This window comes from Pseudophryne corroboree, chromosome 10 (genome assembly GCF_028390025.1).
Source record: "Pseudophryne corroboree isolate aPseCor3 chromosome 10, aPseCor3.hap2, whole genome shotgun sequence".
Classification (NCBI taxonomy): Eukaryota; Metazoa; Chordata; class Amphibia; order Anura; family Myobatrachidae; genus Pseudophryne; species Pseudophryne corroboree.
Genome location: NC_086453.1, coordinates 279386737 through 279458825, shown reverse-complemented (window position 1 = coordinate 279458825; position 72089 = coordinate 279386737). Strand labels below are relative to the sequence as shown.

At 45.9% G+C, this 72089-nt stretch overlaps 1 pseudogene; it reads left to right on the top strand.

Moving 5' to 3' along the window:
• Window positions 1–63054: 63054 nt before the first annotated feature.
• On the top strand, window positions 63055–63173 carry LOC134968095 (5S ribosomal RNA; annotated as a pseudogene).
• The last annotated feature ends 8916 nt before the right edge of the window (window positions 63174–72089 follow it).

The window sequence follows — 72089 nt, the reverse complement described above, 5'->3', positions numbered from 1 at the left end:
GCCAAGACTGCTCCTCCGGAAGAATTCCATCTGGGCCGTTTTCTCCACTTCCTGCAAACTGGAGTGAATTTGGGCTTAAAGTTAGCCTCCATTAAGGTTCAGATTTCGGCCCTATCCATTTTCTTTCAAAAGGAATTGGCTTCTCTTCCGGAAGTCCAGACTTTCGTGAAGGGGGTGCTGCATATCCAGCCTCCTTTTGTGCCTCCGGTGGCACCATGGGACCTTAACGTGGTGTTACGGTTTCTTAAGTCTCACTGGTTTGAGCCGCTCCAAACAGTTGAGTTGAAGTATCTCACTTGGAAAGTGGTCATGTTATTGGCCTTGGCTTCGGCGCTGCGAGTGTCGGAGTTGGCGGCTTTGTCTCACAAAAGCCCTTATCTGATTTTCCATGTGGATAGAGCTGAGTTGCGGACTCGTCCTCAATTTTTGCCTAAGGTGGTTTCTTCTTTTCATATTAACCAACCTATTGTGGTGCCTGTGGCTACAAGGGACGTGGAGGATTCAGAGTCCCTGGATGTGGTCAGGGCATTGAAAATTTATGTGGCCAGAACGGCTCGGGTTAGGTAATTGCCGTTACCGAATTCGGTTAAGGCCCATTCCACTAGGAAGGTGGGCTCTTCTTGGGCGGCTGCCCAGGCGTCTCGGCATTACAACTTTGCCGAGCAGCAACTTGGTCTGGTTCAAACACTTTTGCAAAATTCTGCAAGTTTGATACCCTGGCTGATGAGGACCTAATGATTGATCATTCGGTGCTGCAGAGTCATCCGCACTCTCCCACCCATTTGGGAGCTTTGGTATAATCCTTACGGAGTCCCCAGCATCCTCTAGGACGTATGAGAAAATAAGATTTTAAACCTACCGGTAAATCTTTTTCTCGTAGTCCGTAGAGGATGCTGGGCGCCCGTCCCAGTGCGGACAACATCCTGCAAGACTTGTATATAGTTGTTGCTTACATAAGGGTTATATTTTCCAGTTGGATCAGTTTTGGACTGATACTGGTTTTGTTTCATACTGTTGACTGGTTTGTATCTTCGTATACGGTGTGAATGGTGTGGCTGGTATGAATCTTGCCCTGGGATTTACAAAATCCGTTCCTCGTACTGTCCGTCTCCTCTGGGCACAGTTTCTCTAACTGAGGTCTGGAGGAGGGGCATAGAGGGAGGAGCCAGTGCACACCCATACCTAAAATTCTTTTTAGTGCCCATGTCTCCTGTGGAGCCCGTCTATTCCCCATGGTCCTTACGGAGTCCCCAGCATCCTCTACGGACTACGAGAAAAAGATTTACCGGTAGGTTTAAAATCTTATTTCTCTGACGTCCTAGTGGATGCTGGGAACTCCGTAAGGACCATGGGGAATAGCGGCTCCACAGGAGACTGGGCACAAAAGTAAAGCTTTAGGACTACCTGGTGTGCACTGGCTCCTCCCCCTATGACCCTCCTCCAAGCCTCAGTTAGATTTTTGTGCCCGGCCGAGAAGGGTGCATTCTAGGAGGCTCTCCTGAGTTTCTTAGTAAAAGTTTAGTTTTAGGTTTTTTATTTTCAGTGAGACCTGCTGGCAACAGGCTCACTGCATCGAGGGACTAAGGGGAGAAGAAGCGAACCTGCCTGCTTGCAGCCAGCTTGGGCTTCTTGGCTACTGGACACCATTAGCTCCAGAGGGACCGAACACAGGCCCAGCCTCGGAGTCCGGTCCCAGAGCCACGCCGCCGGCCCCCTTACAGAGCCAGAAGCAAGAAGAGGTCCGGAAAATCGGCGGCAGAAGACATCAGTCTTCACCAAGGTAGCGCACAGCACTGCAGCTGTGCGCCATTGCTCCTCAGGCACACTTCACACTCCGGTCACTGAGGGTGCAGGGCGCTGGGGGGCGCCCTGAGCAGCAATAGAAACACCTTGGCTGGCGAAAATACATCACATATAACCCCCAGGGCTATATGGATGTATTTTAACCCCTGCCAGAATACAGAGAAAAGTCTGCCGAGAAGGGGGCGGAGCCTATCTCCTCAGCACACGGGCGCCATTTTCCCTCACAGCTTCGCTGGAAGGACGTCTCCCTGACTCTCCCCTGCAGTCCTGCACTACAGAAAAGGGTAAAACAAGAGAGGGGGGGCACTAATTAGGCGCAGTATAAATAAAACAGCAGCTATAAGGGGAAAAACACTTCTATAAGGTTATCCCTGTATATATATAGCGCTCTGGTGTGTGCTGGCATACTCTCCCTCTGTCTCCCCAAAGGGCTAGTGGGGTCCTGTCCTCTATCAGAGCATTCCCTGTGTGTGTGTGCTGTGTGTCGGTACGATTGTGTCGACATGTACGAGGAGGAAAATGGTGTGGAGGCGGAGCAATTGCCTGTAATGGAGATGTCACCCCCTAGGGAGTCGACACCTGAGTGGCTGAGCTTATGGAAGGAATTACGTGACAGTGTCAGCTCTTTACAAAAGACGGTTGATGACATGAGACAGCCGGCTACTCAGCTCGTGCCTGTCTAGGCGTCTCAAAAGCCATCAGGGGCTCTAAAACGCCCGTTACCTCAGATGGCAGATACAGACGCCGACACGGATACTGACTCCAGTGTCGACGATGAAGAGACGAATGTGACTTCCAGTAGGGCCACACGTTACATGATTGATGCTATGAAAAGTGTTTTACATATTTCTGATAATACAAGTACCACTAAAAAGGGTATTATGTTTGGTGAGAAAAAACTGCATGTAGTTTTTCCTGCATCTGAGGAATTAAATGAAGTGTGTGATGAAGCGTGGGTTTCCCCCGATAAAAAACTGATAATTCCTAAAAGGTTATTAGCATCATACCCCTTCCCGCCAGAGGATAGGGCACGTTGGGAAACACCCCCTAAGGTGGATAAAGCGCTCACACGTTTGTCAAAACAGGTGGCACTACCGTCTCCTGATAGGGCCGCCCTTAAGGAACCTGCTGACAGAAAGCAGGAGAATATCCTAAAATGTATATACACTCACACGGGTGTTATACTGCGACCAGCAATCGCCTCAGCCTGGATGTGCAGTGCTGGGGTGGCTTGGTCGGATTCCCTGACTGACAATATTGATACCCTAGATAGGGACAGTATATTACTGACTATAGAGCATTTGAAAGATGCATTTCTATATATGCGTGATGCACAGAGGGATATTTGCCGACTGGCATCAAGAGTAAGTGCGCTGTCCATTTCTGCCAGAAGAGGGTTATGGACGAGGCAGTGGTCAGGTGATGCTGATTCCAAAAGGCATATGGAAGTATTGCCTTACAAAGGGGAGGCGTTATTTGGGGTAGGTCTATCAGACCTGGTGGCCACGGCAACTGCTGGGAAATCCACATTTTTACCCCAGGTAGCCTCTCAACATAAGAAGACGCCGTATTATCAGGCGCAGTCCTTTCGGCCCCATAAGGGCAAGCGGGCAAAAGGCTCCTCATTTCTGCCCTGTGGCAGAGGGAGAGTAAAAAGGCTGCAGCAAACAGCCAGTTCCCAGGAACAGAAGCCCTCTCCCGTTTTCTGCCAAGTCCTCAGCATGACGCTGGGGCTTTACAAGCGGACTCAGGCACTCCCCTAAAGTCTGCTTTACCGACGTCTCCCTCCGACAGGGAGGCGGTATTGGAAGCCATTCACAAGCTGTATTCCCAGCAGGTGATAATCAAGATACCCCTCCTGCAACAGGGACAGGGGTATTATTCCACGCTGTTTGTGGTACCGAAGCCGGACGGCTCGGTGAGACCTATTTTAAATCTGAAATCCTTGAACACGTACATACACAGGTTCAAATTCAAGATGGAGTCACTCAGAGCGGTGATTGCGAACTTGGAAGAAGGGGATTATATGGTGTCTTTGGACATCAAGGAGGCTTACCTCCATGTCCCAATTTACCCTTCTCACCAAGGATACCTCAGGTTTGTGGTACAGAACTGTCACTATCAGTTTCAGACGCTGCCGTTTGGTTTGTCCACGGCACCCCGGGTCTTTACCAAGGTAATGACCGAAATGATGATACTCCTTCGAAGGAAGGGAGTTTTAGTTATCCCGTACTTGGACGATCTCCTGATAAGGGCAAGATCCAGGGAACAATTGGTAGTCGGGGTAGCACTATCTCAAGTAGTGTTGCGGCAGCACGGTTGGATTCTCAATATTCCAAAATCGCAGCTGATCCCGACGACACGTCTTCTATTCCTAGGGACGATCCTGGACACAGTCCAGAAAAAGGTGTTTCTCCCGGAGGAGAAAGCCAGGGAGTTATCCGAACTAGTCAGAAACCTCCTAAAACCAGGCCAAGTGTCAGTGCATCAATGCACAAGGGTCCTGGGAAAAATGGTGGCTTCCTACGAAGCAATCCCTTTCGGCAGATTCCACGCAAGAACTTTCCAGTGGGACCTGCTGGACAAATGGTCCGGATCGCATCTTCAGATGCATCAGCGGATAACCCTGTCACCAAAGACAAGGGTGTCTCTCCTGTGGTGGTTGCAGAGTGCTCATCTTCTAGAGGGCCGCAGATTCGGCATTCAGGACTGGGTCCTGGTGACCACGAATGCCAGCCTGCGAGGCTGGGGAGCAGTCACACAGGGAAGAAATTTCCAGGGCTTGTGGTCAAGCCTGGAGACATCACTTCACATAAATATCCTGGAGCTGAGGGCCATTTACAATGCCCTAAGCCAAGCAAGACCTCTGCTTCAAGGTCAGCCGGTGCTGATCCAGTCGGACAACATCACGGCAGTCGCCCACGTGAACAGACAGGGCGGCACAAGAAGCAGGAGGGCAATGGCAGAAGCTGCAAGGATTCTTCGCTGGGCGGAAAATCATGTGATAGCACTGTCAGCAGTGTTCATTCCGGGAGTGGACAACTGGGAAGCAGACTTCCTCAGCAGGCACGACCTCTACCCGGGAGAGTGGGGACTTCACCCAGAAGTCTTCCACATGATTGTAAACCGTTGGAAAAAACCAAAGGTGGACATGATGGCGTCCCGCCTCAACAAAAAATTGGACAGGTATTGCGCCAGGTCAAGGGACCCTCAGGCAATAGCTGTGGACGCTCTGGTAACACCATGGGTGTACCAGTCAGTGTATGTGTTTCCCTCCTCTGCCTCTCATACCCAAGGTACTGAGAATTATAAGACGGAGAGGAGTAAGAACTATACTCGTGGCTCCGGATTGGCCAAGAAGGACTTGGTACCCGGAACTTCAAGAGATGCTCACAGAGGACCCGTGGCCTCTACCTCTAAGAAGGGACCTGCTCCAGCAAGGACCCTGTCTGTTCCAAGACTTACCGCGGCTGCGTTTGACGGCATGGCGGTTGAACGCCGGATCCTGAAGGAAAAAGGCATTCCGGAAGAAGTAATTCCTACCCTGATCAAAGCCAGGAAGGATGTGACCGCAAAGCATTATCACCGCATTTGGCGGAAATATGTTGCGTGGTGCGAGGCCAGGAAGGCCCCAACGGAGGAATTTCAACTGGGTCGATTCCTGCATTTCCTGCAAACAGGAGTGTCTATGGGCCTAAAAATTAGGATCCATTAAGGTTCAGATTTCGGCCCTGTCGATTTTCTTCCAGAAAGAACTGGCTTCAGTTCCTGAAGTTCAGACGTTGTCAAGGGGGTGCTGCATATACAGCCTCCTTTTGTGCCTCCAGTGGCACCTTGGGATCTCAATGTAGTTTTGGGGTTCCTAAAATCACTTTGGTTTGAACCGCTTAAATCTGTGGATTTGAAATATCTCACATGGAAAGTGGTCATGCTGTTGGCCCTGGCTTCGGCATTGGCGGCTTTATCTTATAAAAGCCCTTACCTGATTTTTCATACAGACAGGGCAGAATTGAGGACTCGTCCACAATTTCTCCCTAAGGTGGTTTCAGCGTTTCACCTGAACCAGCCTATTGTGGTACCTGCGGCTACTAGGGACTTGGAGAACTCCAAGTTGCTGGACGTTGTCAGGGCCCTGAAAATATATGTTTCCAGGACGGCTGGAGTCAGAAAATCTGACTCCCTGTTTATCCTGTATGCACCCAACAAGCTGGGTGCTCCTGCTTCTAAGCAGACTATTGCTCGTTGGATTTGTAGTACAATTCAGCTTGCACATTCTGTGGCAGGCCTGCCACAGCCAAAATCTGTAAAAGCCCATTCCACAAGGAAGGTGGGCTCATCTTGGGCGGCTGCCGAGGGGTCTCGGCTTTACAACTTTGCCGAGCAGCTACTTGGTCAGGGGCAAACACGTTTGCTAAATTCTACAAATTTGATACCCTGGCTGAGGAGGACCTGGAGTTCTCTCATTCGGTGCTGCAGAGTCATCCGCATTCTCCCGCCCGTTTGGGAGCTTTGGTATAATCCCCATGGTCCTTACGGAGTTCCCAGCATCCACTAGGACGTCAGAGAAAATAAGAATTTACTTACCGATAATTCTATTTCTCGTAGTCCGTAGTGGATGCTGGGCGCCCATCCCAAGTGCGGATTGTCTGCAATACTTGTACATAGTTATTGTTAACTAAATCGGGTTATTGTTGTTGTGAGCCATCTTTCCAGAGGCTCCTCTGTTATCATGCTGTTAACTGGGTTCAGATCACAAGTTGTACGGTGTGATTGGTGTGGCTGGTATGAGTCTTACCCGGGATTCAAAATCCTTCCTTATTGTGTACGCTCGTCCGGGCACAGTATCCTAACTGAGGCTTGGAGGAGGGTCATAGGGGGAGGAGCCAGTGCACACCAGGTAGTCCTAAAGCTTTACTTTTGTGCCCAGTCTCCTGCGGAGCCGCTATTCCCCATGGTCCTTACGGAGTTCCCAGCATCCACTACGGACTACGAGAAATAGAATTATCGGTAAGTAAATTCTTATTTTTTATAACTATAACTTGAATATATTTCAATAAAAAGCTACTGTAAAATAACCTTGTGTCAGATATATGGAGCTAAGTACGCCTAGTTTTTGTAGATACTGTAAACAGAAACTGTGCACTATAATTACCTTAATCCCTTTTCTTTCACAGCGGCCATAGTCCATCTATATTTTTAGTCTACTATAATGCTGTTGAATCGGATTCCTCCTCCTACACATACGTATGCCACCGTCCATTAGGGAGCTCTGTACTGCAAGCTCAGCAGACATGGGCAACGCTCCGCTTCTATAAGTGTGCACGCACTAGGCAGCCACAGCTGAAATGTTTGTTATCAGAGATTATTGGTCACACTGATAAATATGTCCTTTGTACACACGAATACTACATTTGCAAACCAGAACCCAGTTACAAATAAGCATTTATTATTGAATGCTTCAGTGTCCGAAACTCCTGAAAGTGAAATAAGACGAAGGTGACACACTGAATTAAACATTTCTCTGGCTGGGTCCACAGGTTATCCACATAACATTGGGATATGCCGGAGCGACAACGGAAATGGCACCAAACGGTCACGAGCTTTCTGGCCTCCCAGGATGCATCGGGGCTTCACCATATAATCCCGCCCACTGACTCAGTCAAATCAGTTTTTTGTTTGGTGCGGCAGGAGCCGGACCATGGTCACAGGGCTGCTGTTAATAAAGCAGCCTGAAGCTTTTTTTAGGTTAATTTTATAGTCTTACTATGTTTTTGAGTGACTTTTCTTAACAGCGTCTTAAACGCATATTAGAAAGAGTCGCTCCAACAACTCCCCACCGGGTCGCAACAACGCTTACCTTCGCGGTACAGTGCTGTCTCGACAGGCGTCTGTGTCGGATGTTCTAGCAGGTCCAGCAGACGTAACCAGGCTGTGGCCGGAGCATGGGGGGAAGGTAAGTCTATGGATTTCCTCTTACTAGGGGGGTCCGGACACAGCTACACTGCTTTTGGTGGAGACTACAAACAGTGTGTTGATGCGCTGAACACTCTCTGGTGCGACAGCGATACGCTCTAGGGATCATAGGCACCAGGACTAGGTTGAGGCCGCGACCCTTAAAGTTTAAGTCAACAGGGGGAATCAGACACTCTCCTGGCCGCCCCTCCCCCAAGTTCATGACCAGTTTACGCGTGTCTCCCGTCCATGAACTGAATGACCTCACTTCCGTCTCAAACGCTGCCACGAGGGTACTCGGTCGCAGCTTAGACGTTGCGATTGTGTACACTAGAGTTGCCGGACCGAGTCGCAGGCCTTAGCGTCTGCATACACGTGGCACTTCACTGAGCGTCCGTGTCCGTTAGTGAGCGTCCGTGTCTTGCATCAGTTATCAGAACGGCAGTGTACACCAGTAGCGTCTGAATCCACTCAGCATCTTGCGAGCGTATTTGTTTGGATATGGAAGTGTGGTGAGTCTCCCTGTATCCCGCTCTATGGAGGAAGGGTATACAGTACTAAAAATTCTCTCTACTTGTTAGTATGAATTGTTAATTTTAGTACATATTGCATACGAGACCTGTATATTACTGTTGTTTCTGCATTTTATGTTTGAAAAATACCAGTTAAAAACAGAAGTACAATTTTCCTACTTGTAAGTTGTTATGGGGGTTGTATTCTCATATGACAATGTTTAATGCCTTAACATGTGACTGACTGCTAGTATGTGTGCTGACTTTTTTATGTCGTCAGTCCTGTTCTGACCCTCAATTCAGGTGCACAGTTGTGGTCAGATTGATCTCCCTTCTATATATCCATATATAGGTGATTTTCAGTCACAAATTGTGTAGTCATAAACAGAATATTACCATGTCTGTGAGCGGCAAAAGTGACGAGGAGAATTTATCAGGCACTCCTACATCCCTAACATGTTTATCTGTAAAACAGGGTTAATTGGTATAGGCCAGATGATCACTTATGAGGGGTTGTGTGCAAACTGTTTGGCTTTTCAGCAAAGTGAAAAACAGGATTTGGTTCAACAACCAGCAGAGCCACCATGGAGTATGTTCGCACAGACTTTGTCTTCAATAGCGGACAGGTTAACTCCGGCAGCACCACCCCAGGGGTTAGGTTACACTATTAACCCATACATGCAGCTCCCTTCCTACGGGTTGGTTCCAGTAGTCTCTACAAGTAACCAAGGGACAGGTAAGACTAAGACAGATGCGTCTATGTATTTGCGTGTATATGCGTATTTAAACGAACAAAATCGGTGAAAGCTGAATTTCCAGCGTCAGATGAGTCGACGGAAATGATAGATGAGTCTTGGGCAGCGCCCAGTAAAAAGTATAAGATTCCTAAGAGATGGGATTCTTATTATCCATTTCCTGCTGTGGATTGTTCGAAGAGAGAAGTTCCTCCAAAAGTAGATGCACATGTTCTGCGACTCGTTCATAAATCTGCTTTACCACTGTCAACTACCTCATTGAATGATGTCACAGACAGAAGGGTAGAGAACTTATTGAAAAATATTTTTTCTCTTGTAGGAGCAGTGGTAAGACCTGCTATGGCTTCGGCCTGGGTAGCAAAGGCAATGGGCGAATGGAAAGAGGAACTAGAGCATGACATCCCCTCTCCTTCTAGGGAGCAAGAGGATCGTTTTTGCCATTTAAGACAATCTGCCCAGTATTTAGAAGACGTGTCCACGTGTGCTTTATTCTATGAAACGTTAAAAAATGACTATATATGATTGAAATATGTTATTTAAGCAGTTCCCGCCAATAGGAAAGTGATACAGAGTCAGTGGAATACATAGGAAATTGATACTGAGTCAGCTGAATACTAGAGATTTGAACGGATTAGGGGTATAATTATATCATCTAAAGTATATACTCACAGTCACCAATAACCTTCTAGGAAAATCATAGTACATATACCGATATCAACATATTTTGTGCTGGGATGATGAGATTAGAGATATATATTATCTAGTAAAAAATCAATGCAACCTAATCCGACCCAGTTGAGGATAAATGTAATGGAGGGAAATGTGACACCAAGTGCTATAAATATTCATGAAGCATTGTGTGGATTAAAGTTTTGAGTAACTAATACCGCATTCAGACCGCAAATGCCGGCTCCTACCCGGTAAGACAAACGTGTACTTACCGGGTGGGATCCGGCATTTGCGCTCCGCTGCTGGCTTTCCGACCCGGCAATATGCCGGGTCGGTTGCCATAGCAGCGGAGGGAGCAGCAGGGGCGGAGGTGGAGGCGGCGCCGGGAGATGAGCTCATCTCCTGCGCCGCCTCTCCCTATGCTGTGAATGGGAACCGTGTTGCATCGACACGGCTCCCATTCACACCGCACCTGACCCGGTAATCAACCCGGGTGAAACCCTTCTTTTTTACCGGGTTGAATTACCGGGTCAGGCGACCCGCTAAATCGTCAAAGGACCTTTCACATCGCACACTGACCCGGTTCGACACGGCAATATGCCGTGTCGATACCGGGTTATTTGTGCGATGTGAAAGGGGTATAACTGTGGTCAATGAATACATTTCTATGAGTCAGCCAGGCAGCCTCATGTATCAGTAGGTTATCTAAATAATACAGTGTAACAAATTTCTTGGCAACACTGAGAGGCTGAAAAGCAGCTGAATATCTCACTAGTGGCTGCACTTGCAACAAGTATCTTTATTATAAGATTGTTACAGGTGGATACGTACTTTAAAGTGAGTCAAGTAGCTGGATGTTCCAGTAGCATATAATAATCTATATTTTGCAACAATTATTGAATACCAGACAATGAACCAAGCAGCAGCAGTATACCCTGCTGGCCCTTGACACAGTGTTGAAATGAACTAATCCTGTTTAGGAAACAGCTATGGTATAATTATTTTGAAGTGAATTATTGCCATATTCCCAGATACATCAACACATCCAAGCATATATTTTATAACAAATGTGAACATTGGATGAATTAATGATGGTCTTTTCTAAAGATGGTAAAATTTATGTCATAAATTGATTAAAGATAGTTTCTCTTTCTCCTATTCAACTAGGGTCTATTCAGTGTATATTAAGATATCTATACTGTACACAGATAAAGTTGCACTGTAAAATAATAAGGAATACCCCTTTAACAGGGCAACGAGAAGTTCATAATACATTCAATATAGTAGTGGTTAATGGGATCCGGACTGAAAGTCGACAGTAACTAGGTTGACAATGTCTAGGTCGACCACTATTGGTCGACAGGGTGTCTAGGTCGACAGGGTCTTTAGGTCGACATGTTCTAGGTCGACAGGTCAAAAGGTCGACATGAGTTTTTTTCTTTCTTTTTTTCTTTTTTTTGAACCTTTTCATACTTAACGATCCACGTGGACTACGATTGGAACGGTAATCTGTGCGGAGCGAAGCGAAGGCACCATGCCCGAAGCATGGCGAGCGAAGCGAGGGGACGCGGTGCACTAATTGGGGTTCCCGGTCACTCTACGAAGAAAACGACACCAAAATAACATTAAAAACTCATGTCGACCTTTTGACATGTCGACCTAGAACATGTCGACCTAAAGACCCTGTCGACCTAGTTACTGTCGACCAATAGTGGTCGACCTAGCTACTGTCGACTTTCAATACCACACCCGTGGTTAATAACCACTGACACCGGAATAGACGAATCATACCGTCGGACTAGTTATTCCTGCTTTCTAGTATATTAGAGATTGCTATATCTCTTAAGAAAGCAATATTGCTTATATCAAAATCAAGCTATGCAAGTCCTGACTGTCATCATAATGGAAGAGTGCTATATAAGATAATTGGAATTGCTACATTCCTTTAAGCAACCCATCCCGTTAACATTAGCTTATACGAAATTAGATGAATTAAGCCGTCCTATTAATTGGTTCTGGTATGAATGGTCGACCATGTTATGGTCGACAGTTATTAGGTCGACCACTATTGGTCGACATTGACATGGTCGGCATGGACACATGGTCGACACATGAAAATGGTCGACACATGAAAGATCGACATGAAAAGGTCGACATGAGTTTTTTAACTTTTTTTTGGTGTCGTTTTTTGCGTAAAGTGACTGGGAACCCCAATTAGTGCACCGCGTCCCCTCGCATGGCTCGCTTCGCTCGCCATGCTTCGGGCATGGTGCCTTTGCTCCGCTACCGCTTCGCTCGGCACACTTTACCATTCCAATCGTAGTCCATGTGGATCGTAAAGTATGGAAAAGTTCCCCAAAAGAAAAAAAAGTTAAAAAAAAACTCATATCGACCTTTTCATGTGTCGACCATTTTCAGGTGTCAACCATGTGTCCATGTCGACCAATAGTGGTCGACCTAATGACTGTCGACCATAACATGGTCGACCATGTGAACGGATACCCTATTAATTATTTTCGCTTTCCAGTAGATTTGAGATTGCTATATCTCTAAGGAAAGCAATATTGCTTATACTAAAACCAGACCAAAAAGGTTCTGATCGCTATTACAAAAGGAAAAGTGCTATATAGGACAATCAGAATTGCTCTATCTCTTAAAGCAACCTTACCCGTTAATATTTTATTAGACAAACAGACTCTATGACTGAATTGGAGCATTTCTTCTTCTCTCAGGATAACAATAAGTATAAAATATCCTGAGCTTGGGGATTTATCTCTTCATACTGCTTATACTGAGATTATCCGTCTATGAAATGTCAAAGTCGGAAAAATATCATGCTACACGTTGCCATATATTCACCTCATGCGCTTGCCCGCTGCACGTGCACATTCTCTCCCATGCGTGCGGATACTCGCAGCTGCGTGATGGCGCCTCCTCGGCCATGCGCTCGAGCGCGTGGTATGTGCATTTACGGTAGAGTTTGTGTGCGTCTAGCGGGCGACTCAATCGTTAAATAATAAAACCAAATAGTATGTTTTATAGATAATGTTCCCCTTAATAATGACTGTAAGTTTGTTTAATGTAACTGGTCGCTGGACAGAGGAATTCCTCTTTGTATGGTACGAAGGGTCAGACAGGGTTTGAGCAGTTGTGTTTGGTACCTAACTAAAGAACATTTTATTAGAAACAATCCGGTGCTGGTTAGGTAAAGATTAATCGCTCCTGCGTATAGTTATGTCTATTAGTAGTTTCTGGACATTTACTATATTTGCGGTTCATTATCCATGTGGCGGGAATTCTCAGATTCCCTCCCACCTGAGCAGTTTGATATAGTCACAGCCCACCTGTTCAAACTAACCTATGACCTTTTGTTATGATGCGAGGAGACATTCCTGTGTCCAATGAACAATGAGATTGTAGGTCCCTTTGTAGTATACTGTACGCAGTGTATATAAGGACAGCCAGCCTGGCCAGCTCAGTCTTCTCTCCACAAACGGTTTTCATCTTGACTAACTCGGAGCTGGTACCAGGACTGCGCAGCGATCATTCCCCAGTGTGTGTAAGTTATTCTCTGTGACCATTCTAAATCTCTGACTGTATTTGCCATATTCTCTCTCTCTGTTATTGTATAAGATTGTGACGATATTGTATATTTATGTGTAGTTATTCTGCTTAGATATTGATGTTAGCCTGTAGTGTATGAACTGTTAACTGTTTATTTCTTTTTTACATAGCTAGATATTGTTAGTAAAGGTGTTGGAACCTTAGCAAGGTATTGTGTGTTTATTACATTACTGAGAGTATTCAGAGTGTCTCAATCGCTCAAGAGGCTTTCATACAATAGAGGTTAATTAGCATTGCATTGTGCTCACATTACAAAACCAAGGTTTACAGTACAAACTCAATCTTTCACTGTGTTGCATACAAGGTTTACTGAGTGTCATCCCGTGAGCATCTGTGCCGCTCGTGTTCTCCTCGTGGTCACGAGCGTACGCTACGCTAGTAGCGTAGCATTACGGTAGTCGGCTGCCTATAGCGTGCTCGACACCACGCGTTAAGCTGTGAGCGAGCGTGTCGCATGTGCGTCTCGACCACGGATAAGCGTCTGCTATGCTAAGTGCGTACCCTTACGATAGTCCATACGCCATTTGCGTACGGAGTCTCTTACCCACATATAGTGAATGTTATAAGATAAATAGTTAGCTTTATCAATTGGCGGCTCGTCCGTCCTCCACATATCCGCACCAGCGAACACAGACTTTATCTGTCAGCAAGGGCGGGAAGGCAGTATCCCTTCGTATCGGGATACAGTAGTGCTGGCTAGATAAGCATCTGTTTCGCTATGCTGTAGGAGTGCTGGTGGAATCCGGAACCGGAAGGTAAGAACAGTACGCTATTGTCTTTTAAAACTGTTTATTTCTGTTTTGCGTACACACGCACGCACGCACACACCTGTATTTCTTTTTTTTCATTTGTGTATTTTCACACCTCTCTTCCCTGTTTGCCATTTCACAATTGATAACGTGCTGAGAAAGATTTGCTGCTATTGGTAGTTAAAAGTAAAATTAATACGTTAAGGAGTAATTTGTAAAACACGCGCACGGCTTGCCTAAGATACAAGGAAGTTCTGTGTGGTGCTCGGTAGATGATTACAGTTTAAGATCATCTACAATGATATAAACGTGTTAATTGTATTTCTGTGGATATACCTGGCTTGCGTACATGTGTCTCTAACAAAGGGCGGGACTAGCGTACGCGACGCAAGGGCCGACGCACGGAGCATATATTACGCAACGGAGGGTCTGGGTACGCCCACATAATACAAATAACACGATAGTATTGTTTTAGTTAGGCGATAAGGAGGCAACGCAATAATAGCGCAAATCAATCTCAGTGTCCAAAATTTTAAGCTAATAGATCCTTCTCTAGTTGCAACTCCTCGGGATTAGCCTGCGATACTGAATGAAAGGGATTTCTGCGCAGAAACGAAAGTAAAGAGTATATGAGGTGAAGAGTGTGTGTATATATATATATATAAGTATCTAAAATTTTGGGTTTGAACCACAGGAAATCATCGAGTTCTCGTGAGGTACATACGTGTAAGTGACGGCACGGTGGCTTGGGAGGCATCCCTTGTTAAACATTTAAAATAAGAGCATTAGAGTATAGCAGACCAGGAGGTCTACTGTAGCACAGACCAGGAGGTCCAGACAGACCAGGAGGTCTAGGCACAGCAGACTAAGAAGTCCGCTATAGATAAAGAGTAAAGGAGCACAACACCAGGAAGGGTTGGTGCGGTACCCATATAGGCCATTAAGCTCTGGCTGAAGGAATTCGCAGCCACAATTTTCGATTCCACTGGTCGCTCCGCACATAAGATTAGTTGCTTATGTGCAGAACAATTGTACCGCACGTAATTGTGTGCATTAGTTAGTAACTTGACCCAGTACCATTTGCGTACGCTAGAGGGGTCATAAACGCTATTTGTACATTCTAACGTGATTTGTGTAATTTTTTTTTATTTTAAGGGAGGTTCGCTGGTCACTCGGGAATTCTCTAACAACCAATAGTTACTGGGAAGGGTTAAGTGCTCTTCGGATTACACCCACATGTTCCAGTAAATAGAGGTTCAGGTCGCAGGGGCCCTAGGTTGAGTACGCCAGCGCTAAGGCAGTGTGTGGGCGTATTGGTCGATGTGGGCGAGTGAGTGGAGGTACTCGGTAAACGTCCGCCGCCGGCCTACCCCGGACATCTTGGTTTTTGTAAGGGTTCGCTGAAGACCCTGATTTGAAGATCAGAGGTAGTGAAAGCAACACCTGCAAAGATGGGGGCCAGTTGTTCAGGTAGGGGGCGATCAACCTCGGTTCGGGTTGACTTAGTAAACCGACCAATCGGGTCGGCAAGGTATGTCATGTGTGAGAAATACGGTTCACACACAGAGGTTTTGTGCGATGAATGGGAAAGAATGACTGTGCATGATGGGAAAAAGTTCCCACGGGTAGGCAGTTTTAGTCCCGAGGTGTTACAAAATCTAAGGAGAAGGATATGTCTCATTAAATCTGCAAAGAGACGGATCAAACATTATGATCATTTACAGTTATGGCAACAGGAAGGTGAAATACAAAGAGGATTGGCTCAAGCGGCTGGATCTAACCCTATCAGAAAACTGATAGCCACCGCGCCACCACCACCATACATAACGGGAGAGAAGGTGGTTACAGAGAATGGCACACTGGTGAATGATAAACATGCACTTAGTAACTGTATAAATGTTAAGAATAATGTAACCAAGATTGTTGATGCTAATATTAACCCGTGCAAGCTGTACCCTGTTTTAAACTTTCCCCAGGATTGTGACCAAGAGGATGAGCCAACAACAATATCGGCACTCTCTCTAGCAGCCACCATAGCAGAAACAACAGTGGGCACGTCCCAACCAGTAAGAGCAGTATCAAAGGCCCCTAGTGGAGGGACAGGTGAGGTCGTATCAACTGGTAAGTACGGCACCATACACTATGCTGAAACCATTTCACCACATGTTGTAGAATCTACTCAGAATGATGTTATTGAACTTAATCCCGTTAGGGTAATTGCAGTGCCAAATGGGAAAACTGACACTTCAGGAGTCACTCCTCTCAGACACATCGCAATGCACTGCCCCTTTTCCCCGAATGGAATTAAGATCAATGGTGTCTGAATTCCCTGATCCTAGGAAAGATCTAGTTGCAAGCCAGAAATACATTAGAGAGCTAGGAAATACTGTGGAGCCCAATAACCAAGACTGGCAGATATTGCTGAGGGCATGTTTACCCTCCAATGTCGACTCAGCGAGATTTTTAGCTGACTGTAAATTAGATGAAGAGGTACCCCTTACGGACGTGTACAACCAAGATAATGTAAAGAGAATAAATTTACAGTTAAAAGAGTATTTTCCAGCTGTTGCCAAATGGAACAAAATTTTCTCCATCAAACAAAAAGAGGGAGAAACAGCTGCAGATTATTTTCATCGGGCACTACAGGATATGGCTAAGTATACAGGCATAGAAGACATTAAGACAAATGTGAATCATAGAGAAGTAGCAGTATCTGTGTTAATGGATGGTTTAAAGGAAGTATTGAGGACGAGGGTACAGACCACCCAACCATGTTGGCGAGGTCTGTCGGTGGCTACTTTGAGAGAGGCCGCTATTGATCATGATCGGAATATCACCAGACACAGGGAGTCACAAAGTGATAAGTTAATGGCCGTAAGTATACAGGCCCTGACCACAAGGCCACCTCATTATAAATCTCCGACCCCTGTGGGTAAGTCAAATGTGGTAACTTGTTATTACTGTCATAAAGAGGGACATTTTGCACGAGACTGTAGATCGAAAAATGCACAAAAATCATATCAACCCCCTAGACAACGACATGACACACGAAATTGGGATCAAGGACCGCAGAGACGGAGTTATGAGCCACACGCAGGGGAAACAAAAAGGTATCCCCCAAAAAGACTGGCAAGTCACTGATAGTTCCCATTTACCCCCTTCACAGGTAATAGCTGCCAGCGCAATGCAGGGAGGTCACCACGCACCATAGGGGCGGGGCCACACCTGTAATCTGCAGCCAGTGAAATTAATTGCGAGCCTTGGAAGTGAACCCGAGGTCACAATTGATGTAGCTGGTAAATCTCTAAATTTCCTTGTAGATACGGGGGCGGCCAAGTCAGTGATAAATTCGACCGTGGGCATGAGAACCACTGGTAAAACAATTACAGCCATGGGAGTAACAGGAGTAGTACAGCACTACCTTTTAAGCAAACCTGCAGAGATTACAATAGGGCCTTTGCATACCAAGCATTCTTTTCTGCTGGCTGCATCGGCTCTGACTAATCTCCTAGGGAGAGATTTACTGTGCAAAATGGGATGCGTCATATACTGTACTCCTGAAGGTGTGTTCTTGGACATACCCGAAAACCACGCTCAGGAAGCGCAGGATATGCTAGACTCCCCAACAAGATTAATGTCACACACTGTTTTTGTAAATAGGTGTCCGTCCAAGGTAGAGGAAATGATTTCCCAGATACCGGAATCACTTTGGACCAAGGATGGACAAGACACTGGATTGATGGCAAACGTAGCCCCAGTAGTTGTGCAAGTAAAAGATGGTAGGATAGCTCCAAAAATCCCACAATACCCTCTGAAGCCAGAGGTGGAGTTAGGAGTTTACCCTGTAATAGAGCGCTTGCTACAACAGGGCATTCTGGTAAGAACGTCCAGCACTGCCAATAGTCCCATCTTCCCTGTTAAAAAGAGTGGGGGGAGGGGTTACAGATTAGTGCAGGATCTAAGAGGGATCAACAAAATAGTTGAGTCAATTCCCTGTAGTGCCAAATCCAGCTGTCATCCTTATGTAAATCCCTCCCACTGCCAAATTTTTCACTGTGATTGACCTCTGCTCCGCTTTCTTCTCAGTACCTCTGCACCCTGACAGTCAATACTTATTCGCATTCACATACAGAGGAGTTCAGTACACTTGGACTCGATTACTACAAGGTTTCATAGACAGTCCAAGTATTTTCTCACAGGCCCTGCATGATTGTTTACAGTCTTTCCAACCAGAGAGTGGATCAATATTGATACAGTATGTGGATGATTTACTGCTGTGTTCAGATTCACTGGAAGCGTCCCTGAGAGATACGAAACAACTCCTGTTTCATCTTTCAGACACAGGACACAAGGTTTCCAAGGACAAGTTACAATTATGCCAAACCCGTGTGAAGTATTTGGGACACTGTCTAACACAAGGACTGAGACACCTTACCGCTGATAGAATTCAAGCAATTCGTGACATGACCCTGCCACAAACCCAGCAACAGATTAGAACATTTTTAGGAATGTGTGGGTATTGCCGTAACTGGATCCCAGGTTTTTCCATACTAGCCCTACCTTTGCAGGAGATGGTCTCCTCAAACAAACTGATCGGATTTCACACACAGACGAGTCTGAGATGGCATTTGAGAGACTTAAACAGTGCCTAACGCAGGCACCGGCATTAGGTATGCCTGATTATGGGAAACCCTTTGAGCTGTACGGAACAGAGAGTGCTGGGTGCGCAGCAGGTGTCTTAACCCAGAAGCATGGTGATGCCAGCAGGCCGGTAGCCTACTATAGCGCTCAGCTAGATACGGTAGCGCGATCCCTCCCCACATGCTTGCGAAGCGTTGCAGCAATAGCATTGCTAGTCACAAAGAGCGAAGATGTAGTGCTAGGACACAACCTCACAATTCATACACCACATGCAGTGTCAGCCTTACTGAATTCGGCCCAAACCAGACACGTCTCATCAGCGCGGTTTACAAGATGGGAATTGGCATTGATGGCCCCCGTAAACATCACCATAAGGAGATGCAGCGCATTAAATCCTGCAACGTATCTCCCAGGTGTGCCTGGACAGGCACAAAGGGTGGAGGATGAGAGTGATGGTGAAGAAGGATTTAATACAGGGGATGACACGCATGATTGTATGGAATATTTGACCCACTGGAAGATGTAGATTTTACTTTCTACACTGACGGTAGTTGTCACAGACAGACGGACTCGGGAGACTTGTGTACTGGATACGCAGTCGTAGATGACCAAGGTACCATAGAAGCGGAACCGCTAGGCCCACCACACTCAGCACAAGTTGCTGAACTGGTTGCCCTAACCAGAGCATGTGAATTGGCTAAGGGCAAATCAGCCAATATTTACACAGATTCTAGGTACGCCTTCGGAGTAGTCCATGATTTCGGGGCCCTATGGCGCCTCAGAAATTTCATGACGGCAGCTGGCACACCCGTAGCGCATGCAGCCCACATCAAAAGACTTCTAACAGCGATACAGGAACCCGACAGAGTGGCTGTTATCAAGTGTAAAGCTCACACATACAGCCAAGACCCGGTATCACTTGGTAACAGCCGAGCAGACGAAGCTGCTAAATCAGCAGCTAGTAACCCCATACAAACAGACAGTACACAACTGATGGTATTTAATACTGTAAACACACAGAAATTGTGTGAAATGCAAAATTTGTGTTCCCCACAGGAAAAGGCAGTTTGGAGGTCAAAAGGATATGGCCAGGAGTCCTCAGGACTCTGGACAGACGGACAGGGTAAGCCAGTGGCACCCAGAGCATACCTTCCAAGTCTAGCGGAAGCGGCACATGGGCTGACTCATCTAGGCAAAGAAGGAATGTGTAAGTTGGTAAGAGCTTATTGGTGCGCCCCAGGATTTTCTTCCCATGCGGGTAAAAGAGCGATGACATGTCTCACCTGCTTGAGGAAGAATATCGGAAAGGCAATACCGACAGAGCCATCCCATATCCCTCCGACAGATTGCCCTTTTCAGGTTATACAAATTGATTTCATACAATTGCCACCTTGTAGAAATTTAAAATATGTATTGGTCTGTATTGATGTGTTCTCAAATTGGGTTGAAGCATTTCCCGCGGCCACAAATACCGCTGTATTTACTGCAAAGAAAATTGTGCAGGAATTTGTGTGTAGGTATGGTATCCCTAGAATCATTGAAAGTGATAGGGGTACCCATTTTACAGGTGAAGTCTTTCAAACAATGTGTAAGTTGATGGGAATTAATAGTAAGCTGCACACTCCGTACCACCCCCAGGCGAGTGCGAAGGTGGAAAGAGTAAACAGCACTATTAAAAATAAATTGAGCAAGGTAATGACTGAAACAGGACTGTTATGGCCCGAAGCTTTGCCAATTGTATTATACAGCATCAGAACCACTCCCAGGTCCCCTCTTAATCTGTCTCCTTTTGAAATTCTGTTTGGTCGACAACCCCATGTTATGATTAACCCCCAGGATGATTTGAAGTGAAACAATGAAGTAACCGTAAAGTACTTGGTTAAGATGAGTAAGCAATTGAGGAATCAGAATGATAATCTAAAGTTGGTGATTCCTGATTTGCCAGACAATAATTGTCATGACATTGAACCTGGGGATTATGTAATGATACGGAATTTTCTACGCTCAGGTTGCCTTATTGACAGATGGGAAGGACCATATCAAGTCTTATTGACCAGAACAACAGCATTGAAGGTTGCCGAGAGAGAGACTTGGGTCCATTCGTCTCATTGTAAAAAGGTCACTGACCCAGAGAGGTCCCGTGATAAAGAACAGACGGTAGAGGTTGTATCACTAGAGTGTCTGTTCAGGGAGGATTGAGACGACACCTGAGCGCTGAGAATAATAAGACCGGAAGCTTGTCGAGCCAGATTTCTTTTTCCCATTTGTTATTTTCTCCAGTTCCCACCTCTCTCCTATTTCCTTTTCTCCCTTCTTATTTTTCTCCTTTTACTCCTCTAAGATGAACTTGCCCCAAGAGACTGTGATCCGGATTTTCCTGTTGACCCTGTTGTTGACCAGAGCAGTCTGTTTCGGTGAGAGTACCATGGAGGTCGAGAAAGGATCGGGAATGGGTTCTGATGACCAGGATGCAGGCGTAAATTTCCAAGAGCAACATAATCTCCGAGCAAAGGCGAGTATCAGAAAACGATCTGGTAGCATTGACAATAGAAGGAATTGTGAAGGATTGTTAGCTGAAGAGAACTGCATCTGTAGGCATTGTGACAATATAGTTGAGGATGGGTGCATAAAGAAATGTCAGTCCAGTTTTAATGTTCACATGGACCGGCATCCATTGAGTGACTATCACTCCTTAGTGGGTAAAGTGTTAAATCAGACAGACTGTTGGGTATGCTCTCAAGTACCTCAAGGTCATAGCAAATCAGGACTAGTACCATTCCCTTTAACTGTAGGAGAGGTACTTGAGCTAAGTGGTGGGAGGCCGGTGGACAAGAGGTTTAATATCTCTAGTCCTCCTAGTTTGAAGCTCCACCAATATCATGTTGATAGGTCCTTAGTGTGCTTTAACATTTCCAATCCCCGAAAGCCGGGAAATTGGGAAGTGTCATGGAGTAATCAAACCATGACCTTTTCATACAGACCCGACAGAATGCCCATAGACACAGAACTTATACGCCAGATAGCCGACCATGGAAAATATTTCCGGTATAGGTACACTCTAGGAAGTAGGACCATGCGAGTTGGAGAAGTATCACCAGGATACTGTGCACATATCATACAACCTGATACGTGTACTAAACAGATGGGAGAATTAGGGTTAGGAGATTTCACATGGAAAATTTGTAACATGATAATGTCATACTCCGTCCCATATGTTCTCCCCGATGATGCATATTTCATATGCGGGAGGAAGGCGTATAAGTGGCTTGCCCCAAACTCAGAGGGATTGTGATATATTGGAAAAGTACTGCCTGAAGTAATGACTGTAACCCATAACAAAATGAAAGATATTCACCGCAGTGCCCAAGCTCCTTATACTCACACTCATTACGAGCACGTCGTTAAACGGCACCTGATAGAGAGGACAGAGCATTCAGCCTCTGATCTGATCCATGAATCCACCGGGATTCAATTCCTACTCGCGTTAGATATCACTCGTACCGCCAGAGGAGTGATAAATTATAAATATATATCTGCGCTTGCAAATTTATTAGACAATATCACCGAAATGTATGACGACACCTTCAGGTATACTGGGAAAGAGTTACAAGCCTACAAAACAGAACTGGTTCAGCATAGGAAGATTCTTAATTACCTCACAGCTGTGACAGGCGGATATTGTGTTACCCTAGCAACCCAATATGGAATAAAGTGCTGCACGTACATTACAAACAGCACAGAGGACCCAGCCGAGGTCATAGACCAAAAGATGGATGACATTTTACAATTAAAGTGGGAGTTTCGAAGGAAACACAATCTCACACTCACTGCTGTGGGTAATGAGCTGACCAGTTGGGTGTCATGGTTGAACCCACGAAATTGGTTCTCGGGCTTAGGAGAATGGGCCCAAGGTATTATTATGGATGTAGGGAAATTTCTTTTGTGTATTCTAGGAGTCGTCATATTGGTTGGCCTGATATTTAGATGCGTTCGGGTTTTAGCGAAGCGTAAAAGTAATACCAGGGTGATGAGTCTAAGGAGCGAGGACACTGTACTAACAACAACTAATCTGATTTATGACCAAACGATAGAGACAATGTTGTGATGAAAATGTGATTCCACGGTCCGTTTCTTTCACCCGTTTCTCCTTTGTTTTCCTCCAAGGTACAAAGACATCCGCTTGGAAGAAGAATTTGACAACCTCTTTTATACAGACCATTGATGAACTATGCTACAAGCCCCAATTTCCCTAGTGACTTTAACTTTCACGATAGCCCAATACTTTAGAGACTGTAACTTTATGGACAATGGAACAACTTTTGCTCGTTATTCATAGCAAAAGCACCGAGAGACATCAGACAACATGTACATCAAGACAAGACTTCAGACAAGACCTCAATCATCAAATGCATATTAAACTCACATAGTTTACGACTGCATGTATAATAATTGCTTCTTATCTTCACCTCTACAACCTTCAGGTAATGACACACATAGTCGATAGGGAATATAGATACAGATATCAGCACTCACATATCCCCCCATTCATGTATCATCAACTAAATGTGCTCCCCAATTTGTTGCAACCAAAAGCCGAAAAGAGCTCGGTAAAGTTTGACAGCCCATCCACAGACCCGTAATACGGGATAAAAAGGAATTCAAATGTATACTTTGCAATACCTCTAAGCTTGATTTAAAACACGTACGGCACGATGATACATGACCCCTCAAACATGGATTCATACACACATGCTTCTACTATTTCACTAGGTCATACCTTTTTCCCACCTGCTCCTCTCCTCCCTTTACCCAATCATAAAATGGTATTTACATTATGACATATATTTTTCTTTTTTTGAACTGTTTTAGGAAGTGGCAGTTATTGATGACTGCCAAAGGGTGGACTGTCAAAGTCAGAAAAATATCATGCTACACGTTGCCATATATTCACCTTATGCGCTTGCCCGCTGCACGTGCACATTCTCTCCCGTGCGTGCGGATACTCGCAGCTGCGTGATGGCGCCTCCTCGGCCATGCGCTCGAGCGCGTGGTATGTGCATTTACGGTAGAGTTTGTGTGCGTCTAGCGGGCGACTCAATCGTTAAATAATAAAACCAAATAGTATGTTTTATAGATAATGTTCCCCTTAATAATGACTGTAAGTTTGTTTAATGTAACTGGTCGCTGGACAGAGGAATTCCTCTTTGTATGGTACGAAGGGTCAGACAGGGTTTGAGCAGTTGTGTTTGGTACCTAACTAAAGAACATTTTATTAGAAACAATCCGGTGCTGGTTAGGTAAAGATTAATCGCTCCTGCGTATAGTTATGTCTATTAGTAGTCTCTGGACATTTACTATATTTGCGGTTCATTATCCATGCGGCGGAAATTCTCAGATTCCCTCCCACCTGAGCAGTTTGATATAGTCACAGCCCACCTGTTCAAACTAACCTATGACCTTTTGTTATGATGCGAGGAGACATTCCTGTGTCCAATGAACAATGAGATTGTAGGTCCCTTTTGTAGTTTACTGTACGCAGTGTATATAAGGACAGCCAGCCTGGCCAGCTCAGTCTTCTCTCCACAAACGGTTTTCATCTTGACTAACTCGGAGCTGGTACCAGGACTGCGCAGCGATCATTCCCCAGTGTGTGTAAGTTATTCTCTGTGACCATTCTAAATCTCTGACTGTATTTGCCATATTCTCTCTCTCTGTTATTGTATAAGATTGTGACGATATTGTATATTTATGTGTAGTTATTCTGCTTAGATATTGATGTTAGCCTGTAGTGTATGAACTGTTAACTGTTTATTTCTTTTTTACATAGCTAGATATTGTTAGTAAAGGTGTTGGAACCTTAGCAAGGTATTGTGTGTTTATTACATTGCTGAGAGTATTCAGAGTGTCTCAATCGCTCAAGAGGCTTTCATACAATAGAGGTTAATTAGCATTGCATTGTGCTCACATTACAAAACCAAGGTTTACAGTACAAACTCAATCTTTCACTGTGTTGCATACAAGGTTTACTGAGTGTCATCCCGTGAGCGTCTGCGCCGCTCGTGTTCTCCTTGTGGTCACGAGCGTACGCTACGCTAGTAGCGTAGCATTACGGTAGTCGGCCGCCTATAGCGTGCTCGACACCACGCGTTAAGCTGTGAGCGAGCGTGTCGCATGTGCGTCTCGACCACGGATAAGCGTCTGCTACGCTAAGTGCGTACCCTTACGGTACCCCATACGCCAATTGCGTACTGAGTCTCTTACCCACATATAGTGAATATTATAAGATAAATAGTTAGCTTTATCAGAAAGTATGATTGGGAATATGGCCTTAAGGGGGGATGCAGTCAGTTTACCTCCAATCAAAATCCCGACGTTCAAAATCCCGACATCAATTGACCGATGGTCAAAATCCCTACATGGTCAAAATCCCGACATGGACAAAATACCGACATTTAAAGTACCGACAAGGTCAAAATACAGACATGTAAAATGCTGACAGGTCAAAATACCGACATGAGTTTTTCATGATTTTTTTCATTGAAACTGACTTGTGCATACTTTACCATCCCAGTGGACCTGGAGGGGGAATATAATAGTGTGCCGAGCGCAGCGAGGCACCGTGCCCGAAGCATGGCGAGTGCAGCGATACACTTTATATGGTGTCCATGTTGACTTATGTCGACATACACACAAAACAAAAACAGCATGTCGGTATTTTGACCTGTCGGCATTTTACATGTCGGTATTTTGACCTTGTTGGTATTTTAAATGTCGGTATTTTGTCCATGTGGGGATTTTGACCTTGTCGGGATTTTGACCATCGGTCAATTGGTGTCAGGATTTTGAACGTCGGGATTTTGATTGGAGGTATTTCATACCGATCCCCTTAAGGGACATAGAGATACAATGATCCCTGACAATTTATTATCTTCATAATTGGAGGTTGGTCAATTTTACCATACTCATTCATCCCCACAGTTCTGTTTTTGGGGACGACCTTTTTGAGTATCAATCCCTATCCAGCAAATGGTGTATGAACAACAAGTCTCATCAGTAATACTATATCACAAAATTGTTTAATACTAACAATTTGGATATATACAGGAACAATTTTGTGAAGGTGGAACTGAAAAAGAAAAATAACCACACGTGGACACGCCTTTTAATCTTTCATTCACATTTCTTTATTCTCCTTTATTCACATATATGTTTGTTGTGTGATTTTAAACCTTATGTTTCACTGCGAGTTTGGGATAAACATACAAATGTGCATCTCATTTTAATACATATCTGATAAAGGTTATTTTTTATGATACAACTGACTCTGTCTCAAGTGCGTCAACAGTACAGACTTCTTCCTGTTTTTTCCCCTCCCCAATTCTAGTTCATAATTACTGTAGTTGACTGCACCCCCTCGTATATAGAATATTGTTCGTTATTTAGGAAAAGGGGTCTCCACCAAGTGGGTTTATGGTAACGAAAAACATACACCCACAATATATTAGCATTATATTGAGTGTGCAGATACTATCTCTGTCAGTATTTAGAAGAAGCAGCAATTGATGTAGGCGCTGTTGCTTCTAAAGCTTTAGCCTTGACAGTAGTCGCTCGCAGAGCAGTTTGGCTACGGACCTGGAAGGCGGATGCGGAGTCCAAGAAAGAATTGGAAGCATTGCCTTTCGTGGGCAATATATTATTTGGAAAACCTTTATCGGATATCCTAGAATCAGAGGCTGAATCGAAAAAGGTCAGATTTCCGGCTGCTTATAACCCTCAGTCCAAGGGTTTAAAATTTCGCTCTTTTCGTTGGCAAAGCAAAGCGAAAGCTAAAGAGGAGCCTAAGCAACCCCAGTTTAAATCCAGGGGTAGGAAGCAGTGGGCTAGATAGGAGCCAGCTTCCAAACCTGAACAGAAACCCTCAGCCTGAAGAGACGGGCCTCCGCCTGGAGGATTCCAGGGTTGGGGGCTGACTCCTTCAATTTGCACACATATGGCAACAGTCAACAACAGATGCCTGGGTGCAGAAGGTAGTATCTCAGGGGTATGGGTTCCCATTCAGGAGGCAGCCTCCTCAAAGATTTTTTTGCACCAGCCCGTCTCGTATAGAGTCGAAGGCCAATGCCCTGCAAGAAGCAGTCCAAAAATTACTGCAGTCAGGTGTGATTGTCCCAGTACCTCCATCACAAAAGGGACAGGGGTATTACTCCAATCTATTTCTAATCCAGAAACCAAATGGGTCATATCGACCAATTCTAAATCTGAAAATGTTGAACAGATACATATGGATCCCGAAGTTCCACATGGAGACGTTACGCTCCATAATGTTGGCTATGGAACCGGGAGGTTACATGGTATCTCTGGATGTATGGGATGCTTACCTACATGTGCCTATAGCACTATCACATCAGTGTTACCTCAGGTTTGCTATCCTCAAGGAACACTTCCAGTTCCAAGCTCTGTCCTTCGGGCTAGCTACAGCACCCAGGGTGTTTACCAAGATCATGGTGGTTATGGCAGCTTGTCTGCGCAAACAAGGGATAAGAATATTCCCATACCTAGACGACCTGTTAATCTTAGCACAGTCGCAAGATTTACTGTTGAGCCATCTCCAACAGACGATAGTTTGTTTACAGAGACACGGGTGGCTCATAAATTGGGAAAAGTCGTCCCTGAATCCGTCACAGCGGATTGTTCATTTGGGAGCCATATTGGATTCAGACCTACAGAAAGTTCTCTTACCGGAGAAAAAGATAGTCAAGGTGCAGGTCATGGCTCAGGAAGCGTTGCAAGCCCAGACAATGTCAGTCCATGCAGTAATGCGACTGTTGGGTCTGATGGTATCAACCTTCGACATGGTGGAATATGCGCAATTCCACTCCAGACCGTTGCAGCACCTTATTTTGACCAAATGGAACGGAAATCATCAAACGATAAAGAAGCAGATGATAAAGATTCCACTAAATGTAAAAAGGTCTCTAGCGTGGTGGCTACAGACAGACCATTTAAACAAGGGGAGACCCTTTTGGATAAAAGAGTGGCAAGTCCTGACAACAGATGCCAGCCTGCAATGCTGGGGGGCGGTACTCGGAAGCCTATGGTTCCAGGGAAAATGGACCGCAAGGGAAAGTTGCCTGCCGATAAATCTGTTCGAAATAAGAGCCATTTACTTGGCTCTGGTTCAGGCAAAGGACAATCTACAAGGAAGACCAGTCCAGATCCGCTCAGACAATGCGACGGCAGTAGCATACCTCAATCATCAAGGAGGAACTCACAGCAAGAGTCTGATGGAGGAAGTAACTCCCATTCTAAGATGGGCAGAACTCCATCTCCCGGCATTGTCAGCAGTATTTGTCCCGGGTATACTAAATTGGGAAGCAGATTTTCTCAGTCGGCACACCATTCAGGAAACCGAATGGGCACTACACCCAGAAGTGTTTCAGACACTGGTGAACAGATGGGGTCTACCAGAGATAGACCTTATGGCGTCTCGTCTAAATAACAAAGTTCTGAGGTACGGATCAAGAACAAGGGACCCAGGAGCGGTCCTGATAGACGCACTGTCAGTAGAATGGAGGTTTCAGCTGACATATCTGTTCCCACCAATATCTCTATTACCCAGAGTAGTGAGAAAGATAAAACAGGCAAAAGGAGCAATCATTCTAATAGCTCCAGCTTGGCCAAGAAGGCATTGGTACACCGATTTGTTGAGAATGTCCGTGGAAGCACCGATACTGCTCCCTCAATGTCCAGATCTGTTAATGCAGGGTCCTTGTTGTCACAATCATCTGGACCGCCTATCTTTGACGGCGTGGCTGCTGAAACCTCTCTTAGAGGCTAAAGGATTTTCGAAACAAGTAATCCAAACCATGCTTAGAGCAAGAAAGCCTTCTTCGGCTCGTGTTTATCATCGAATATGGCAAGCCTATATTCACTGGTGTACTGGAAAAAATTACAATCCGAGATCTTTTAAAGTAGCTAGGATTTTGGATTTCCTTCAGGCAGGATTGGATAAAGGGTTGAAAGTTGCTTCCTTGAGGGTGCAAGTCTCAGTGTTGACTGTATGGTTTCAGCAGAAGATTGCTGACCTACAGGATGTACGTACGTTTTTCCAAGGAGTAGTACATATTCAACCTCCATTTGTTCCTCCTGCAGCTCCCTGGGATTTGAATTTTGTTCTTAAATTTCTCCAGGGTCCTCTGTTTGAACCACTTGAGAGAGCAGATCTTAAGTGGTTAACGGTTAAAGTTCTTTTTTTTTACTGGCAATGGCGTCAGCCAGAAGAGTGTCAGATTTAGGAGTATTATCATGTAAGTCTCCTTTCCTAAGTTTTTTTCCAGACAGAGCAGTTCTCAGAACGAGATCCAGTTATCTTCCAAAGGTGGTATCAAAATTTCACCTGAATGAAGAGATTGTAGTCCCAGCTTTTCAGGTATCGGGACTATCTGCGGGAGAAGCGTCGCTGGACTTTTTCCGAGCTTTGAGAATCTACATAGATCGTACTAGTGCCATCAGGAAAACGTATTCTCTCTTCATCCTATATGGATTCCATAGAAGAGGATGGCCTGCTAGTAAACAGACGCTGGCGAGATGGCTCTGAATGGTAATATCAGAAGCTTATTCTCATGCAGATCTCCCTATTCCGGCTAATGTCTCTGCACACTCTACACGTAAGGTAGGTCCTTCTTGGACAGCACAACAGGGTGCTTCAGCAGAACAGATATGTAGGGCAGCCACATGGTCTTCCATAAACATTCATCAGACATTATGCCTTGGATACTTTTGCCTCTCATGACGCAGACTTCGGGCGAAAGGTCCTCCTGTGCAATCAGGAGCGTCCCCACCACTAAAATGGCTTTTGGAATCCCAATGTTATCCTGTGGATAATCCCGTGGACCCAGCCAGAGAAATATACGTTATGGTAAGAACTTACCGTTGATAACGTAATTTCTCTTATGTCCACAGGGATCCCACCCTGACGCATCTGATTTGAGGATCTAGACAATCACTAAAAACTCTTCCTTCTTGTATGGAAGGGTGTACATGTGTGTTTTTATCGCCTGTACAGGTCTCTACCTAATGTTCCTGCCTAAAATCGCTGTGGAAAGAACTGATCTGACTGAGTCAGTGGGCGGGACTATGTAGTGGAGGCCCCAATGCATCCTGGGAGGCCAGAAAGCTCGTGACCGTGTTGGTGCCATTTTCGCTGTCGCTCGACAATATCCCAATGTTATCCTGTGGACATAAGAGAAATCACGTTATCAACGGTAAGTTCTTACCATAACGTATATTTCTCTCTCAGGAGCAGTGGTAAGACTTGCTATGGCTTCAGCCTGGATAGCAAAGGCAATGGGCGAATGGTTAGAGGAACTAGAGAATGGCCTCTCTCCTCCTAATAGGGAGCAAGAGTATCATTTGAGCCGTTTAAGACAAGCCGCACAATATTTGGAAGAAGCAGCAATTGATATGGGTACAATTGCTTCTAAAGCTTCAGCCTTGACAGTAGCCGCTCGTAGAGCAGTTTGGCTACGTACCTGGAAAGCAGATGCAGAATCCAAGAAAGAATTGGAAGCATTGCCCTTCATGGATAATATATTGTTTGGAAAACAATTGTCTGATATTTTAGAATCGGAAGCTGAATCAAAGAAGGTCAGATTTCCGGCTAGTTATAACCCTAAGACCAAGGGTTCAAAGTTTCGGACATTTCGATGGCAAGGCAAAGCGAAAGCTAAAGAGGAGTCTAAGCAACCCCAGTCCAATAGATCGGCCAGGGGTAGGAAGCAATGGGCTAGTAGAAAGCCAGTTTCCAAGCCTGAACAGAAACCATCAGCCTGAAGAGATGGGCCTCCGCCTGGAGGATTCCAGGGTTGGGGGCCGACTCCTTCATTTTGCACACATATGGCAACAGTCGACAACAGATGCTTGGGTGCAGAAGGTGGTATCTCAGGGGTATGGGTTCCCATTCAGGAGGCAGCCTCCTCAAAGTTTTTTTGCACCAGCCCATCTCGTATAGAGTCGAAGGACAATGCCCTGCAAGAAGCAGTCCAAAAATTACGGCAGTCAGGTGTGATTGTCCCAGTATCTCCATCACAAAGGGGACAGGGGTTTTACTCCAATCTATTTCTGATCCAGAAGCCAAATGGGTCATTTCGACCAATTCTCAATCTGAAAATGTTAAACGAATACATTTGGATTCCAAGGTTCCACATGGAGACATTACGCTCCATAATGTTGGCTATGGAACCGGGAGATTACATGGCATCTCTGGATGTACAGGATGCTTACCTACATGTGCCTATAGCACTGTCTCATCAGTGTTACCTCAGGTTTTCCATCCCCCAGGAACATTTTCAGTTCCAAGCCTTGCCCTTTGGGCTAGCAACAGCACCCAGGGTGTTTACCAAAATGATGGTGGTTATGGCAGCTTATCTCCGCAAGCAGGGGATAAGGATATTCCCATAACTAGACGACCTGTTAATCCTAGCACATTCGCAGGAGTTACTTTTGAGCCATCTTCAACAGACAGTAGTTTGTTTACAGAGACACGGGTGGCTCATAAATTGGGAAAAGTCGTCTCTGAATCCGTCACAGCGGATGGTTCATTTGGGGGCCATATTGGATTCAGGTCTGCAGAAAGTTTTCTTACCAGAGAAAAAGATAGTCAAGGTGCAGGTCATGACATAGGAAGCGTTGCACACCCAGACAATGTCAGTCCATGCAGCAATGCGATTGTTGGGTCTGATGGTATCAACCTTCGACATGGTGGAATATGCGCAATTCCACTCCAGACCTTTACAGCACCTTATTCTGACCAAATGGAACGGAAATCATCAGACGATAAAAAAGCAGATGATAAAGTTTCCAGTAAATGTAAAAAGGTCTCTAGCGTGGTGGCTATAGACAGACCATTTAAACAAGGGGAGACCCTTTTGGATAAAAAAATGGCAAGTCCCGACAACAGATGCCAGTCTGCAAGGCTGGGGTGCGGTACTCGGAAGCCTTTGGTTCCAGGTAAAATGGACTGTAAGGGAAAGTCGCCTGCCAATAAATCTGTTAGAAAAAAGGGCCATTTATATGGCTCTAGTTCAGGCAAAGGACAGTCTGCAAGGAAGACCGGTACAGATTCGCTCAGACAATGCGACAGCAGTAGCGCTCCTCAATCATCAGGGAGGAACTCACAGCAAGAGACTGATGGAAGAAGTAACTCCCATTCTAAGATGGGCAGAACTCCATCTCCCAGCATTGTCAGCAGTGTTTGTCCCAGGTGTACTGAACTGGGAAGCGGATTTTCTCAGTCGACACACCATTCAGGAAACCGAATGGGCATTACACCCCGAAGTGTTTCAGATGGTAGTGAACAGATGGGGTCTACCGGAGATAGATCTCATGGCATCTCGTCTAAACAACAAAGTTCCGAGGTACGGATCAAGAACAAAGGATCCCGGAGCGGTCCTTGTAGACGCACTGTCAGTAGAATGGAAATTTCATCTGGCGTATCTGTTCCCTCCAATCTCTCTGTTACCCAGAGTAGTGAGAAAAATAAAGCAAGCAAAGGGAGCAATAATTCTAATAGCTCCAGCTTGGCCAAGAAGGCATTGGTACACAGATCTACTGAGAATGTCCGTGGAAGCACCAATACTGCTCCCTCAACATCCAGATCTGCTAATGCAGGGTCCTTGTTGTCACAGCCATCTGTATTGTCTGTCTTTGACGGCGTGGCTGTTGAAACCTCTATCTTAGAAGCTAGAGGATTTTCAAAACAAGTAATCCAAACTATGCTTAGAGCAAGAAAGCCTTCTTCAGCTCGTGTTTATCATCGAATATGGCAAGCCTATATTCATTGGTGTACTGAAAACAGTTTGAATCCAAGATCTTTTAAAGTATCCAGGATTTTGGATTTCCTTCAAGCAGGATTGGGTAAAGGTTTGAAAGTAGCTTCCTTGAGAGTTCAAGTATCAGCGTTAACTGTATGGTTTCAGCGAAAGATTGCTGATTTACAGGATGTACGTACTTTCAGCGAGTTGTACATATTCAACCTCCATTTGTTCCTCCTGCAGCTCCCTGGGATTTGAATCTAGTTCTTAGATTCCTTCAGGGTCCTCCGTTTGAACCACTTAAGAGAGCAGATCTTAAATGGTTAACGGCTAAAGTACTCTTTCTACTGGCAATGGCGTCAGCCAGAAGAGTGTCAGATTTAGGAGCGTTATCGTGCAAGTCTCCTTTCCTAAGTTTTTTTTCCAGATAGAGCAGTTCTCAGAACTAGATTTGGTTATCTTCCGAAGGTGGTTTCAAAGTTTCACCTTAATGAAGAGATTGTAGTCCCAGCTTTTCAGGTATCGGGACTTTCTGCGGGAGAAGCGTCGCTGGAAGTAGTCCGAGCATTAAGAATCTACATAGATCATACTAGTGCCATCAGAAAAACAGATTCTCTCTTCATCCTCTACGGATTTCATAGAAGAGGATGGCCTGCTAGTAAACAGACGCTGGCAAGATGGCTCCGAATGGTAATATCAGAAGCTTATTCTCATGCAGATCTCCCTACTCCGGCTAATGTCTCTGCTCACTCTACACGTAAGGTAGGTCCTTCATGGGCAGTACAACATGGTGCTTCAGCAGAATAGATTTTTAAGGCAGCCACATGGTCTTCCATAAACACATTCATCAGACATTGGGGGTCATTCCGAGTTGTTCGCTCGCAAGCTGCTTTTAGCAGCTTTGCACACGCTAAGCCGCCGCCTACTGGGAGTGAATCTTAGCATATTAAAATTGCGAACGAAAGATTAGCAGAATTGCGAATAGACACTTCTTAGCAGTTTCTGAGTAGCTTCAGACTTACTCGGCATCTGCGATCAGTTCAGTGCTTGTCGTTCCTGGTTTGACGTCACAAACACACCCAGCGTTCACCCAGACACTCCTCCGTTTCTCCAGCCACTCCCGCATTTTTCCCAGAAACGGTAGCGTTTTTTCACACACTCCCATAAAACGGCCTGTTTCCGCCCAGAAACACCCACTTCCTGTCAATCACATTACGATCACCAGAACGAAGAAAAAAACCTTGTAATGCCGTGAGTAAAATTCCTAACTGCATAGCAAATTTACTTGGCGCAGTCGCACTGCGGACATTGCGCATGCGCATTAGCGACTATTCGCTCCGTTGCGACAAAAAATAACGAGCGAACAACTCTAATTGACCCCCATTATGCCTTGTATACTTTTGCCTCTCATGATGCAGACTTCGGGCGAAAGGTCCTCCTGTGTAATCAGGAGCGTCCCCACCACTAAAATGGCTTTGGGAAATCCCAATGTTATCCTGTGGATAACCTGTGGACCCAGCCAGAGAAATAGACGTTATGGTAAGAACTCACTGTTGATAACGTAATTTCTCTTATGTCCACAGGTATCCACAGGGGTCCCACCCTGACGCACCTGATTTGAGGATCTTGACAATCACTAAACCTCTTCCCTCTTGTATGAAAGGGTATGCATGTGTGTTCTTATCGCCTAAATAGGTTTCTACCTGATGCTCCTGCCTAATCACTGTGGAAAGAACTGATTTGACTGAGTTAGTGGGCGGGATTATATGGTGAAGCCCCGATGCATCCTGGCAGGCCAGAAAGCTCGTAACCGCTTGGTGCCATTTCCGCTGTCACTCCGGCATATCCCAATGTTATCCTGTGGACATAAGAGAAATTACGTTATCAACGGTAAGTTCTTACCATAACGTCTATTTCTATTTGATTGCATCTATAAGTATCACTGCATTTCTATTGTTCTGCACCTAACATCCCTAAAAAGAGATGCGGTCAAGATCCCACCAGACGGAATCCCGGCGGTCGGAATACCGACACCGGAATCCCGACCGGCACAATGCCGACATATTCTCCCTCCGTGGGTGTCCACAACACCCACAGAGGGAAAATAAATTAGTGTGCCCATAGCGAGCCTGTAAGGGGCTGCGTTGCGCTCGCCCCCTTGTCTGGATTTTGCCAGTCGGGATCCCATCCAGCGGGATTTCGTACTGATCCCCCTGAAAAGGAAGGTTCTGTGGTATCCAGTTTGTGGTGGTTCTGTGTGCACTAACACTAAACATCGTCTGTGTTCCAGGTACATCCAAATGACCTATATACAGTAAATATTGAGGGTACTATGATTAGCCAGCTCCCATTCCATGACCTCTGCTTCAGCAGGTTTTTTAGTATTAGCAGGTTTATTGGCCAATAATGAATTAGCATTGGTACAATGATTCCGGGACATAAATCTCATGGTACAGTATAGAATAAAGCACAGGTCTATATTAGAATGTTAACTCATCATGACAATAGGTTACATGTCTCCCGAATAACACCGGTAGTACTGCTCCATTGTGAGATCTTTGTAGCAGGTTTGGTAAATAAATGACTAATAATTTATTTAGATAGTTTTCTCCCCCAGGATTCGGTCGCTTTACAGACCTTAAAAACAACATGGTAAAAATTATAAAAAAGGGTGCATTTCTCTAGAGCTCCAGAGAGTTTCCTTTACTTGTTAGTTATTTTCAGGTAGCCCTGGTTGGCAACCAGGCTACCTGCTTCGTGGGACTTAAGGCCAGTACTCACTGGCCGATGTCAGAGAGATGTGTGCTGAGCGAACCGCTCAGCACACATCTCTCCCGGCGCTCAGCACAGCGCGATCTGTGCTGAGCGTGCGGGGGGAGACGGGGGGGGGCGCTCACTTCACCCAGCGGGTGAAGTGAGCGACCCGCTAGATTGGCCTGCATGCAGGCCAATCTAGCAGCTGCGATAGCGATGCGCGGGGCTGCCCATCGCTATCGCTGAGGGGGCTACACACGGAGCGATCGTGCTTAAAATCTAAGCAATCTAGTCAGATTGCTTAGATTTTAAGCAGCGATCGCTCCGTGAGTACCCCCCTTTAGAGGGGGGACCGAACCAACCTCCTGAGGGTTAGTGGCTTGTAATCCCAACTGCCAGGACACTGAGCTCCTGAGACACTGATCACACATTGTTAGTATATATGACCACGCTTGACAGCTAGCCGCCACCCTCTAACAGATGCCGAAACTCAAGGTGCGGTGAGTGTTACACTGGGGTCCCACTTAGCGGGTTCCCAGTGCAGTTTGGCGGCATGTCGCGTAGCAGTCACGGGCCACGAGCTGCGGTGCCCGCCACGGACAATACTGGCTCTCCTCAGCAGTGCTCACTGTCAGACAAGGCTTTGTGTGTACTGTCATGTTCTCTCTAGCATCCATAAGGGATATTGGGGACAGATTAGTATGATGGGGTATAGATGGGTCCAAAGGAGCCAGTGCCCTTTACATTTCTTCAACTGGGCGTGCTGGCTCCTCCCCTCTATGCCCCCTCCTACAGCCCAGTTTAGAAAAAATGCACACTGCAAGATCCAGAGTTTTTCTTCAAATTCTTTTAAACTTTTATTTCTTTCGGAATGCTCTTTGGGCAACAGCATACCTGCACCGTGGAAGTTTGGGGGGGGGGGGGGAGGGGGCGGTTTTCACCGGCCTCTTGAGGTGCAGAGCCGCCTCCCCGCTGCAGGACCACCGTCCTGAAGGGATGTTTTTTCTGCGGGACATGGCGCCTTGGCTGTCGCAGCCGCAGCATGCCGCACACCCCTAACGCTGCCTGAAGGTGATCATCAGTGGTGAGCACCAACCGGGGGTCCCCCCAGTTCACTATGCGGCATAAGCGCGGGTGAGGCATATGGGTCCCTCCTGGGAGGGGATCCGCTGTAGCCCCTACGTGAGACTGGCTAATATAAACGTTCCAGGCATTTATGTGAGGCTACATACACTAGGAGACATATCCAGCATAAATATTCAAAGGTAGTTCTGGCACCATGGTGGGGGGCGGAGCTACACGAGAGCGGACTCTGCTGCATTTTGGTGCCTTCCTCTGCATAGCAGCATCAGCCTCACAGCTCCTCCATATCAGTCCCTGGATCGCTGGTGCCGGGTGTAGAAGGCAGGGCTGTTTCAAGCAATTTGGCACCCAGTGCGAGATTTAAAAATGCGCCCCCCCCCATTTGCCTTAACAAAAATATGTGCCCCCCCATAGATATAGCTCTCGGCAAAGGGGGCGTGGTCTCGATAAAATGGGCATGGTCTCTGTAAAACGGGCGTGGCCTCGTCTGAATCGACCACCTTACACCCCAGTTTTTGACCTTGCACCGAGAGATCACGGCGAGCACAGGAAAAAAATAAAAAAATATATATATTATGCCATACACCGCAATGCCCTTGATACATTAAATCCCCATTTTACACGTGACAGCAGGCAACAGTCCCCATTTTCCACAATGCGGCAGACAAGTGTCCCCATTTTCCACATTACGGCAGGCAAGAGCCTCCATTTTACACAATACGGCAGGCAGGTGTCCCCATTTTACACAATACGGCAGGCAGGTGTCCCCATTTTACACAATACGGCAGGCAGGTGTCCCCATTTTACACAATACGGCAGGCAGGTGTCCCCATTTTACACAATACGGCAGGCACGTTCCCCATTTTACACAGTACGGCAGGCAAGCATCCCCATTTTACACAGTACGGCAGGCACGTGTCCCCATTTTACACAGTACGGCAGGCAAGCGTCCCCATTTTACACAGTACGGCAGGCAAGAGTCCCCATTTTACACAATACGGCAGGCACGTGTCCCCATTTTACACAGTACGGCAGGCAAGAGTCCCCATTTTACACAATACGGCAGGCACGTGTCCCCATTTTACACAGTACGGCAGGCAAGCGTCCCCATTTTACACAGTACGTCAGGCACGTGTCCCCATTTTACACAGTACGGCAGGCAAGCGTCCCCATTTTACACAGTACGGCAGGCACGTGTCCCCATTTTACACAGTACGGCATGCAAGAGTCCCCATTTTACACAGTACGGCAGGTAGGTGTCCCCATTTTACACAGTACGGCAGGCTGGTTTCCCCATTTTACACAGTACGGCAGGCAAGCGTCCCTATTTTACACAGTACGGCAGGCAAGCGTCCCCATTTTACACAGTACGGCAGGCAAGCGTCCCCATTTTACACAGTACGGCAGGCAAGCGTCCCCATTTTACACAGTACGGCAGGCAAGCGTCCCCATTTTACACAGTACGGCAGGCAAGCGTCCCCATTTTACACAGTACGGCAGGCACGTGTCCCAATTTTCCACAGTACGGCAGGCAGTTATCCCCATTTTACACAGTACGGCAGGCAGGTTTCCCCATTTTACACAGTACGGCAGGCAAGCGTCCCCATTTTACACAGTACGGCGGGCAAGAGTCCCCATTTTACACAGTACGGCAGGCAGGTGTCCCCATTTAACACATTATGGCAGGCAAGTGTCCCCTTTTTATACATGATGGCAGGTGGCAGAGGGGGGGGGGGGAGAGAGAGGGAGAGGCTGTCTTACAGTTGAAGCGGTTCTTCCTGCTCTTCGCCGCCTCTCCCTCCTCTTCGCGGCACCGCCGGCTTGGCTCCCCCTCCTCCCTCCTCCCGAGTACCCAGCTCGGAGGGCGGAGTTTCGTGGAATGACTCACCGCGTCATTCCATGAAACTCCGCCCCCCGAGCTGGGTTCTCGGGCGGAGGGAGGGAATGGGGATTTTAAAGTGTTCAAGAAGTGCCGTGGCGGGCGCCTTGTGCGGTTGCACGGCTCGCCCGCCACAAGAAAACGGCACTGGTAGAAGGGGAGAGCCGCTATATCTGTGCATAAGTAACATCCCTCTAAGGGATTTTTCATCTTACAGTCTCACTGTTGTTTACACAAAAATGCTGACAGTCTCACTGAGGCTGTGTAGTGCTGGGTGCGCCAGGGTCCTCTCTCCTGTGTCTTCTCTCACATGCAATAGGGCAGGCTTGTAATATATATGACTGTTTAGTGTGTGTATTCTTACTGTTTTCTGCTTCAACATAGTAAAACAGAAGTTATGCAGTGTATGTAATGTTAGATTCTCTCCTTGTTCATCTAGCTCCATATCATGTGAGCAGTGTAGTCAGCCATCTCAGAATGCTGATTTCAATGTGGGGGAGAGTCCTGAGCCCTCCTGGTTGGTGGCTATCAAAAGTATGATGTCTGATATGTCATCTCAGCTCCCTGCAAATAAGACTCAGGAACTGTAACAAGCAGTGGCAAGTCTAGCTGCTAAACATCCCCCCTGTCTACTACAGGTTCACAAAAACGGGCTCTGCCTGCACTCCTCTCAGATACTGATGATGATATACAGGATGATGTGGACGGACCCCATAAGTGGGGATTCTACCCCTACCCAGGGTATTGAACCCCTCATATTGGCTATTAGGGATGTGTTAAAGCTCCCCCTGGAGGATGCTACTACTCAGCAGTCTTTTTACCTCTCACAAGACAAACTGCCAGACAGTGGTGGATTCGGGGAGGGGGGGGCACAGTGTCCAGCTGCCCCTACATTCAGGATCTCCGGCAGCCATGTAAAGAGACCCTGTAACTGACTGTGTCTCCTGGGTTCCAGTCGAAGCGTGAAGGTATTTTTTTTTTTTTTAAGGGGAGTTGGCCAGCCATAGTACCACATAGTACCACTTATGTGATAAATGTAGTTGTTTTAGCGCACCCCTAGCTTGAGTGTTTGAATATTTTATTTTATATCTATAAAGTCCACAATGAGACAGAATTCTGAATAAAATTTCAATTTATTTGTATAAATGAGTAAGAATAAATAAGAACCAGGTGAATTATAAGTGCAGGTTTTTCTATATATTACTGGTAATCCTAAAAAAACCTCTCTAGTACGGGTACACATCACAAACATAAAACACATGGACAAACATATAAATTGCCTGTGGGCACACTTTATAGCGTTTTACCCCACTGGTAATTGATTAATTAGTGATGATTCTTATAACAGTCTCTGTCCAAAGAAAAGTATTCTATTTCTATTTCCTTGATGGGCTAAACACAGTGTCTTGTAATTCACACTGGGAATAAAATCTTTGCAGTTATGAGGCTAGTTCTGTTACAGCATTCAATTGTCCCAATTTATAGGTAAAATGCTGGTTGATTGTCTCTGTGTTATACAGAACTTTCTGTTTTCAAAGATATACGGGTGGTCTGAGGTGTGTCCTCTGCCTGCCTCAGGTCAGCTGCTTCTGCATGGGGATCTTCGTTGGTGATGTAGTGGAATGAACTGTAGTCTGCCGGCACACTTCTTTTGCTCCGTGTCTTCGTCTGTGCAGTCACTCCGCAATTTTTTTTTTTTAGGATTACCAGTAATATATAGAAAAACCTGCACTTATAATTCACCTGGTTTTTATTTATTCTTACTCATTTATACAAATAAATTGAAATTTTATTCATAATTCTGTCTCATTGTGGAAATTTTTTATAGATATAAAATAGAGTATTCAAACACTCAAGCTAGGGGTGCGCTAAAACACTACATTTATCACATCTGTTACCTCCTCAGTGGGATCCTATAGTATACCCACATAGTTTTATAAGCAGCAACCAGCCAGAAGGAGGTTGTGTGCAGGAATAGTGCAGTTCTTCACTCCTTTTCTCTTATCTATATATCATAGTACCACTTAGCCTACATTTGTCACAGTGGAATCTCATTTGGACCATGCAAATATAAATTCTTCCAGCCAGGAACACCTAGTTTGTCACATGTAGTTATGTAGTACATATGGTACCAAACTTTTTATTTACTATTTGTACAGTAAGTTGGAAAATTTGTCCTGGAGATGTCGGACTTTATTTTTTTTTTAAATTGCAAACACACATGCTCCTACAATTGCCTTGTCTGGATTTATTTTTTAACAAATACATTAAAAACTAAAATTTGCTGTTTGCATAAATATCTAGGCAGCCACTCTCCATTACCCACTACCTTTAACCCTCTACCTGGCATCACTTATTGCCTCTCACTCACTAACTGTGACCCTCTCCCTCTCACCCACTGCCTGTCACCCTCTCCCTGGTGTCACCCAATGCCTCTCTCTGTCACTCTCTCCCTGTCACTAACTGCCTCTCTTGTCACCTTCATTCTGTCACCCTCTGCCTCTCCCTAGCGTCATCCACTGCCTCTTCCTTTCACCCTCTCCTGTCACACTCTGCCTCTCCCTGTCACCCACTTCCTCCACATCTCCCACTATCTCTCCCCATCACTCACTGCCAGTCTCCTGTGTCAATATCTCTGTATCACCCTCTCTCTCCTGTCACTTATAGCCTCTCCCCACCACCCTCTCCCTATCACTTACTGCCTCTTCCCGTCACCTTCTCTGTCACCCTCTGCCTCTCCCTGTCACCATTTTCTGTCACCCACAGCCTTTCCATATCCCACTTTTTCTCCCCATCAATTCTCTCTCCTGTCACCCTTTCCGTCACCCACGCCCTCTCCCCGTCATCCCCTACGTCACTCACTGCCTCCTCCTAGTGTCACCTATTGCCTCCTCCTGTCAGCCATTCCCTGGCTTCACCCACTGCCTTTCTAAATATCACCCACTGCCTCTCCCTGTCTTCAGAAAAGCAGTCAGGAGCTGAGCAGTGTTGTGTGAGAGAAGCAGCGCCAGGAGGGGGAACAGAGACTGTCACTTGGAGGCCAAAGCCTGGATGTGACTGCTGAAAGGAGTGGGTGAGGACTGAGGAGACAAAGGTTGGCAAAGGGCTGGGGAGTCGGTGAGGAGGCTGGCATAATGGGAGTGGGTGAGGAAGTGTGATGAAAACGAGGGCATAGCTCGTGGATATGGCATTCTCCTTGAGTCCACGCCCCTTGTTGCATGGCTACACTTACTTTTCCATGAGCCCGTGCACATACAAACCCCCTCCCCCTTTTTTCCTGTCATGGTGCCCCCCCTGTCATTTAGTTCTGGGTCCGCCCCTGCTGCCAGTCACATTTCCTGATTACAAGGAATTGGATGACATTTAAAATAGCCTTAAAATAGCCTGGAAGTATCCAGACAAGAAATATAAAGTGTCAAAAAGATTTTTGCATACATTCCCCTTTGCCCCTGAAGGCAGGAAATCCTGGGAAGAGTCTCCAGCAGTAGACGTCTCAGTCTCTCGCCTTTCTAAAAAGGCGGTACTACCTGCTCTGGGCTCCTTTATGGTAAAGGACCTGGCAGATAGGAAAAGTGAGACCACTCTGAAATCTATTTACATTGCTGCAGGTGTTGCTCAAAGGCCGGTCATTACAGGTTGCTGGATGACACATGCAATTCATTCCTGGTCTAATCAAATTAAGGAAGGTCTTTTGGGTGATATGACCTTAGTTAATACTGTTACTTTCCTGAATCACATTCAGGACACGGCGAGAGTCCTCTGTGACTCCCTTAAAGAGATTGGCAATATTAATGCTAGGACTATGGCTATGGCTGTGTCTGCGCGCAGAGCCATATGGTTGCATCAGTGGATTGCTGATGCTGACTCCAAACGTAATGTGGAATCTCTTCCCTTCACAGGTGAATGGCTCTGTGGAAGTGAATTGGACGCATGGATTTCCAAAGCTACTGCTGGGAAATCCCCGTTTCTCCCTTTGGGGGCTCCGCCTGCTAGACGTACCTACCCGGGACCGTCTACTCAGTCCTTTCGGTCCTCCAGATTTCGATCTAGGGCCAGAGGGGCCTCCAACGCAGCTAGAGGTTCCAGAGGTAGACCTAAGAAACCTGCCGTCGCCGGATCTCATGACCAGAACACCAGTTCTGCTTCCGCAAAGACTTCAGCATGACAGTGCCCACTCACCCCGAGGGGATCTCATGGTTGGAGCTCAGTTACGTCACTTCAGCTACATCTGGGACGGTTCCTGCCAAGATGCTTGGGTAAGGGACCTTATCTCTCAGGGTTACAAAAGCTGAATTTTCAAATCAGGCTTGCCAGCTTTAGAAAATATGCGTGGTACGCTACTGCTGGCCATAAACAAGTTGATCCAGTCCCAGGTCATTGTTCCAGTACCCCTACTGCAACAAGGACAGGGTTACTACTCCAGTTTATTCATAGTACCAAAACCAGACTGGTCTGTGAGACCCATTCTGAATCTGAAGTCCTTGAATTCTTACCTGAAGGTTTTAAAATTCAAGATGGAATCTTTGAGAGCCGTAATCGCAGGCCTGGAACAACAGGAATTCCTAGTGTCCCTGGATTTCAAGGACGCTTACCTACATATCCCAATTTGGCCTCCTCATCAGGCCTATCTGAGGTTTGCCCTGCTGAACGTTCTCTACCAGTTTCAAGCATTACCCTTTGGCCTGTTTACAGCTCCGAGGGTGTTCACGAAGGTGATGGTGGAAATGATGTTTCAACTCAGGGTCCAGGGGGTCAATGTGATTCCATACCTGGACAATCTCCTGATAAAAGTGAGCTCCAGGGAGCTTCTATTGCTCCATATAGATCGCACTATCCATCTTCTGTTACTCCACGGGTGGATCCTCAATCTGCAGAAGTCCCACCTGGAACCGCCTCAACGGCTCCTGTTTCTGGGGATGCTACTGGATACTGTAGCACAGAAAGTGTTCCTCCCAGAGGAAAAAGTGAGAACACTTCAAGAAATGGTTCGCATGGTGCTCCGACCTGCTCGAGTCTCCATTCATCTTTGCTAAATTGTTGGGAACGATGGTGGCCTCGTACAAGGCACTTTAATTCAGAAGGGTTCATGCCAGACCATTCAAATTGGACATCCTGAACAAGTGGTCCGGTTCCCATCTTCAGCTGCACCGGATGATTTGGCTGTCACCTCAGGCCAGAATCTCTCTCCTGTGGTGGCTACAGTCTTCCAACCTGCTGGAAGGTCGGCGCTTTGGGATTCAGGATTGGATCCTCCTCACGACGGATGTGAGTCTGAGAGAATGGGGAGCTGTCACCCAGGGGGTGCAGTTCCAGGGCAGATGTCTGCCCAAGAGGCCCTATTTCCTATCAACATTCTGGAACTTTGGGCTATCTACAATGCTCTGATTCAGGCATCCCCTCTACTCCGGGATCAGGCAATCCAGGTGCAGTCGGACAACGCCACGGCGGTGGCGCAAATCAGTCGACAAGGATGGACCATAAGCAATGCCTGCATGCGAGAAGTGTCAATAATACTCCTCTGGGCAGAAAGAAATGCCAAAGCACTGTCCGCGGTCTTCATTCTGGGAGTGGACAACTGGGAAGTGTTCTTCCTAAGTCACCACGACCTCTATCCGGGGGAGTGGGGACTACACCCTCAGGTGTTTCAGCAGATCATTAACATGTGTGGATTCCCACAGATGGCCTCTCGTCTCAACAAGAAACTTTGCTGCTATTGCTCACGAACGAGGGACCCTCAGGCGAGTGCAGTGGATGTGCTGACATCGCCTTGCCCTTACCAGCTGGTCTACCTGTTCCCTCCGATTCCGCTGATCCCAAGGGTGCTCAAGCGGATCAGACATCAAAGAGTTGGAGCAATCTTGATTGCCCCGAAGAACGTGTGACGCAACTCTTCTGGACATGTCTGTAGAGGACCCTTGGCCTCTACCTCTAAGAAGGGATCTTCTTCAACAAGGACCATTCGTCTACCCGGACTTACGGCGGCTTCGTTTGAAGGCATGGAAGTTGAGCGGAACATCCTAGCTCACAAAGGGCTTCCCAGAAAGGTCATTGCCGCTATGGTGCAAGCCAGAAAACCTGTGACGTCAAAACACTATCATCATATCTGGCGGAGATATGTCTCTTGGTGCGAGGAACGCACTTATTCCTCTGCAGAATTCAACTTGGGAAATGTTCCTACGATTATTGCAGACTGGAGGGGATAAAGGCTTATGTCTGGTATCCATTAAGGTCCAGATTTCAGCTCTTTCCATCTTCTTCCAGAAGAAGTTGGCTCTCTTGCCAGATTCTTGCAAGGGGTGCTTCACATACAACCTCCATTCGTGCCGCATATGGCACCTTGGGATCTGGATGTGGTGTTACGTTTTTTGCAGTCCTCCTGGTTTGAACTTCTGACAACAGTAGTAGATAAGTACCTCACGTGGAAAACAGTAATGCTACTGGCCCTGGCTTCTGCTAGGCGTGTCTAAGAATTTGATGCTTTGTTGTGCAAAAGTCCGTACTTGGTCCTTTACGAGAACAGAGCGGAGCTCTGGACTAGACAGCAGTTCCTGCCGAAGGTGATCTCCGCGTTTCACTTGAATCAACCTTTCGTGATTCTGTCCAGTTCTGACTCTTCTGCTCCTCCAGAGGCTTTGGATGCTGTGCGAGCCTTGAAAATTTATATCAAAAGGACGGCTCGGATCAGAAAGACAGATTCCTTGTTCGTGCTTTATGATGCATGGAAATAGGGTTGCCCTGCTTCTAAGCAGGTCATTGCTCATTGGATTAGGCTTACTATCCAACAGGCCTTTGCGTCGGCAGCCCTACCTGTTCCCAGTGCCAGATTAAGGTCCGCATGGGCCTGGAGCTGAAATTTATGAAGGGCCTATTGTGTACCTTTGAAGTGTGGTGTGGTCTAAATAGGGGGTGTGGCCTGTGCCATGAGTGTGGCTATCTCCATGAAGATCATAGCTAGTGTTTACCTATTACCACTTCATAGTTAACTATAACAAGAAAAAGTTTGTGACCACCATATAATACAGAACTTCTGTGACCACAATATCAAGCATGGAGCATCACAGTGACCGCCATATAACATGCAAAGAAGGATGAAGGGCAATGATGGGGCAAAACAGAGTAGATGTGGAAAGATTAGAAAAGATGGGGGCAATACAGAGTAGACAGGGAACTGAGGGCTCCTGTGACACACTTATCAACACAGACAACACTTACTGACATACACCCCCTACTGACACAAACACACTGATATAGACACACACACACACACACACACACACACACACACACACACACACACACACACACCACTGACACATACTGACATACAGTACATTACTGACACTCATACTGATACACACATTTATTGATACAGACACCACTTACTGACAGATACTGTACCCATTGTGGACACAGACATCACTTATTGGCACATACTTAATGACAGACACCCCTTACTGACACGGATACAACTTACTGACACAAACGCACCTTACTGTCAGATGCCACTTACTGACACAGACACCCCCCCTTACTAAAACAGATTCCACTTACTGACACAGACACCCCTTACTAAAACAGATTCCACTTACTGACACAGACACCCCTTACTAAAACAGATTCCACTTACTGACACAGACACTCCTTACTAAAACAGATTCCACTTACTGACACAGACACCCCTTTACAAAAACAGATTCCACTTACTGACACAGACACCCCTTACTAAAACAGATTCCACTTACTGACACAGATACCCATTACTAAAACAGATTCCACTTACTGACACAGAAACCCCTTAATAAAACAGATTCCACTTACTGACATGGTGCACTGATACATACACACTTACTGACAAACACACTTACTGACACAAACACCCCTTATGGATACCACTAACACAGACACCCCTTACTGACACAGATTCCAGCTACTGACAAACATACTAACAGTCAAACTTACTGACACACTGATGCACACACTTATTGACGCAGATACCCCTTGACAGATACCACTTACTGACACACATACCCCTTACTGACACACATGACAGACATCACTTACTGACACAGATACCATTTACTGAGACAGACGCCACTAAATGATCGATACCCCTTACAGACACACACACATACTTACTCAGATACCACTTACTGACACAAAAAACACAGATAAACTTACTGACACAGACACCACTTAAATATGGGAGAGGAGACCCCCGAGCCTGGTGTGTTTGCAGGGATGCTAACGTCTCTGCCTGATTGACAGGCAGGGGCATTCAGAGGGAGTGGCGAGGCCAAGGGCTATGTCCCAGACGCAGTTTTCTTGGCCACGCAAGCCGCACAACGTCTGCTAGTCTGGGTAAACTCAGGCTTACTAGCATGCAGTCACAGATGAACATTGCGACCAAAGGAAATACACACAAGTATGGGGAGAATATACAAACTCCACACAAAACCATTGTAGAAATCAAACCCACAACCTCAGTGCTGTGAATAAGCTGAGTCATCTGTAACTTTATTATACATAAATAACCTTTGATATGAGAGAACTCCACCCCTCTATAATACATTTTCAGATTATTGACACAAGTTCCGTTCTATGAGAGCAATACCAAGCACAGGTGTAGTATGGTATGCCGGCGGACGGGATCCAGGCAGCCAGCATACTGGCGCCGGGATCCTGAACGGCGGCATACCGACAGCTGGGCAGGCGCAAATGAACCCCTTGCAGGCTCACCACGCTGCGGGCACACGCGCCCCACACTATTTATTCTCCTTTCAGGGGGGTCGTGGAGGGAGAATAGTTGTTGATATGCCGGGTGTCGGAATTCCAGTGCCGGTATACTGAGCGCCGGGATCCCGACAGCCGGCATACTGAATACCACCCTCAAGCACATCCTACATTAAGTTAGACTCATACCAAAACTCTGCCAATACCTGGGGTTAAATAACATGAACCATTTTCATTTTTGTGTAATTTCCCTATAAATAAATATTTATACAGTATTTACTTCTTATATGCCACCTGCCTTCACTCCTTATATAAGCATGGATTCAGCTTGTGCTGTAGTCTTGCGAAAAATCGCAAAATTAAAACTTTCTCTAGCATACGGGGGGCCACCCAGCACAGGGCAAGGCCGCCCCGCATGCCGGGTCCTTCGCTAATCGCATTTTAAGGGAAGCCCCTTGCCAGTTTCCGGGCCACCATGTTTTGGATCACAGTGGCTGCATTTAACATTACGCAGCCACCACAGCCTGCCCCACAAACGGTCTGGACCCACCTCCGTTGTCCGCACTGCACCCCTGCATCGCCGACCCCAAAACGCCGCCCACACCGGGACTTAGATTGCGTACAATCGCAATCTAACACCTCACGCATGCCCACAGCGATGTGCATTCTCAGTAGTGCGGAAATCGCTAAATAGCGATTTCTGCACTTTTGCTAATGATACTGAATCAGGCCCATAATGTCTCATTAATGTGTGCAACCTGTTCCCTTTTATGCTTAATTAATGTGTACTTTATTTATGTCACATGCCCTCCCCTTACATATATATATATATATATATATATATATATATATTTAAGTTGTAGCCCCGGTCTCCTCTTACATATTCAATTTGTGTCCCCTGCACACCCATATATTTTTATTGTGAGCTTCCAGTTCTCTCTTATTTATACCCCTTTTCCACTAGCTCAAAAAAAAACAGGTTTTTGCATGGGGGCACACATTGACCTGGGTGTTTTTGGTAGTAAAAACGTCTCCCTCTGAAAAAACCAGGATCAAGTGACTCGGGAATCCAACCCGGGTAGCTACCTGGGTTGGACTCGGGAATGACCCGGGTAAGGGTATAGTGTAAACGGGTTACCCGGGTCATCCGACCCAGGACCCGTTTACAGCATGTTGAGCCCATTCCTCCCTGACTGCAGTGTCCCGCAGGCGGTTGGGGGGGAAGAGTATGCTATCAGTGCTGCTGTCTGTCCTGCTATGCAGACAGTAGCGCTGGCTGGGAGCAGCGTGACAGTGGGCAGCAACACATTGGGGGCGTGGCCTAATGGGATCGAGGCCATGCACCGAGGGTCTCGATCTGCTGGTTTTCCAGGCGCTTGGAGATGACGTTATCCCCAAGCACCGGCCAGACGACACTGCCCCCGGGTGCAGTGTAAACGTGTTCCAGATCCCGGGTCAGACCCAAGACTTCTAGTGGAAAAGGGGTAATAGTTAACTTATGCCACTGTCCCATTGTTAGATAATATTGTTCTGACACCTGAGTCCCCCCCATTTATTTTTAAGTTGTGCCTTCTGTCCCCAATAATATATAAATGTAACTTGTGCCCATCCTCCTCTTATATATTTAACTTATGCCGCTACCTCATCTTAAATAATATATTAAGATATGATTTTATTAATTTATGCCACATGCCCCCTTACATACAGTATTTATATTGTCACTTGCCTCGCGATATATATTTACTTTGTACCCATATCCGCCCTTTTATATTTAAGTTGTGCTTCCTGAGTGACTCCCTTTATATTAAAATTGTGGCCCTGTTCCTACTTATATTTAACTTATGCCCACTAACCCCCCTTTTATATATTTGTGTAACTTGAACTTCCTGCCCCCCCTTTTATTACAATAGAATTATTTAACTTATGCCCCCTGTTCTCTTATATATGTACTGAAGTTATGACACCCCACCCCACCACCTACCTTGCTCTTCTGCTGTCCTACTGTTCTATTTATTATGTGCAGCAGCCGCACACCAGACAGGGCAAACTGAAGAGGCTTCCTATGTGCTGCCAGTGACACATCGAGTGCGGGGGCGGAGCTTCGGGCAGAATGGGGGCGGAGCCTCGGACGGGACAGGGGGCGGAGCCTTAGGTAGATACAGACAGGGGAAGCAGCCCCTTCTGGACAATCCCTGGGCTTGTCGGGAGTCGGACTTTGGCCAGCCGATCAGGGGTGGAGGTGAGTGAGAAGCTGGTGATGACAGGATCTTTTTTCTCCTGTCAGCGCTGGCTGCATTGCAGGGGATCTGTAGGCCTATTTTCAATGGGAGGCTTGGAGCTGCAGCTCCATCCGCCCCATTGTTAATCCGGCCCTGCCTGTTCCACAGTCTCTGAAGGCCCACTCTAGAAGATCGGTGGGCTCTTCCTGGGTGGCTGCCCATGGAGTCTCAGCCCTGCAACTATGCCGAGCTGCTACCTGGTCGGGGAAGAACACATTTGTGAAGTTCTACAGGTTCAATACCCTGACCAAAGAGGATACCCAGTTTGGGCAGGCGGTGCTCCAGATGTCTCCGCACGTTCCCACACGTTCTGGAAACTTTGGGACATCTCCCATCGTACTAATCTGTCCCCAATATCCCTTATGGATGCTAGAGAAAATAGGATTTTTCTCGTAGTCCATAAGGGATATTGGACGCCCGCCTCTGTTCAGCTGTTGCTGTTAATGTTGGCAGATGTTGCTGGCTAAGTTATGTTTTGATGTGCTGGTGTGAAAAACTCACCACACTTTTTGTTATGTTCCTTCTCTCAAGTATGTCAATCTCCTTCGGGCACTGTTTAACTATAACTGAGCTGTAGGAGGAGGCATAGAGGGGATGAGCCAGCACACCCAGTTGAAGAAATTTAAAGTGCACTGGCTCCTTTGGACCCGTCTATACCCCATCGTACTAATCTGTCCCCAATATCCCTTAAGGACTACGAGAAAATGATTTACCGGTAGGTATTTCAAATCCTATTTTTACTTTATATAACAGAGCCAGTATAAATAACTCAAACGACAGGGACTGCAACCATTGCAAGGGGCGTGGCTTCCCGGAGCGGGACCAGAGGCGAGAAGGCACCATTTCCTGCTGCTGCGGACCAAGGCTGCATGTACGCTGTTCCTCCGGGGACCCACGCGGTTACAGACTTCTGTCCTGGTACCAGGAGGTCATAGCGGGGGGAGGAAGGGGAGGCGCCGCCGCACTTATATCAGATATACACTTACTTTCACACATTGGAGTGCTGTGTTTGTGGCTGGTCTCCGTTTCCTCAGTGTCACTCCATGGGAGCTCTCTAGGGTCTGTGTGGAGATGTTTGTAGTGAGCTGCGCTGTATTTTCAGTGTGTCAATATGTCTGTGGACATGGTTGTGTGTGCTGCTTGTAACTCTGCTCCTTCATCTGCGGGGTCCCTCATGTGTGAACAATGCTCCTTATCTCCACAGGGACACAGTTCCCAGGCACCTGACTGGTTAGACAATTTTAAATGCATGATTCAGAATGTCAGTTCAGAATTAGCTGCAGCTAAAAAGGATAGACAGGTGTTAAAGCATTCTATTGATTCTATGGCCAAAGCAGCAGATACCAAAAGGGCTTCTCAGCCCCCTCTGTTGGTTGCAAATAAACGCTCACTGCCACAGGTGCTCCAGTCTGATTCTGATTCTGACCAGCCTGATGTGGATGATGATATGGATGAGGACAGCTCTCTGTCCCCTGGGGTGGAGGCCCTCATTTTTGCTGTTAGAGAGGTTCTTCACATCTCCGATCAGGAGTCCGAACCGGATGAGGAGTTGTACTTTAATGTTAGACCAAAGACCTCAGCAACTTTTCCTGTGTTTAAAGAGTTAAATTCCCTGGCCAGGGAAGCATGGTTAAACCCTGATAAGAAATTAAAAATTCCTCAGAGGTTTTTAACTACCTTTCCCCTCCCCGCTAAGAACTGGAAAGTCTGTGAAAAACCCCCATCGGTCGATATGTCTGTGTCCAGACTGTCTAAGAAATTGATACTGCCGGTACCAGGGGCTTTATCCCTAAAAGAACCAGCTGACTGTAAAATTGAGACCACTCTCAAGGCAATTTATACAGCTGCGGGTGTAGCACAGCGTCCCACAATTGTTTGTGGGTGGATTTCCAGGGCAATGGTAAAGTGGTCTGATTCATTTATTGATGGTTTAGACTCTCTGCCCCGGGATGAGGTCATTACTCTGCTGCAACACATACAGGATGTTGATAATTTTATGAGCGAGGCTATAAAGGAATTGTGTAAGATAAAAGGCCGCACTACTGCTATGGCTGTTTCAGCATGCAGAGCTTTATGGTTACGTCAATGGTCAGCGGACACGGATTCCAAAAAGGGTGTAGAAATTCTTCCCTTTGCAGGTGATGCCTTGTTTGGGGACAAATTAAATAAATGGATCTCCCAGGCGACGGCGGGTAAGTCTACCTATCTGCCACCGGCTAGACGTTCTTACACAGGACCCTCCTTGCAGTCCTTTCGTGTGGTGAGGTTCATAAGCAGGGGCTGGGGCATCTCCACCACTCCTAGAGGATCTCGTGGTAAGTCCCGTAAACCTGCAGCTGCTGCTTCCCTGGACCAGACCACCGGATCCCCTGCCGCTAAGCCTTCTGCGTGATGGTTGGCCCCAGCAGCAAGGCGATTTTCCGGTAGGTGCTCTCCTTCACCACTTCGCCCATGTGTGGGTGAAGTCCTGCCGGGATCCTTGGGTGAGGGATCTCATTTCTCAGGGATACCGGCTGGAATTTTAAGCACTTCCTCCTCACATATTTTTCAAATCGGGCTTTCCAGTTTTGCCCGCAGCAAAAGTTACCATTCAAAAACTTTTGCGGACAGGGGTACCTCCTCTGTTACACAACCGGGGTTTTTACTCCAGTCTTTTTGTCGTTCCAAAACCAGACTGTTCGGTGCAACCCATCTTAAACCTGAAGTCTCTAAACCCGTATCTGCGGGTGTTCAAATTCAAGATGGAATGCCTGCGGGCAGTGGTGCCTGGTCTGGAGGAGGGGGAATTCCTGGTATCCCTAGATGTCAAGGATGCTTACCTACACATTCCCATGTGTCCCCCCTCATCAGGCTTACTTCAGGTTCACCATCTTGGATGACCATTTCCAGTTTCAGGCCTTGCCCTTTGGCCTATCCACAGTTCCGAGGGTCTTCACCAAAGTCATGGCGGAGATGATGCTGCAACTGCGCATGATGGGTGTCAACATAGTCCCCTACTTGGGCGATCTCCTGATAAAGCCTATGTCCAGGGAGCGTCTATTGCACAGCATCAATCTGATGACTCGCCTGCTTATGGATCATGGGTGGATCCTAAACTTCCAGATATCTCACCTGGAACCGACCCAAAGTCTTCAGTTCCTGGGAATGTTACTGGATATGGTGTCTCAAAAGGTGTTTCTACCAATGGACAAGGCCTTGGCTATCCAGGCTATGGTCCGCTCAGTGCTCCGTCCCCGCAAGTTGTCCATTCATCTTTCCATACGCTTGCTGGGCAGGATGGTTGCTGCTTACGAGGCAATCCAATATGGCACATTTCATGCCCGGCCATTTCAGCTGGATCTCCTGGACAAGTGGTCGGGGTCTCACCTTCACATGCATCAGGTAGTGATCTTATCTCCGAAAGCCCGGATTTCTCTATTATGGTGGCTACAAATTCTTCACCTGATCGAAGGCAGGACTTTCAATATCCACTAGTAGATTCTACTCACAACAGATGCCAGCCTCCGGGGTTGGGGGGCTGTGACGCAAGGGGCCCAGTTCCAGGAGATATGGCCATTTCAGGAATTGGCTTAGCCAATAAACATCCTGGAACTTGGGGCAATTTCCAATGCTCTTCCGCGTGCTTCCCATCTCCTGAGGGATCAGGCGATCCAGGTGCCACGGTGGTGGCATACATAAACCAACAAGGGGGAACAAGAAGCAGAGCAGCGATGCGGGAAGTGTCAAAAATCCTCCTCTGGGCAGAGGCCAACACAAGGGCCATCTCGCCCATATTCATTCCAACTACGAAGTGGACTTCCTCAGCAGACACGACCTCCATCCGGGGGAATGGGGCCTACATCCCCAGGTGTTTCATCAGCTAATTCACCCGTGGGGCTGTTCGCAGATAGATCTGATGGCTTCTCGTCTCAACAAGAAGCTATGCCATTACTGTTCCAGAACAAGGGATCCGCAGGCTGTAGCAGTGGACGCACTGACGACACCATGGACGTGCCAGTTTGTGTACCTGTTCCCTCCTTTACCGCTAATCCCAAGGGTTCAAAAAGACTAAGAAGGGAAAGCATTCAAGCAATTCTAATTGCCCTGGATTGGCCTTGACGGGTGTGGTACTCGAACCTCCTAATCATGGCTCTGGAGGATCCCTGGCCTCTACCGCTCCAAAAGGATCTTCAGCAAGGTCTGTTCGTCTATCCAGACTTACAGGAGCTACGTTTGATGGCTTGAAATTTGAGAGAGAGATTCTAGCAAGAAAAGGTCTTCTCTCCCGGGTTATTTCCACCATGGTCCAAGCCAGGAAGATGGTTACGTCAAAGCATTATTATCGTATCTGGAAAAAGTATGTTTCCTGGTGTGAAAGTAGAAAGGTGTCTCCCGTGGAATTTAGAATTGGTCGTTTTCTACTTTCCTCCAAGCGGGAGTGGATATGGGCCTACGTTTAGGCTCTATCAAAGTCCAGATTTCATTGCTCTCTATTTTCTTCCAGAACAACTTGCTGAGTTGCCGGATGTACAAACTTTTCTGAAGAGAGTTCTTCATATGCAACCGCCCTTTGTCCCTCCCTTGCATAGGGTGGAGTTTAAATTTCTCACATGGAAAATGGTGATGTTATTGGCATTGGCGTCTGCAAGACGTGTCACTGACTTGGGGGCCTTGTCCTGTAAGAGCCCTTATTTGATTTTTTATGAAGACAGGGCGGAACTCAGGACCTGTCCTCAGTTTTTACCAAAGGTGGCTTCAGCTTTTCATGTCAATCAACCCATTGTGGTTCTAGTGTTAGTGTCTAGTCATCTGACTGAGGAAGCCGCCGATGTTTGGAGGCGGAGAAACGCATCTCTTTTGATCCTAATTCACCTAATCAGCACACCACGGACTTGCTCTGACATACTGGGACAATATTGAACGATCTCCGGATAAGGCTCTATAGAAAGGTATTCGAGCACCAGAGCCGGGAGGACTTGCAAAGGAACCCAGGAGGAAGCGTGGTAACAATATGCTATTTACATGGCCATGTTCAAAACAATTGTTGTGACATTCTATTAACTTTGCTGCTGTGAGCGAAACAATCAATGCATGCATGATTGACCAGCAAATTTGTTTAATTAAAGTGACTGCTACTGTGCACTAAAATATATGTTCTCAAAGGGGACTTAAAATCACCCTAGATTTTGTCAAGTCTTCACAGGGAAGCAAAGATCACTGTGGTTTAAAACATCACCAGATGTTACTCTGAAAAGGAAGCTTTACAAGCACGGCTTTGCTGCATGCTATAAACAAAGTATCTGTCTCCAGCTTGTTTTAACTGAGCAACTCAATATCAGAGGGGAATTGGGAGACATTGTTACAATGCAGTATAAATAAAGTGAGCTGATTGTATCTATTTGGTTGTTTAGTGTTTATAGCAAGAAATTAGCTCACAGAGCGGAGCGCTGAATGTTATTAATGTGTAAAGAATGCTTTATGTCCATATAGCCATGTTTTAATTGTTATTATTTAGTAGAATTGTATGAAATTATCTGCAGAGTTAAAAGTAGGATTTTTAAAAAATAACAAATAAAAACAATCTTAATAAGAAATCTGCTAGCGCTGTCTACATATTTTGGTTTTTTTTCTAGTATTGCAAGTAAGGGGCAGAGAAGTCCCCTATAGTAGTGAGCTGCACGTAGATTTTGAGTTTTAAATTAATTACATAGCACATATTCACTAATTAATTAATCTAATTAGCGCCAGGGGACCATTTTGCAGTGGTGTGTGTTTGTTTGTTTGGTGCTAGTGTTGTCTGACTCTTCTATTGGACCAGAGTCCTTGGATGTGGTGAGGGCTCTGAAGATTTATGTCAAGAGGAAGGCTCGTCATCGGAAATCTGATTTGCTGTCCTTTATGATGCCACCAAGATTAGTCATCCAGCTTCCAAGCAGTACATTGCTCTTTGGCTCAGGTTGACCATTCAACAGGCCTATACTTCGGTGGCCCTGCCTTTGCCGACGTCTATCAGGCCCACTTGACGAGGTCTGTGGGCTCTTCCTGGGTGGCTGCCTGTGGTATCTCGGCCTTACAGTTGTGCCAAGCTGCTACTTGGTCTGGTTCGAACACTTTTGTGACATTTTATCGGTTCTACACCTTGACCAAGGAGGATCTTCAGTTTGGTCAGGCAGTGTTACAGGGGTCTCCGCACTCTCCCACCCGTTTGGGAGCTTTGGGACTTCCCCCATGGTACTAAAGTACAGAACCCCAGTATCCACTAGGACGTAAGAGAAAATAGGAATTTAATACCTACCGGTAATTCCTTTTCTTGTAGTCCGTAGTGGATATTGGTCGCCAGCCTCAGTGCTTCGATTCCTGCTTACCTGATTAACTTTTTGGTTGACCCGCCGTTGCGGTCCTTTTATTTTGTTGGGTTGGTGTTGCTATTCTCTGTTCTGGTTAGCGCCCCCCTTTTGGTTATGGTTGTGTGTTGGCTTGTTGCCCCACCGCTGTTGTCTTGATTCCTTCTCTCATGGTATGTCCGTATCCTCGAGCACAGTTTTCCTAGACTGTCTGGTAGGAGGAGCATAGAGGAGAGGAGCCAGCACACACACACACACACACACACACACACACTAGAGGTTTTAAAGTGCCAGGATCCAGTGGACCAGATCTATACCCCATGTTACTAAAATACAGAACCCCAATAACCACTATGGACTACGAGAAAAGGAATTACTGGTAGGTATTAAATTCCTTTTTTTTTTTACACTTAGTAAGCACTGCCAGGTGGTCCCGTGGATGCCAGCGCTGCTGCTCCATCACTCCCAACAGCACCGCGACATCAGCAATGGCTTGAGGATTTCGGCGGGACCCTGCAGCCTTCCACTAGAATGGGCACACGGGGCTACACCGGACTGCATCCAGAGACTGAGGGACAGGTAAGGCAGGTTCAAGTTTGATGGACCTGCGATTGTGGCAGTCCTATACCCCAGATTCCGGGAGACAGACCGGCAGTGCTGACATGGACTAAGACAATTGTGTTAGTGGATACAGAAAAGTGCCTTGGCGCCACAACAGATCAGCTGCAAACAAGCTGGTCAGAGAGGTATCCCCAATACCAAAGGTAACGTGAATAAGTGAAGTTGGACCAGATGTCATGCGCTAATCAGATAATAATAGATGAAAAAGGTACTTCCCTCACAATTCCTCTGTCATGAATTTACCATACACTTCATACAAATGGGATCCATATGTGGGGAGAAACAAAATTCCAAATATAGTGTAGTATATTTATAAATGCAACAAATTTCAAAACAATCAAGTATACAATTAATTGTCTATGTAAATGTTGCCCGAATAATACAGATAATAGATGGAGGATTACCAGAACTGGGTGCAATTTAAGTCTTGATACATGCCTTCCAATGTATTTCACTGGTATGTATATCGTACACAAATTCCCTCATAGACCTTCTGTCGTCGACTTTTGCCACACATACTCCAGAGACACGGAGTTCATATAGGGGAAAACAAAATTCAGAATATAGTGTTGTATATTCAAAGAAAAATAAATTTTAATACAATCAAATAATCAAATAAAAGTTGCCGATAAAATAGTGATAGGTGGAGGATTACCAGATAAGAATATATCAAACAGCGTTGAACAATGTCTTAAATGTATCACACTGGTAGATATCGTAGCTCAAATGTCCCCAAATGGAGAAAAAAGTAAAGTTGGAGGTTTATCGGATTTTCGAGAGATATGTGCCCTTATGATGTCAACTTGGGGAGAAACTGGCTCCGGAACCCGTCTTCAAAGTACACACTGCTCCGTCCATCCGGTGAATCTCTTTTCCATGAAGATTCTCCTGTCATACAGTCTGACGCGTTTCGGGATCTCTCCCTTCATCAAGGCTGCATCCCTTCAAGGGGTCCCATCCTCAATCTGAAATTACTGAACAAATATCTCAAGGCACCAAGATTTCATATAGAAAATCTCCATTCCATTGTCCTGGCTATTTGACCTGGGGACTTTGTGGTCTCCCTGGATGTACAGGATGCTTACCAACATGTCCCGATAGCACCCTTTCATTAACGGTACCTTCGGTTTGCTGTCCTCCATCAGCACTACCAGTTTCAGGCCCTGTTCTTTGGCCTTTTCATAACCCCTAGGGCAGGCATGTCCAAACTGCGGCCCTCCAGCTGTTGAGAAACTACACATCCCAGCATGCCCTGACACAGCTTTAGCATTCTCTGACATCAAAACTGTATCAAGGCATGCTGGGATATGTAGTTTCACAACAGCTGGAGGTCCGCAGTTTGGACATGCCTGCCCTAGGGTATTTACCACACTAATGGCAGTAATGGCTACTCACCTTCGGTATCAGGGAATCCGGATACTCCCTTACCTGGATGACCTCCTCCTCCTTGAAGGTCCTCAACCATCATCTCCAGGTGATCATGTCATTTCTTCAGATTCACAGTTGGTTGATCAACTGGACTAAGTCCTCTCTCATCTCGTCTCCGAGGAGGCTCCATCTCGGAACTCTACTGGATGCTCAGGTGCAACAAATCTTCCTTCGGACAAGATTACAGCACTGCAGTTATGCATCCACAACTTACACTACAGACGCAGGGTCTCTATCGATGATGCAGACCCTGGTCTCCATGGTATCCGTCTTCAACATGGTGGAATACGCCCAGTTCCACTCCAGGCATCTCCAATGTCTGATACTCAACAGGTGGAATGGACATCCCAATCAGATCAAATCTCAGACAATGGAACTGCCTTTGTATGTCTGCACGTCCATCTCGTGGCTACAAGCCTCCAACCTGGACAAGGGTCGACTGTTCTGGATCCCACATTGGGTACTTTCCACCATGGATGCCAGCCTCCGAGGATGGGGAGTGGTCATGGGTGGCCACTCCTTTCACAGCTATTGGACTCCAACAGAGAGAGAGATCTTCCCATCAACATACTGTGGAGCTTCAAGCAGTTTACAGGGCCCCCCAGATGGCTCAGGACCTTCTTCACGGCTCTCCTGTAAAAGTTCAGTCAGACAACGCCATGGCAGTGGCTTATATCTATCGGCAGGGGGGCACTCGCAGTGCTGCCACAATGAAGGAAGTAGCTCAAATTCTAGCCTGGGCAGAACACCATCTTCCAGCCATCTCCGCGATTTTCATCCAGGGGGTCCTCAACTGGGAAGCATACTTCCTCAGTCGCCAGGATGTGCACACCGGAGAGTACACCCAAAGATCTTTCAGCTTGTGGTGAACAAATGGGGCTTCTGGACATGGACCTCATGGCCTCCAGACACAACCACAAGTTTACCGGAGTACAGATCCAGGACAAGGGATTCTGACACTATTTTCATGGACACTCTAACAGTCCCGTGGTCCTTTCATCTAGCATATCTCTCTTATTCCGATATCTCTTCTTCCCAGTGTGCTAAGCAAATTCAAAGAGGAAGGTGGCACAATCATTCTGGTGGCTCCAACATGGCCCAGATGCCAATGGTTCACAGATCTCCAGTGCCTTTCCATAGACGTGCCCTTCCCACTTTCTTTTCGACCAGACCTCTTGTCTCAGGGTCCCTGTCTACACCTGGACCTAGCTTGCTTGTCTTTTGATGGCATAGCTTTTGAGTCATCCTCCCTAAAGGAAAAAGAGTGTTCAAGTTCGGTTATTCAGACTATGCTTAGTACTCAGAAACCAGCTTTAGCCTGCATATATTACCGCATTTGGCACTCTTATTTTCAGTGGTGTGCTCATCGACAATATGATCCTCTGGTGTTTCATATTTCTCGACTTCTGGCATTTCTTTAGGCTGGCCTTAATATGGGCCTCTGCCTTGCTTCTCTAAAGGTTCAGGTCTCAGCTCTGTCTGATTTCAGAAAAGCTCCCTTGCCAGATGTACATACCTTCATTCAGAGGGTACTCCGAATCCACCCTCCCTTTGTTCCTCTGATGGCTCCTTGGGATTTGTCCTTGGTTCTTCAGGTCTTGCAGCAGCCTCCCTTTGGACCATTGGATTCTGTTGACATCAAATGATTGACAGCAAAGACTCTCTTCCTCTTGGCCATCACCTTAGCACACAGAGTGTATGATTTGGAGGCACTCTCCTGCTGCTCCCCCTTTTTGGTCTTTCAACAGGGCAGTCCACTGAACTAAGCTGGGATATCTCCCCAAGGTAGTATCCAAGTTCCATATCAATGAAGAAATTGTGGTCCTGGCCTTTCACCTGAGAAAGATTCGTTGGATGTGGTCCTTGCTCTCAAAATCTACATGGACCGTACTAGATCCATTAGGAAAACTGATTCCTTGTTCGTACTCTTATGGATCCCACAAGCGTGACTGGCCGGTAAGTAAACAAACTTTGGCTTGCTGGCTCTGCTCAACCATCTCCGAGAGAGTTAGATTTGGGTGGGGTGCGTTCAAACTGAAATCTAAATTGCAGTGTAAAAAATAAAGCAGCCAGTATTTACACTGCACAGAAACAAAATAACCCACCCAAATCTAAAGGGCCCCATACACTACAACGATATGTCTGAGGCTGACGTCGGAGGCGATTTCCCTTGAACTCTCCCGGGAGTGGTTCCATATGATTCCAAACGATTTAGTACATGTGAGTTTTTTTGCATGTGATATATCGCCAGTGATATGTCACGCGGCGACATATCGCAGGCGATAAATATATTATAACCCTATACCATTTACATTTAATTTTAAATAATAAAAGAAAAAAGTCACTCATTATTGTCTTACTTTTTACTGTCTGTGTATTGAGATCCCCCTATGCTGATGAGAGACTGCTCTGCCGATCTGACTGTTGACAGTGCAGTGACTGCTGCACACTCCTCTCTCCTGAGACCCAACACATCATCCCTCAATCGATGCGCCCCCCGCTGCCTCTTATTTCCCAACTCCGGGCTCCTTCAATGCAGCCCACGCGGTGGCCAGCCTGAGTATACTGAGTGCCTGTGCAGGATTTCACATCCTCAATGCACGGCCGCCGCGCTGACAGACCAGCAGTACACTGCAGTGCCATCAGTATGACAGCTGTCAGTAGCTGCAGGGGCAGCGCTGCAGATCGAGGATGAAGACTAGGCTGTGTCACACTGCAGTGCCAGGTGGCAGGGACTCTGTGCCTGGTGGAATGCCCTGCATACAGCGTGGGGGAGGACACTGCTTTCTTTGTTCCTCCGGGCTGCCTTTCCTTGTGCGCTCCGACCGGCTCTGCGAGTCGTTGAAGCTGGAGCGTTTCGGCCGTGGCGGAAGAAGAACTGTATGGGAGTGGCTTCTCAAATAAATGTGCGGAGTAAGTGTAGGTGTAGGGGGGGCGATCGCCCTCATCGCGCCTTGCTAAATCCGCCACTGCTTTAGGGGATAAAAATTACTTTGGGCACACACAAATAAATAAATTGTGAACAATAATTTATAATACATTGGTGGTCAGTGTGATTACATTGGTGGACAGTGATTGGTAGTGAGTGTGGAAATACATACTTGGGCCAATAAAATACCCAATTTGATTGGATTTATCTGATGAGCTCTCCTGCTGTCGCTGCTGCTGCCGCTGATGGGAGTGTCCTGAGAATGCCAGTCAAACTTCCTACGATATATTGCAGGCGATATATCGCAGACACAAAAAAACACTAATTTTTCCATACGATTCCAGGCGATTACGAAATATCACGAGTGCAGCAGTAGCGACCTAGGGGATCCAATACTCACGGGAACGTGCATCGGATCGGAAACACCTCCAAAATGCCTGATTTCACTCGATATATTGGCCCGAATGTCCTAAATTGGCTGAAATCGGGCATTATCGTTCTAGTATATGGGGCCCTTAACTCTCTCTGCAAATGTTATATCTGCCACACCTGCGGTGCACATAGTTTTGCACAACTGCCAACAAATTTGCTGCTGCGATTAACTCTGAATAACCCCCTTGGTCCATGAAGAACTAAAGTGGGCAGAATGTGATGCCATGTAAATAGTTGCTTCTAATGAATGAATATGTTCATTGTGGCTTTGGCTGTGTCTGCATTCTTTTTGGTTGCATACAATCATTTCTGAAAAAGTCTAATATGTAAAATAAATACATAGCTGGTAGTCTTAATACCGTCTGTAATGCCATCTGTGACCTGTTGTGTTTAGCTAGAATTATATCTAAGTTCGTGGCTACCGATGATTCACTGCCTAATATTATTCATTAGCCAATTGTTTGGATAGCGCTAGCGTGTTCCACATCATTTTACAGTTGGGAGCAAACAGTGTAATAAAACCATCATTGTATTAGCAGATGATATGGTAAGAAAGCCTCCCTTGCAAGCTGACAATAGACATTTTGTAAATCTTCAACACTACTTTGCTGTACAATCAAGGGTAACACTATCTTGGGTTGGGTAATAGTACTGTAACAAACACTGATACGGGCAAAGGGTCCAGCTTCCCACATGCCATGACTGACGTTATGCACTGCCCACATTCAGCAAGACATCATCTGCAAATATAACTTTTATGGGTGAAATCATGGAGGAAGGTGCCCTGAACTCATTTGGAGTTCCATAATCTTTCAGCTAGGGATTCCTTCCATTGTAAATAGACTTTTGGGCATATTTACTAAGACATGGAGAGAGCTAAAGTACCAACCAACTTTGGATAACATTACACCAATCTAAGGCAGAGACACATTGCAACCTTGGATAAACAATACACAGAATTATACAAGCATATTACATGCCTTGATACGTATCATTTACCTATAGGCAGCTATTTGCTGTGATCCAGAGTGACCTCACTCATTTCATTATTTTCTTCCCAGTCTGTCGAAGATAAAGACAGGCTGTGATGGATAACTAGAATTTAAAATTGTTATTTCCCACAGATTCAACCCCACTGCAGAATAATTTTAGTTAACATTGATTGCAAGTAAATCTCTTGTTTGATTTCATCTGTTATAAGAACAATTATTTTCCACCCTCATAGTCTTCTCGACTGAACATAACTCATTACCACTATTTTTTACACTTTCTTTACTGCTTTCTCCCACCATATCAATTCTATTACTAAATGCTCTGGATCACTCTCAAATCCTGTGAGTCATGATAGGCCCTGCAATGCACAAATGTAACAGAATCTTATCTTTTTGACATCTTAAAGTGGGTACACACTGGCTAATATATCGGCCGTTCTATTGAACGGCCGATATATCGCGGGTCCATCGGGCAGTGTGTACGGGCGATATGTCTTTGAATTCCGTCGTTCACAGACTTATCGAGTCGGCCCCGCAGCACAGCCGATGGCCAATATTTCTACTGATATATTGGTTCATCGCTGTGTGTGTATGGGCGACCAGCCGGCCACACGTACACATGCTGCGGCAGCTGGCGGTGATTGACAGATGAACTGGGCGGGCGTCCACTCCATAGATATATCTTATCAATGTGTACCCACCTTAAGGACAGCAGAAGTGCTCCTCTATTCTTGCCTAGAGCCAATATCTTATTCTGACCACCCTCTCATTCTGTCATTCAATGTAAATACAGATGACAAAAAAGCAGAAGTGTAGGAATTCCAGATCTGGCTCCCTATTTTCCCCAAATATGGACTTTTGATAATTGATTCACAGCAACATTTCTGAATTCTGATATAGGTTTTTAGTAAACAATCACCTACAGTGATATCTGGAACAACATTCCTCTTAGATTACTTCCATCAAATTGATAAACAGTCAGTTGCTTCTCTCAGCATGAGGAATTGAGTTTCTCATACTCAATCAAAGCCATTAATGTAATATATATGTGTGTGTGTTCAGATTTGACGTTGTGTGTTGGATTATTGCCCTACGGTCATACCACACTGGACATTCCCAATCTCGTCTGATCTTGGAAGCGATGCACTGTCGGGCCTGGTTAGTACCTGGATGGTAGACCACCAGAGAATACTAGGTACCGTAGGTATTTTACTTTTTCACACAACTTAGATTCTGACACCTCACAAAATCAGAAGCTATACCTTCAATTAAGCTCACATACGATATTGGAGTATATTCAGAGCCCAGTGAGCAATTTCCTGACCAGTACTTCCTTTCATATAGGGATAAAATACACTACTACATAAGGAAAACTATATTTTTGCTCACACGCCAATTTCTCGCCGAACCTGGTATTTATGCCAAAAAGTATACATGTTTATGTCTGTTCTTCCAATTTTTTAAGTGTAATAAATTAAAAGTTACATTTTAATTCATATTAATTTAATCAAGTGTTCCCCAGAAAAGAGACATAATCGCTTCTTTCTTCCCATTTTGTACATAATTTTATCGAACTATCTTCTGGGAGCACCACCAACCCAACGCTAAATCTATTCCTATTACTTAAGCCAGTGGCCTCCAACCTTAATTGGGGTGTGAGCTACTTTCGGAAAATAAAACCTCTGAAGGAGCTACCCCCTCCCCCCAAATGCGCGTGCGTTCTTGCGAAAGTGGGTGTGGCCTTACAAAAGTGGGTGTGGTCTCACAACTAGAAGTAATGCCCCCCCCGCGTAGTTCCAGATACACAAATAATGCCCCTCAGCAGTGCCAGATATACAAATAATGCCTCCCTGCAGTGCCAGATACACAAATAATGCCCCCAGCAGTGCCAGATACACAAATAATGCCCCCAGCAGTGCCAGATACACAAATAATGCCCCCAGCAGTGCCAGATACACAAATAATGCCCCCCAGCAGTGCCAGATACAATGCCTCCCACAGCGCCAGATAAAATGCTCCCCCCCCCACGCAGTGTCCGATACAGTGCCCCACACAGTGCTAACCCTTGCTGGCTTCTTCTACTGCCGCCGGTGCTGCTCCTCCTGTATGAGGGATGGAAGGGGAGGAGAGCGCTGCGCGCATCTCTCCTGTGAAATCTTAATCTTTTATCAATTCGTTTTGTTTTAAACAACACCAGTCGCCGATACCCATATCCCCCCATTCTATATATATATATATATATATATATATGTATATATATACAGACGAAGAAATTAGGTGGCACTCACAGACTTGTAGCTTAACACTCTTCACTCCATGAAGAAATTTATTGTGAAACCAGTAACGTTTCGGGGACGTATCCCCTTCCTCAGACAGTCTGAGGAAGGGGATACGTCCTCGAAACGTTACTGGTTTCACAATAAATTTCTTCACGGAGTGAAGAGTGTTTTCACTTTAAGCCACAAGTCTGTGAGTGCCACCTAATTTCTTCGTCTGCATATTGGTGGGCCTGCTGGTCCACAAGGAAGGGCACCACAGCCAGTTGCTTAGGAGGAGTGACGGGGCAAGTTTGGGATATATATATATATATATATATATATATATACACACACACACACACACACACACACACATATACACACATATATATATTAAAAACAAAAATGGATCTGCCATTCCGCGCTGGATAATGTTTGTGTTCGGGTGCCTTCAGTGTGGGTACAGATGCTGACGACGAAAAAACTGCGGCATTCCCAGACTTGCTTTTTAAAAAGTTTTTAGTGAAGCAAAATCATCTTGCATAGGTGCAACATTTCCGTGTCCCTACAGCCAGGGCCGTCTTTTCGTATGGGCTCAATGGGCTCTTGCCCAAGGGCCCCATGAGTTTAAGGGCCCTATGCTGATAGCTGAGGGTCCCCTCTTTCCAGCGGTACCAGATTTTTGAAAATCGGCCCTGGGGAACCGGAGATATCCGACTTGAAACCAGTGGTCCCCATCCAAACCTGTTAATTGCTCTTCCCAGCCAGATATCTCAGGTTCTATCAGACTTAGAGTTTTTCCAAGGATATAATCCAAAAGCTGTGACTCTCCCCTTTCGGAGAACACTGGCAGCTTGTCTCTACTATGCCCAGAACTAGAGAGATCAGCCTTCAAGCAGATGGTCCCTTCTCCAGCTCCACACGCCTAATATGCAGTTTTAGATTTTCGTTGGTGAATTGCTCTGGCTCCTGAACTCTGATCCCCAAGTCCCCAGAACCATCTGAAAGGTGGGACTCTCTAGTTTTTTTTATCCCATAAAGCTAAGAAATATATTTTCAGGAACTTGAGATATCTGCAGTCAAGGAAGCTGCCCTCCCACACAAAAATAACAAATATTAAGCCCACTCCACTATCCACCCCTTCCCTACGTATTAAACACCCCATACCACCCTGGAAGTCATGTACCAGGGCATCTTCATTCAGCCCAATTCATTCAAGCCCCCCTTCTACAGTTTAGCGCCATCTGTGCAGTAAAGGCAAAATTAGCAGAAATTACTGCTCCAGGTCCTACATGCTGAGCAGAAGATAGAGCACCCCCTACCTCCCGCGGGACATCAAAGCTGCCGCTGATAGCACTCTGAAGGATGGGTAGGGGGCCCAGCGCATTGCTGTGCCCAGGGGCCTACACTACTGTTAAGACGGCCCTGCCTACAGCACCGTTTTCAAGCACAACATATAAAACAGACAAACAGTGTGTGTACTGACAACTCACCTAAATAGGCGTCTTCCATCCCGCTGTGAAGGAACGGAACCCGGCTCCTTCACAGCGGGATGGAAGACGCCTATTTAAAAACTTTTTAAAAAGCAAGTCTGCTGCAGTCTTTTTGTTGTGTGTATTTGTATATATATATATATATATATATATATATATACATTTATATACACACACACACACACACACACACACACACACACACACACACACACACACACACACACATATATATAATATATACACACATAAAAATGCACATACATACATAAATACACACACACTGTTTATACATACATGTATATATATATATATATATACATATCATACGCATACATAGATAACATCCATGACCACTTAGTTAATATCACTTAATACATTTAAATATAAGGTGATATACATACCACCAAGGACTGGGAGCAGGAGTTCTGTGACGAGGGAGGGAGGGACGGAGGGAGCTGCTGTGGCTGAGCTTCCACAGCCAGCAGCTCCCCCCGGACTTTCACTATGCAGAGAGCTACGTACTACTGTAGCTCTCTGCTGGTGCTGCAGGAGGTCCGCGGTAGCGATCGCGCCTTTTGCTGAAACGGAGACAGTGCTGTCTCCGTCTCAACAATAAAACATTTGGCTCATTAGGGGGGGTTTCCAGGTACTCGGAAACCCCCCCTGCGTGCGCCACTGCGGCTGCGGTGAGGGTGACAGAGTCTCCGGCGGCGGCAGGCATTTAAAATATGGTGCCGGTAAGTGAGCCAATCAAAACTTGCGGTCCGGCAGCCAATCAGGTGCCGCCACTGCCGGTCCACAAGTTCTGATTGGCTGACACCATATTAAAAATCAAGGGAGGAGGAGTGCCAGTGACTGCCCAAGCCCGTGCGCTCTGTGAGCTACCAAAAATACTACGGCGAGCTACCGGTAGCTCGTGAGCTACGGGTTGGAGATCACCGACTTAAGCCATATGATGGTCTAATAATCTGATCTAGTTATACTATGACACCCATTTCTGTGCAGGTTTTTTTTTTTTATATAAAGTACCAATCAATCAGCTCCTGTCATTTTTCATACACAACCTGTAACATGGCAGTTAGGAGCTGAATAGTTGATACTTTATCTCTCTCCGAGGCTTAGTACATATGCCCCTTTATAAGTCGAAAATTCTGAAACCCTGCCTGGTACCAATAGAAGTTTGCAAATAATTGAATTTAAATTAATTGTTACATACTAGCTAAAAGGGGAGTATGGAGAGCTCTGAGCCAGTATAGCTTGAAAAATATGAGCTGTAAACCATATTTAGTCATTACTTCATGTCAGAGCGATGGAGCCGCTCAAACGCCTTTTTGCCATTAAGACACATGAGAAGTTTCCCGGTAAGAGGTGAGGAAATCAAGTTAAGAATCCTCTGGATGTTATCTGTCACTTGTCTGCCTTGAATAAAGTCCACTTGATTATGCTTTATCAAGAGGTGCAGAGAAGGATTTAATCTAGAAACCAATTTAGCATAAACAAGATGGCGATATGGTAATAATTCTGACGATGTAGGATTTTCTTCTGGTTTTGATCTCCAGCACATTACTCACCAGTCATTATATATCTGGGTAAGGGGAGGCTATCAACGGTATGTAATGGAGTCCGAGATCGTGAGAGGTGCTGGATGCAGTCCGCTCTTGGATGCCTTGTAAGGGATTGCCCCTTTAAAAAAATGTCCAAGATCATCAGACATCCCATCCTGCACCTCCAGGATCTCAGACTCCATTACATCTGGCCGAATATGTAGGAGAAATAGGATAAACCATTTCCAGGGTGTAAAGATTCAGTGGCCCAGAGAATCTATTCAATTGACCAAGGCCTTTTAAAAGTGACTTTTATAGATTGGCGGTGTGGGCGGGTGTGTGGATTGATGGATCGAAAGGGTCATAAGTTCAACAGTTAATTGGTTGAGAGCGATTTAGATTGATAGTGTTAAAATATCGACATTCGCCATTTGAACGAACAGGAATTCATTTTTTTTTATTTTAGCCTTTACCCTCCCCCCAGTCCCTTTCTGCAGCCTAACAGTTCCCCTAGTGCCTAATCCTAACCTTCCCCTCCTACAGACTAATTCACAGACTTTACTGCGCATACGCAAATCTCCGGGTAGATGGTGCAGTGGCCATTTTCCCAGAGATTTCCTCACTGTGCATGCAGAAAACTCCATGAAAAATGGCAGCTGCACCATTTACCCTGAGATTTGAGGAGAGATGCTGCCGCCGGCAGAGGACTCCGGAAAGATGAGTATTGGAAAAAAAAATGGGTGCAAAGTGACCTCCTTAGACTCGGGGACCCGTGTGCACCCATTATAGATACGCCACTGCACTCTGGGGTGCCATGGCGCACAGTTTGGGAAGTGCTGGCCTAACTAAAAAAAAAAAAAAAAAGACATCTGTCACTGTCAACCATTTGAGTGTCTTTCTTTAACATGTTGACCTTTTTGCTATATTTTTGCAGTTAAGTCACTGTCGATTTACTCACAATCTAGTGTCGACCTTTTCACTGTCCATCCAGATACCTGTGGCTGGGGCACAGCAAGTATAAATAAAATAATTCACCCTGTCTAGTGTAGAAGTATATTATATGCAATCAGGTGTTCTGTTCTAAAAAGTCCTATGATGTGGGTATGGTCCCTTTTTAAACATACCCAGCTAGTGTGCCTTGTCCAATGTAGAAATGTTTTAATGGAACTGTTTTTTTTATAAACAAAAATAAAAAAGCCCACATGGCAGCAGGAGATAAGCAGTATTTGTACACCTTTCTTGTAGCAGCAGAGGGACTGTAATAACTTGGTGGAGATAGGGCATGGATTACCCACCACCAACCTCTGTTTGTTAAATTATATACAGAGGCAGGAATTGCCCCTTGTTAAGTGAGTGCAACATCCACTGTTTGAAAGTGAGTGTTGTAATAGCTTTCTTAAGTACTACTCATAAGCAATAAACATCACTATTCCTAAAGATCATGCTGCGTTGCTGCAAGAAAACCTGTACTCTGATTACAATTAACCATTTGCCTGGCATGGTTGTATCTGATGCGACTAGTTGGCAAGCCCACTCTGCGGCTGCAGGAAGAGAATCTTCCCGCAGCTGCCACTGTCAGAGGAATCTTTCGGTCCCTCTGCTTCCTGGTTCCATTCCCCAGTGCCTGATGTGCTGCCTATTACTGCTGAACAGTAAGCCTGGCAGCACCCCCACCCCGCGATTGCAGACATTAGCAGCAGCTGGACCCACGGAGGTTACAGAGAGGAGCAGGCGTTGGGAAAATATGAAGTCGCAATGTTCAAACTATCAGTGGACCTATGTATATGTAATTGATGTTTAAACCGATGTTTATTAAAAAAAAATACATATTTTTATAAAATTGTGTTGCATATGTTTTGAATAATTGTTCTTTATTATTTATTTATTTATTAACAGTTTCTTATATAGCGCAGCAAATTCTGTTGCGCTTTACAATTGGAAATAACAATGATATAACAAACTGGGTGATACTGATAACAAACAGTCATAGAGGTAGGAAGGCCCTGCTCGCAAGCTTACAATCTATAGGGAAATAGGCAGGGAAAGGAGCTATCTATTGCATAGTTGTTAGCCAGATTGCAAAGGTTCTTGGTGGGCTGTATGATAGGGCCACACAGCAATGATGAACCAGGTTCGAGAGGAAGGGAAAGTGAAGAATGAGAAGACATGTGTGGACTGTACAGAGTGGATGCAATTTGATAGGAAGGTTTATGAAAGTTATGTGGGTGGTTCTGGAATTTGATACGCTTGACTAAAGAGGTGAGTTTTCAGGGAACGCTTGAAGGTTTGGAGACTAGAGGAGAGTCTTATTGTGCGTGGTAGGGCATTCCACAGAGTGGGTGCAGCCCGATGAAAGTCCTGCAATCGCGAGTGGGAGCGAGTAATGAGTGTGGATGAGAGACGCAGGTCTTGTGAAGAGCGAAGAGGTCGGGTTGGGAGATATTTTGAGATAAGCGAAGTGATGTACGTTGGTGTAGTTTGGTTAATGGCCTTGTGTGTGAGTAAAAGTATTTTATATTGAATGCGGTAGAATACAGGTAACCAATGGAAAGACTGACATAGTGGGTCTACAGACGATGAACGTCTAGCGAGGAAGATTAGCCACGCCGCTGCATTCAGAATGGATTGTAGTGGTGAGAGTCTCGTTTTGGGAAGACCAGTTAGTAGACTATTGCAATAATCAATGCAGGAGATAATGAGAGCGTGGATTAGGGTTTTAGCAGTGTCTTGTGTAAGGTATGGTCGTATTTTGGATATGTTTTTTAGATGCATGTAACATGATCTTGAGACAGATTGAATGAGGGGAACAAAGGACAGATCAGAGTCAAGGATGACACATAGGCAGCGAGCTTGTGGTGTAGGGTAGATAGTCGAGTTTTTAACCTAACATAAAAAGTGTGACAATTTCTGAGCATCCTTCCCTCTTCTGTATTAAATCAGTATTTTGACTCGAAATTTTGGTGTATATGTACAAAGTTACTGGCCGCTTCTCCGCAGTTGAAATCAAATTCTAAAGTGACACTAATATCAGCACAATACACACTGGGCTTTGTACTATCCGTGCCATTTAAAACATTGAGGTCAAAAACAATGTTTTGTAAATATATTCTTGTCTGTTCGTCATCAGCCAAAAAAGAGCGGTGAGGAGGATCCAACCAGAGTTGCCAGGAGTGAAGGAATACAGCAGCTACTACACACATCTACCACACAATGGGCTATATTATGTATGCTCATCGTAGGCCTATATTATGTACGCTCATCGTAGACCTGACTCTGCGCTGCACGCTATGCTGATATTCATGCAAACAGCCAATGTTTTTCTTCTGCTCATTCGTTGGAGTCGAAGAGTGCAGGCGCAGAGGCTCCAAGAGGTGTGGAGAGCAGGTACTAATTGCCTGGGCTTGTTGGCGGGGCCTGGGCCAGCTGCTGAGGGGTACAAATGTCCATCCGTATCCAGCTGTGGTGGCCCCTGCGCTTACTAATTTCTCTCCATTTTTTGAGAGGGTGTGGCCTGACTTTTCAGATTTGGCCACGTCCCCAATACTCTGTACAGCGGTCGCTCTTGGCTTCCATGCACTGTTACCACACGGAGAAGCAGAACAGATTTGGGGGAAGGGCTGTGGAATGCAGTTTACGTTCCTGGGCGGTAGTAGTGATGTGGCTAAGCAGACATGTCCAAAGTTCAATGGAGAAACTGCACTTGCCATATGGCTGATGCAAGTTTCAATGGTGCACTGCTGTGGTATATTGAGACAGATCTGACCAATATATTTGGACCCATTAGATCACATGACTGTACATTATTTCCCAACGACCGCACACCTCAGGCCTGATCTACTTCCAACTATAATTTGAACCTTATATCAAGGCCGCAGTTGTATCATTTCTCATGTTTAAACAGTAACGGCTCTCACACACACTGCTCACAGGGGAGCAGCACATCACTGCCTCACACACCTTTCTGACAGAGACATTTCCCAAAATGCCAAATATACCAAATAACTCAAATGATTTCACGTCAGCCCTCATCACACACGCCTTGTATAGTGATGATCTGTTCAAAAAATTTGAAGAAGAATTCCCTGAGAAGCTACTACAGAATCCGCAAAGTGAATGTTTTATTCACTTACGCTGTTATTTTTAATGAGTAAACATTCAACTGTATAAGTCAAACTAATAGCCTATTCTGAACTATTTTCCTCCTATTCTGTATCATCTCCACATAGAGCTATTTTGTCACGACAAGAAGCATTTTATAAGATAGATACACCACGCTTGGGTGTGCGGTCACGCTGGTTGAACGCGAATGCGTGCGTATATCAGAACATGAAAGGTTATATATATCAAGTATATATACAGGCGCTGTGATGTGTGCTTTTCCTAGCAGCTGAATAAATAAGGGGTAGTCAAACCCTTTCAATAACAAGAGGAGGAAGGAAGATATACAGCGCTCATTGACACAGTGTAATCTAAAAAGGTAAATATTTAATAATAAGTTTTCTTTAAAAAAGACTTAGACAATTAAAATGCAATCTAAGATATAATGTGTCTCAATATTGACTTCAGGTGGACTTATAAATCTATTAATACTGACACCAACTGGTAAGTTTGGCACTCATCAACATATTTAAAACCAGCACATATACAGTCATAATAACGGACCAGATGTATAATAATTCATCCAATTGGATGTGGTTACCAAGTCTGTGTTCCGTTTAAAGAGGCTCCCGTAAGGTACAAGTCCGTATGGCAACGGCAACAGTTGTTGGGGTCCTGGTTCACAGTTCACTCGGAACTCCGTGTTCCATTGTGTGGGTTCTCCTGT